This window comes from Triticum urartu, chromosome 2A (assembly GCF_056163025.1).
Source record: "Triticum urartu cultivar PI428250 chromosome 2A, HENAU_Tu73, whole genome shotgun sequence".
NCBI classification, from domain to species: domain Eukaryota; kingdom Viridiplantae; phylum Streptophyta; class Magnoliopsida; order Poales; family Poaceae; genus Triticum; species Triticum urartu.
In genome coordinates, this window is record NC_141874.1 from 646,854,048 (window position 1) to 646,925,544 (window position 71,497).

The 71,497-nt window shown below is 45.4% G+C and overlaps 4 protein-coding genes and 1 pseudogene across 5 annotated transcripts; 3 read left to right on the forward strand and 2 right to left on the reverse strand.

Moving 5' to 3' along the window:
* Positions 1 to 6,588: 6,588 nt before the first annotated feature.
* On the reverse strand, positions 6,589 to 7,274 carry LOC147986392 (uncharacterized). Its single transcript, XM_087540038.1, has 3 exons — positions 7,221 to 7,274; positions 6,957 to 7,133; positions 6,589 to 6,867 (listed from the first exon to the last, which is right to left on the reverse strand). Exons 1-3 carry the CDS (start codon positions 7,272 to 7,274, stop codon positions 6,589 to 6,591), a joined length of 510 nt encoding a protein of 169 aa, XP_087396164.1.
* A 16,814-nt stretch (positions 7,275 to 24,088) lies between these two features.
* On the forward strand, positions 24,089 to 27,105 carry SR (serine racemase). Its single transcript, XM_048702827.1, has 7 exons — positions 24,089 to 24,367; positions 24,757 to 24,949; positions 25,047 to 25,133; positions 25,219 to 25,449; positions 26,104 to 26,177; positions 26,272 to 26,458; positions 26,725 to 27,105. Exons 2-7 carry the CDS (start codon positions 24,762 to 24,764, stop codon positions 26,969 to 26,971), a joined length of 1,014 nt encoding a protein of 337 aa, XP_048558784.1. The 5' UTR covers positions 24,089 to 24,367; positions 24,757 to 24,761; the 3' UTR covers positions 26,972 to 27,105.
* Positions 27,106 to 34,450: 7,345 nt separating this feature from the next.
* Positions 34,451 to 36,576, reverse strand: LOC147986393 (uncharacterized; annotated as a pseudogene).
* Positions 36,577 to 37,157: 581 nt separating this feature from the next.
* LOC125539387 (VASCULAR-RELATED NAC-DOMAIN 6) lies at positions 37,158 to 39,993 on the forward strand. 2 transcript variants are annotated; one of them, XM_048702829.2, is made up of 5 exons: positions 37,161 to 37,607; positions 38,168 to 38,306; positions 38,391 to 38,482; positions 38,997 to 39,090; positions 39,650 to 39,993. In XM_048702829.2, the coding sequence occupies exons 1-5, from the start codon at positions 37,314 to 37,316 to the stop codon at positions 39,841 to 39,843; spliced, it is 813 nt and encodes a 270-aa protein (XP_048558786.1). In that variant the 5' UTR covers positions 37,161 to 37,313; the 3' UTR covers positions 39,844 to 39,993. The 2 variants fall into 2 exon arrangements, with proteins under 2 accessions (XP_048558785.1, XP_048558786.1); XM_048702828.2 differs by having other exon boundaries at positions 37,158 to 37,607; positions 38,168 to 38,482.
* Positions 39,994 to 40,389: 396 nt separating this feature from the next.
* On the forward strand, positions 40,390 to 41,525 carry LOC125539389 (actin-depolymerizing factor 6). Its single transcript, XM_048702831.2, has 3 exons — positions 40,390 to 40,548; positions 40,681 to 40,946; positions 41,042 to 41,525. The coding sequence occupies exons 1-3, from the start codon at positions 40,546 to 40,548 to the stop codon at positions 41,190 to 41,192; spliced, it is 420 nt and encodes a 139-aa protein (XP_048558788.2). The 5' UTR covers positions 40,390 to 40,545; the 3' UTR covers positions 41,193 to 41,525.
* Positions 41,526 to 71,497: the final 29,972 nt, after the last annotated feature.

Consider the following 71,497-nt stretch of genomic DNA (forward strand, 5'->3'; position numbering starts at 1 on the left):
CTAGCTCGTTGATCAACAGATAGTCATGGTTTCCTGACTATGGACATGGATGTCATTGATAACGAGATCACATCATTAGGAGAATGATGTGATGGACAAGACCCAATCCTAAACATAGCACAAGATCGTATAGTCCGTTTGCTAGAGTTTTTCCAATGTCAAGTATCTTTTCCTTAGACCATGAGATCGTGTAACTTCCGGATACCGTAGGAATGCTTTGGGTGTACCAAACGTCACAACGTAACTGGATGACTATAAACGTATACTACGGGTATCTCCGAAAGTATCTGTTGGGTTGACACGGATCAAGACTAGGATTTGTCACTCCGTATGACGGAGAGGTATCTCTGGGCCCACTCGGTAATGCATCATCATAATGAGCTCAAAGTGACCAAGTGTCTGGTCACGGGATCATGCATTACGGTACGAGTAAAGTGACTTGCCGGTAACGAGATTGAACGAGGTATTGGGATACCGGCGATCGAATCTCGGGCAAGTAAAATACCGATTGACAAAGGGAATTGTATACGGGGTTGCTTGAATCCTCGACATCGTGGTTCATCCGATGAGATCATCGAGGAGCATGTGGGATCCAACATGGGTATCCAGATCCCGCTGTTGGTTATTGACCGGAGAGCCATCTCGATCATGTCTACATGTCTCCTGAACCCGTAGGGTCTACACACTTAAGGTTCGGTGACGCTAGGGTTGTAGAGATATGAATATGCAGTAACCCGAAAGTTGTTCGAAGTCCCGGATGAGATCTCGGACATCACGAGGAGTTCCGGAATGGTCCGGAGGTGAAGAATTATATATAGGAAGTGCAGTTTCGGCCATCGGGAGAGTTTCCGGGGTCACCGGTATTGTACCGGGACCACCGGATGGGTCCCGGTGGTCCACCGGGTGGGGCCACCCATCCCGGAGGGCCCCATGGGATGAAGTGGGGAGGGGAACCAGCCCATAGTGGGCTGGTGCGCCCCCTTTGGCCCACCCCATGCGCCTAGGGTTGGGAACCCTAGGGTAGGGGGCGCCCCACCTGGCTTGGGGGGCACTCCACCCCTTGGCCGCCGCCTCCCCTAGGAGATCCCATCTCCTAGGGCCAGCGCCCCCCTAGGGGAGCCTATATAAAGGGGGAGGGAGGGGCAGCCGCATCCTTGACTCTTGGCGTCTCCCTCTCCCCTGCTACACATCTCCCTCTCGCAGAAGAACGGCGAAGCCCTGCTACGGTGACTGCTGCATCCACCACCACGCCGTCGTGCTGCTGGATCTTCATCAACCTCTCCTCCCCCCTTGCTGGATCAAGAAGTAGGAGACATCACGCTGACCGTACGTGTGTTGAACACGGAGGTTCCGTCCGTTCGGCGCTAGGATCTCCGGTGATTTGGATCACGTCAAGTACGACTTCCTCATCCCCGTTCTTTGAACGCTTCCGCGCATGATCTACAAAGGTATGTAGATGTAATCCGATCACTCGTTGCTAGATGAACTCATAGATGGATCTTGGTGAAACTGTAGGAAAATTTTTGTTTTCTACAACGTTCCCCAACAGTGGCATCATGAGCCAGGTTTATGCGTAGTTCTCTTTGCATGAGTAGAACACAATTTGTTGTGGGCGTAGATGTTGTCAACTTTCTTGCCGCTACTACTCTTATTTTGCTTCAGCAGTATTGTGGGATGAAGCGGCCTGGACCAACCTTACACGTATGCTTACGTGAGACCGGTTCCACCGACTAACATGCACTAGTTGCATAAGGTGGCTGGCGGGTGTCTGTCTCTCCCACTTTAGTTGGAGCGGATTCGATGAAAAGGGTCCTTATGAAGGGTAAATAGAAGTTGACAAATCACGTTGTGGCTTTCACATAGGTAAGAAAACGTTCTTTCTAGAACCCTATTGCGGCCACGTAAAACTTGCAACAACAATTAGAGGACGTCTAACTTGTTTTTGTAGCAAGTGTTTTTGTGATGTGATATGGCCAAAGTTGTGATGAATGATGAATGATACTCCCTCCGTAAACTAATATAAGAGCGTTTAGATTACTATTTTAGTTATCTAAACACTCTTATATTAGTTTACAGAGGGAGTACATATGTGATGTATGATATGTTCATGCTATTGTAATAGGAATCACGACTTGCATGTCGATGAGTATGACAACCGGCAGGAGCCATAGGAGTTGTCTTTATTTTTTGTATGACCTGCGTGTCATTGAGAAACGTCATGTAAATTACTTTACTTTAGGGACAATTGCAAGTTTGCCCCTAGTTGGAACCCACCCACGGGGTTTGCCCTCAATTTTCCACCTTGCTCAGTTTTGCCCTTAGATTTGTCCCAGGGCTCGCTCGAATGCCCTTCCGTGACGGCCCCGTGTGGTCAGCGCCGTTTGACCATGGTTTTGCGCTGTTTTGGATAGCACATGCCCCTGCCCTTTCCTTACAGGTGGGACCCGCGTATGTATCGCATCTCATTTCCCCTCTCTACCGAATCTGTCTCTAGAACCCTAGCATAGTGGCGACCCAGGCGAACCCTAACCCTAGCTTTTGGCGGCGCGCATCCAAGCCCGGCCCGTGGTTTGGTCGATGTCGTGAGAGATCCAGTCCACATCTTCATCGGCTACGATGGTGAAGACCCATAGCTCACGCGGCGGCGGAGGCGAAATGGAGGGCGCGGCGTCAAGACAGAGGACTCCGATGTCGACGGAGGAGACGAGCCAGTAGATCCCAGATGGGTAAGTTCATCTGCTTTTTATCACTAGTTCTTACTTTAGTTTTAGGTAGATCTGTCGTGCGTGATGTTTTTCGGACATTTTCTTGCATTCGTAGGATGGATCCAGAGCGCGCATTTTCTCTGTCCATTAGAATGGAAACGACTCTTTTAGCAAGGTCTGGTACTAAGGATCAAGGCACAGGCTTCACTTTTCCTCTTGTGATCGATGCTACAAGCACATTCACCTCTTTTAGGGATGCAGTATACAGAAAATATCCGTGGGGTTTGTACGATGCTGTTGAGTTTAGATTTTGGGACCAGGATAAATTTGCATGGATCCCTCTGCAGTGTGATGATGAGCTAGCCCAGATGTTTGCAGCCAATGCACTGTTGAAAAGTGGCAAAATTGAAGCCACTGTCATATAGAGAGCCAGACCAGATGCAGCTCCTAGTACAGCAAAGCCCCCTGTCCCAGGAAACAAATCAAAAACTACTGCTAGTAGGTCTAGGAGCAGCAGAGCAACTCCAAGTAGTAGCTGTCATCCACCAGGAACTCCAAGTGCAAATGTGCCAACTCAACCTGGTGCTAGTGACAGTAATGCTGCTAATACTGCCAGTCAGATACCCACAGATCCTATAATTGAGGAGGCAGAGCCTGGTGATGTGCTAGGTTCAGATGAAGAAGATGAGAGAATGTTTCCTGATCTAGTGCCCAGGAGGAATGTGGACCAGCAGGATGAGGACCACATTCCAGCAGAGTTTTCAGATACAGATGAAGAAGAGGAACAGGAGAACATTGACATGGGATGTTTTGAGAATGATGATGAGGATAGGCCTGAGATGTTGTATGACAGAGATAATCCAAGTCTAGCTAAAGGGGTTGTCTTTCCTTCTGCTGTGGATTATAGAAATGTTGTAGCTACATTCTCCATAAAAAATGAAGTAGAGTACAAAATAGAGCATAGTGATCCAACAAGGTTCACTGTGTATTGTGCTTTTCCAAGATGTAGGTGGAGGCTGCATGCCTCTCTAAAGAGAAACAATGCATTGTTTCAGGTATTAACAAATTGCATAATCAGTGCTGACTATTTTCCATATGGTGTTGTAACATAGTAATTATGATTAATTTTCCTATTGAGTATCTAACTTTAATTTTTTATGTGCAGATCAAAGTAAATCCCTATGAGCACCATTGTCCCAGTGTCAACAGAACTGAAAGATTGAGAGCAGCCAAGAGGAGATGGATTGCTGATGCTGTGCAGAACTGGGTAATAGAAAATTCAAACATTGGTCCCAAGGAATTGCAAACCAACTTGCAGAAAAAATATGGTTTAGACTTGCCTTACATGAGAGTTTATTATGGTAAACAAATGGCTATTGACAACATTTATGGAAAGTATGAGGACAATTTTCAGCTTTTGTACACATTCAAAGCTGAAGTAGAGAGAGCTTCTCCTGGTAGTGTTGTAGAAATAGATAGGCACACTGTTCCCTTCCAGTTGAAGGGAAAGAGGTATGAAAAGGAGTGTTTCAGAAGAGTTTTTGTTAGTTTCAAAGCTTGTTGGAGTGGCTTTTTAGCTGGATGCAGGCCCTACTTTGCTGTGGATGCTACAGCTCTGAATGGTAGGTTCAGAGGGCAATTAGTAGCAGCATGTGCAGTTGATGCACATAACTGGATTTTTCCAGTGGCCTATGGTGTACTAGAGATAGAGTCCCAGGAGAGCTGGGCCTAGTTTTTCCAAAATCTGAAGCAGGTTATAGGACACCCTGAAGGACTTGTTATTCATACTGATGCCTGCAAAGGCCTAGAGAAGGCAGTGGATATAGTCTTTCCAGGAGTTGAGCACAGACAGTGCATGAGACATCTTGCAGCAAATTTCTCCAAGAAATTCAAGGGGAAATTTTATGATGAGCATTTGTGGCCATGTTCACACACTTGTAGCATCAAGAAGCACAATTACCACTTGAGACAGCTCTGCACAAAACCCAAAGTGAAGGCTTACCTTGAAGAGCACCATAACAAAATCTGGGCTAGAGCAATGTTTAATGACATATGTAAGGTTGATTATGTCACCAGCAACCTTCCAGAATCATTTAATTCCAAAATTAAAAAACTTAAAGGCCTGCACATTGTAGACTTGCTTGATAAGATCAGACAGTACATTATGGAGAAGTTTGGTCTTAGGAGCAGCATAGAACTTCAAAAATTCATGGGGCACAAAATCATTCCTAGAGTTATGAAGATCTTGATGGCAAAGAGCAAAGGGTTGGATATGACTCTAGTAAGGAGAAGTCCAACTGAAGGAGAAGTCACTGCTGTAGACAAGGAGAAGAGAGAGTGGAGATACCCTGTTGATCTTCAAAAGGGACAATGTAGTTGCAGGAAGTGGCAGATCACAGGTCAGCCGTGCATACATGCACTGTTTTTCATTACATCTTTGAGAGGAGATGCAAATGTCATAGATCAATATGTGCATCACTATTTCTCAGTTCATATGTTCAAGAAAACATATGCTAAAAATATACCATCACTGGAGGGAAAACAATAGTGGGATATTGTTGATCCAGGTTTCAGACTTTGTTCTCCTATTCAGCACAAAGCTGCAGCAGGAAGGCCAAGGAAAACAAGAATCAGGGCAGCTAGTGAAGGGAAAGGCCTTGGAGCTAGGAAAAGGAAATGCAAAAGATGTGGAGGGTATGGACATTTCCTAAAGAACTGCAAAAATGCCATTGATCCTACATTTGGAGAAGAGGATGCACATTGGGGAGCTGACAATGCAGAGGAGCCTACAGAGCCAGATAATGCTGACCAAGGAGAAGATGATGTAGTTAGTGTAGATGAAATTGAAGAACCAGATCATCCAGCAATTATAATGCCTTCTTCAGATCATCCAGCAACTGTAATGCCTTCTCCAGATCATCCAGCAACTATAATGCCTTCTCCAGAGCAGCCAGCAACTGTGCAGCCTTCTCCAGAGCAGCCAGCAACTGTGCAGCCTTCTCCAGAGCAGCCAGCAACTGTGCAGCCTTCTCCAGAGCAGCCAGCTACTGAAGATGATGTATCACAAGAACCTGCTACACAAGCTTCCACTGTTGCTAGTGCAGTTCTATGGTTTGTACTATTTGCAATGTTTCTCCTTTTACTTATTTGACTGCAACTAACTAACTTTATTCCTTTTTCCAGCACTCCTAAGAAGAATTGGAAAAGGCCAGCTATGAGAGGGCCATCTCCCTGCAAGAAGAGGAAGATGAGCACTACTTCTACAGTAGCAGGCACACATGGGTCAGTGACTGGTAGCAATATGCATGAGAAAACTGCTGCAACTCAAGAGGAAGTGCAGGCTGATGTGCCCCAAATCCCAGAAAAAGTGACTAGAAGCAGAGCTAAGGAGATGCCAAACCCAGCAGGAAACACCAGGAGCAAAAGGGCCAAATCATGAGTGTTGTCATGTGTGGAACTATTAGTTTGGGATGATCTCTTATGTCATGTTTGAACTATCTATAGTTGATATATCTATGTGCACTGTGCACTCTAGTTGTATGAAGTACTATGTTGTCATGTGTGAAACTATCAGTTTGTGAACCTGAATTTAGTACTATGTTGTATAAGCACTATGCAACTGAATTTGGTAGTTTGTTGTGTGAAGTAGTATGCAACTTGAGTGGGTGGTTTGCTACTGAATTTGGAACTATGTTGTCTCCTAACATCTTCACATAGAACATATCAGTGCATAACTTATGAGGCATTCATACATCACTGCATTCATGGATCATAAACTGCAAATAGATCATAAACTTCATAGATCATAAACTGCAAATACATCAGTGCATTCATACATGATTGCACTCATACATCAGTGCATTCATGAGCTAGCATACAAACTTTAGTGTGCATTTTGTGCACACACAGACATTGCGATAGCTAGCATACAAATTGTAACTATAGGGAAAAACATTGTCCAAACGCGCATCATTTCCTTTCTTTCCTTCAATTCTTTGGTCAGCGCACGATTTCTCTTCGCCAGATCAACTGCTTGCTTCTCCAACTTATGACTTTTGATCCAGCTAGCTTCAAGCGTTGCATGCAAATCTTCTAAAGCTAGTCCAACTCTTGCTGGAGGTGCAAGGTCAACCCAAACCACCCACTCACATTCATCTGGCAACTGCATGAACAATTTTCGATTAGATCTGATGTCGACTACTTCGTCATGGATTCAAACCCAAGAATATAAAATGCAGTTCAAATTCTTACATCCAGGGGGCAACCCAAAAATCGACGACCGGTGCTAGCTCCACCCCATGAGACACGACGAGCAGGGATTAGGCCATGCCCTGGACAACGATGCTTCGAGTGATACTCCAGGCCGGAGAAAGTGGAGTCTGGCAGGTAAAACTCTGAGCTGTGCTGCACAATTCCTACCCCATCCACCTAATTTGACCAAAACCACATAAATCACCCAAAATTTGAGCTAACCCTAGAAAATTGGGAAATTTTACTCTACCTATTACAAATTACCTCTTCAGCGATGGCCGGCGACGAGCTCTCCGACGACATACCCGACATCTCCATGGCCGTGGGCGAGCCTGCACGACGCCCCCTCCAACAGCTCCTTCCTTCCGCCCCCTTTTCCTTCCGCCCCTTCCGCCCCCTTTCTTCTGTCTAGCGCGAGGTAGTAGACGACTAAAAGTCTAGGGATATCGACTCAGGGGTAAAATGTCCAAAACGGCGCAAAATCGTGGTCAAACGGCGCTGACCACACGGGGCCGTCACGGAAGGGCATTCGAGCGAGCCCTGGGACAAATCTAAGGGCAAAACTGAGCAAGGTGGAAAATTAAGGGCAAACCCCATGGGTGGGTTCCAACTAGGGGCATAAATGTATTTATCCCTTTACTTTATTGCTAAATGTGTTAGCCATAGTAGTAGAAGTAATAGTTGGCGAGCAACTTCATGGAGACACGATGATGGAGATCATGGTGTCATGCCGATGACAAGATGATCATGGAGCCCCAAGATGGAGATCAAAGGAGCTATGTGATATTGGCCATATCATGTCACTATTATTATTTGATTGCATGTGATGTTTATCATGTTTTTGCATCTTGTTTACTTAGAACGACGATAGTAAATAAGATGATCCCTCATAATAATTTCAAGAAAGTGTTCCCCCTAACTGTGCGCCGTTGTGACAGTTCGTTGTTTCGAAGCATCACGTGATGATCGGGTGTGATAGATTCCAACGTTCACATACAACGGGTGTAAGACAGATTTACACATGCAAACACTTAGGTTGACTTGACGAGCCTAGCATGTACAGACATGGCCTCAGAACACAGAAGACCGAAAGGTCGAGCATGAGTCGTATAGAAGATACGATCAACATGAAGATGTTCACCGATGTTGACTAGTCCGTCTCACGTGATGATCGGACACGGCCTAGTTAACTTGGATCATGTTATACTTAGATGACTGGAGGGATGTCTATCTGAGTGGGAGTTCATTAAATAGATGAACTTAATTATTATGAACTTAGTCTAAAATATTTACAATATGTCTTGTAGATCAAATGGCCAACGTTGTCCTCAACTTCAACGCGTTCCTAGAGAAAACCAAGCTGAAAGACGATGGCAGCAACTATACGGACTGGGTTCGGAACCTGAGGATCATCCTCATAGCTGCCAAGAAAGATTATGTCCTACAAGCACCACTAGGTGAAGCACCTGTTCTCCCTGCAGAACAAGATGTTATGAACACTTGGCAAACACGTACCGATGATTACTCCCTCGTTCAGTGCGGCATGTTTTACAGCTTAGAACCGGGGCTCCAAAAGCGTTTTGAGAGACACGGAGCATATGAGATGTTCGAAGAGCTGAAAATGGTTTTTCAAGCTCATGCCCGGGTCGAGAGATATGAAGTCTCCGACAAGTTCTTTAGCTGTAAGATGGAGGAAAATAGTTCTGTCAGTGAGCACATACTCACTATGTCAGGGTTACATAACTGCTTGACTCAGCTGGGAGTTAATCTCCCGGATGACGCAGTCATTGACAGAATCCTTCAGTCGCTTCCACCGAGCTACAAGAGCTTTGTGATGAACTTCAATATGCAGGGGATGGAAAAGACCATTCCTGAAGTATTTGCAATGCTGAAATCAGCAGAGGTAGAAGTCAAAAAGGAACATCAAGTGTTGATGGTGAATAAAACCACTAAGTTCAAGAAAGGCAATGGTAAGAAGAACTTCAAGAAGGACGGCAAGGGAGTTGCCGCGCCCAGCAAGCAAGATGCCGGGAAGAAGCCAAAGAATGGACCCAAGCCCGAAACTGAGTGCTTTTATTGCAAGGAAAGTGGTCACTGGAAGCGGAACTGCCCCAAATACTTAGCGGACAAGAAGGCCGGCAAAACGAAAGGTATATGTGATATACATGTAATTGATGTGTACCTTACCAGTACTCGTAGTAGCTCCTGGGTATTTGATACCGGTGCAGTTGCTCACATTTGTAACTCAAAGCAGGAGCTGCAGAATAAGCGGAGACTGGCGAAGGACGAGGTGACGATGCACGTTGGGAATGGTTCCAAGGTTGATGTGATCGACGTCGGCACGCTACCTCTACATTTACCTACGGGATTAGTTTTGAACCTCAATAATTGTTATTTAGTGCCAAGTTTGAGCATGAACATTGTATCAGGATCTCGTTTAATACGAGATGGCTACTCATTTAAATCCGAGAATAATGGTTGTTCTATTTATATGAGAGATGTGTTTTATGGTCATGCTCCAATGGTGAATGGTTTATTCTTAATGAATCTCGAGCGTAATGCTACACATATTCATAGTGTGAATACCAAAAGATGTAAGGTTGATAATGATAGTCCCACATACTTGTGGCACTGTCGCCTTGGTCACATAGGTGTCAAACGCATGAAGAAGCTCCATGCAGATGGACTTTTAGAGTCTCTTGATTACGAATCATTTGACACATGCGAGCCATGCCTCATGGGTAAAATGACCAAGACTCCGTTCTCAGGAACAATGGAGTGAGCAACCAACTTATTGGAAATCATACATACTGATGTGTGCGGTCCAATGAGTGTTGAGGCTCGCAGTGGTTATCGTTATATTCTCACCCTCACTGATGACTTGAGTAGATATGGATATGTCTACTTAATGAAACACAAGTCTGAGACCTTTGAAAGGTTCAAGGAATTTCAGAGTGAGGTTGAGAATCAACGTGACAGGAAAATCAACTTCCTGCGATCAGATCGTGGAGGAGAATACTTGAGTCACGAATTTGGCACACACTTAAGAAAATGTGGAATAGTTTCACAACTCACGCCGCCTGGAACACCTCAGCGTAATGGTGTGTCCGAACGTCATAATCGCACTCTATTAGATATGGTGCGATCTATGATGTCTCTTACCGATTTACCGCTATCTTTTTGGGGATATGCTTTAGAGACTGCCGCATTCACTTTAAATAGGGCTCCGTCGAAATCCGTTGAGACGACACCGTATGAATTATGGTTTGGGAAGAAACCTAAGCTGTCGTTTCTAAAAGTTTGGGGATGCGATGCTTATGTCAAGAAACTTCAACCTGAAAAGCTCGAACCCAAGTTGGAAAAATGCGTCTTCATAGGATACCCTAAAGAAACTATTGGGTATACCTTTTACCTCAGATCCGAAGGCAAGATCTTTGTTGCCAAGAATGGATCCTTTCTAGAGAAGGAGTTTCTCTCGAAAGAAGTAAGTGGGAGGAAAGTAGAACTTGATGAAATATTACCTCTTGAACCGGAAAATGGCGCAACTCAAGAAAATGTTCCTGAGGTGCCTGCACTAACTAGAGAGGAAGTTAATGATGATGATCATGAAACTTTAGATCAAGTTGCTACTGAACTTCGTAGGTCCACAAGGACACGTTCCGCGCCAGAGTGGTACGGCAACCCTGTCTTGGAAATCATGTTGTTAGACAACAGTGAACCTTCGAACTATGAAGAAGCGATGGCGGGCCCGGATTCCGACAAATGGCTGGAAGCCATGAAATCCGAGATAGGATCCATGTATGAAAACGAAGTATGGACTTTGACTGACTTGCCCATTGAGCGGCGAGCCATAGAAAATAAATGGATCTTTAAGAAGAAGACAGACGCGGATGGAAATGTGACCATCTATAAAGCTCGGCTTGTCGCTAAGGGTTATCGACAAGTTCAAGGGGTTGACTACGATGAGACTTTCTCACCGGCAACGAAGCTGAAGTCCGTCCGAATCATGTTAGCAATTGCCGCATTCTATGATTATGAGATATGGCAAATGGACGTCAAAACGGCATTCCTTAATGGTTTCCTTAAGGAAGAATTGTATATGATGCAGCCGGAAGGTTTTGTCGATCCTAAGAATGCTGACAAGGTGTGCAAGCTCCAACGCTCGATTTATGGGCTGGTGCGAGCATCTCGGAGTTGGAACATTCGCTTTGATGAGATGATCAAAGCGTTTGGGTTTATGCAGACTTATGGAGAAGCCTGCGTTTACAAGAAAGTGAGTGGGAGCTCTATAGCATTTCTCATATTATATGTAGATGACATACTTTTGATGGGAAATGATATAGAGCTTTTAGACAGCATTAAGGCCTACTTGAATAAGAGTTTTTCAATGAAGGACCTTGGAGAAGCTGCTTATATATTAGGCATCAAGATCTATAGAGATAGATCAAGACGCCTCATAGGTCTTTCACAAAGCACATACCTTGATAAGATATTGAAGAAGTTCAATATGGATCAGTCTAAGAAGGGGTTCTTGCCTGTGTTGCAAGGTGTGAAATTGAGCTCAGCTCAATGTCCGACCACGGCAGAAGATATAGAAGAGATGAGTGGCATCCCCTATGCCTCAGCCATAGGTTCTATTATGTATGCCATGCTGTGTACCAGACCTGATGTAAACCTTGCCGTAAGTTTGGTAGGTAGGTACCAAAGTAATCCCGGCAAGGAACACTGGACAGCGGTCAAGAATATCATGAAGTACCTGAAAAGGACTAAGGAAATGGTTCTCGTTTATGGAGGTGACGAAGAGCTTGTCGTAAAGGGTTGCATCGACGCTAGCTTCGACACAGATCTGGATGACTCTAAGTCACAAACCGGATACGTGTATATTTTGAATGGTGGGGCAGTAAGCTGGTGCAGTTGCAAGCAGAGCGTCGTGGCGGGATCTACATGTGAAGCGGAGTACATGGCAGCCTCGGAGGCAGCGCATGAAGAAATTTGGGTGAAGGAGTTCATCACCGACCTAGGAGTCATACCCAATGCGTCGGGCCGATCAAACTCTTCTATGACAACACTGGAGCTATTGCACTTGCCAAGGAGCCCAGATTTCACAAGAAGACCAGGCACATCAAGCGTCGCTTCAACTCCATTCGTGAAAATGTTCAAGATGGAGACATAGATATTTGTAAAGTACATATGGACCTGAATGTAGCAGATCCGTTGACTAAACCTCTCCCTAGAGCAAAACATGATCAACACCAGAATTCCATGGGTGTTCAATTCATCACAATGTAACTAGATTATTGACTCTAGTGCAAGTGGGAGACTGTTGGAAATATGCCCTAGAGGCAATAATAAAAGGATTATTATTATATTTCCTTGTTCATGATAATTGTCTTTTATTCATGCTATAATTGTGTTATCCGGAAATCGTAATGCATGTGTGAATACATAGACACCAACATGTCCCTAGTAAGCCTCTAGTTGACTAGCTCGTTGATCAACAGATAGTCATGGTTTCCTGACTATGGACATTGGATGTCATTGATAATGAGATCACATCATTAGGAGAATGATGTGATGGACAAGACCCAATCCTAAACATAGCACAAGATCGTATAGTTCGTTTGCTAGAGTTTTTCCAATGTCGAGTATCTTTTCCTTAGACCATGAGATCTGTAACTTCCGGATACCGTAAGAATGCTTTGGGTGTACCAAATGTCACAACGTAATTGGGTGACTATAAAGGTATACTACGGGTATCTCCGAAAGTATCTGTTGGGTTGACACGGATCAAGATTGGGATTTGTCACTCCGTATGACGGAGAGGTATCTCTGGGCCCACTCGGTAATGCATCATCATAATGAGCTCAAAGTGACCAAGTGTCTGGTCACGGGATCATGCATTACGGTACGAGTAAAGTGACTTGCCGGTAACCAGATTGAACGAGGTATTGGGATACCGACGATCGAATCTCGGGCAAGTAAAATACCGATTGACAAAGGGAATTGTATACGGGGTTGCTTGAATCCTCGACATCGTGGTTCATCCGATGAGATCATCGAGGAGCATGTGGGAGCCAACATGGGTATCCAGATCCCGCTGTTGGTTATTGACCGGAGAGCCATCTCGATCATGTCTACATGTCTCCCGAACCCGTAGGGTCTACACACTTAAGGTTCGGTGACGCTAGGGTTGTAGAGATATGAATATGCAGTAACCCGAAAGTTGTTCGGAGTCCCGGATGAGATCCCGGACGTCACGAGGAGTTCCGGAATGGTCCGGAGGTGAAGAATTATATATAGGAAGTGCAGTTTCGGCCATCGGAAGAGTTTCGGGGGTCACCGGTATTGTACCGGGACCACCGGATGGGTCTCGGGGGTCCACCGGGTGGGGCCACCCATCCCGGAGGGCCCCATGGGCTGAAGTGGGGAGGGGAACCAGCCCATAGTGGGCTGGTGCGCCCCCTTTGGCCCACCCCATGCGCCTAGGGTTGGGAACCCTAGGGTGGGGGGCGCCCCACCTGGCTTGGGGGGCACTCCACCCCTTGGCCGCTGCCCCCCTAGGAGATCCCATCTCCTAGGGCTGGCGCCCCCCTAGGGGAGCCTATATAAAGGGGGGGAGGGAGGGGCAGCCGCATCATTGACTCTTGGCGTCTCCCTCTCCCCTGCTACACCTCTCCCTCTCGCAGAAGAACGGCGAAGCCCTGCTACGATGACTGCTGCATCCACCATCACGCCGTCGTGCTGTTGGATCTTCATCAACCTCTCCTCCCCCCTTGCTAGATCAAGAAGGAGGAGATGTCACACTGACCGTACGTGTGTTGAACATGGAGGTGCCGTCCGTTCGGCGCTAGGATCTCCGGTGATTTGGATCACGTCGAGTACGACTTCCTCATCCCCGTTCTTTGAACGCTTCCGCACGTGATCTACAAAGGTATGTAGATGCAATCCGATCACTCGTTGCTAGATGAACTCATAGATGGATCTTGGTGAAACCGTAGGAAAATTTTTGTTTTCTGCAACGTTCCCCAACACAGTGTTCATCTCGGCGCCCACAAATCTGGTAGATAGTATCCTTGAGATCCTTGCGGTAGACTTCTCCAATGCGTCCCATGGCGATGTGAGCTGACATGCTCTTTCCTAGATTTTAAGTTGGTGCATCAAAAGAAAACTCTATGGGCTCAGTGACTGGCATGAACGTCCTTCCTGGAACTTGAACTTGAATCATCCAGCGCTCTTCTTCAGGTAAAGTGGCGTTGTAGGTTCCGGTGAAGCTTGGTATTCCTATGTTCAGGTATCTTGTGACTTCCTTCAAGTGATGTCCAAAGGGTGTATCTTCATCTGGTTGCGTGAACTTGTTCCTTGCATCCTCCATCCTAAAGAGTAGAAAAGATGAGAGGTCAGAAGAGAAGAGAGTGATCTAGGTCTGTAGCTTAGTGGTCGTGTCCTACAGTCAGCGTGTGCTCTGATACCATCTCTGTAGCGACCGGACCTCAAACAGTTTGATCTCTGTGCTCCGGTGTCATCCCTGGATCAGTAATGCTGACACCACACAGTACTCGGAGGATTTATAGCAGAGTAGCAATCACACACTTATTACATTGAGTGTCTCATAGAGAACTTAATACAATAAATATGGCTTAAGGCCATCTAATAACGATAACAGCGGAAGGCTTGGAAGATAAGTGAGTCCATCAACTCCAACGGCATCACTGAGTATAGAACCACGACCTAAAAACTCCTTATTCATCGTCTGAAAAGTCTGCAACATTAACGTTGCAGCCCGAAACGGGTCAGCACATGGAATATGCTGGCAATGTAACACATAGAGAGTAATGGAATGAAACAGCTATACTATATGCATATTTGGCTGGTGGAAATCTCTATGGTTACAGTTTTGCGTAAAGCCAATTTTTCCCTACTACAAAGGAATAATTTTATTTAACTATCATGGTAGTTGTTAAACATTAAGAATGGTTGACAGCATTCTCAATCCCAATTAAGCAACATCATTAAAACAAAACCCAACAAAATTAATTTAGAGTAACATGTTGAGATTCACATGATAATCCAGGTACTAGATACTCAAGATGTCCATAACCGGGGACATGGCTAATCATGATTAGTTTATTACACTCTGCAGAGGTTTGCGCACTTTTCCCCACAAGACTCGATCGCCTCCGTTGGGTTTCTCGCACTACAGGATGTTTGAGAAGACGGATGACCGAGACATAGTCTTTCAGAAGCGCTAGCACCTTACGATCGGGTAGACCGTACCACCTACATCCCCTACATCTGCTAGTCTACCACTGTAAGAGTTCGCACGACTTAGTCAACTATGCTAGAGCCCATAATAACTTGTGGCTGCACACGGAAGTTTCTAGTATGAATAGTCTCATGATCCCTTTGAGCCTGGGTGGCGGTCCAAAAGAAAACAGGCAAGTCCTGAAATACCCAGGTGCCTCAATCCACCCAGATGTGTGTTTAAGTTGCCACCTTAGATAAACCATTAATTAACAAAACTCACATCTGTCAATGGATATCACTCACCCAATCCACGTCTACTAGCATAACATGGCATAATAAGCAAACGCAGAAGTAACTCCCAAAGGTTTGGTAATAAACAGGTAATAGGTACTACCTCATCTACTTCTCACCCCACAATTTAATTAGATTCTAACCATGCAATGTGTGAGGATTGATCTAATGCAATAAAACTGGGTAGTAGAAAAGGTATGATCAAGTGTTACTTGTCTTGCTGATGATCCGGGAAACCTAGCGATTTGAAGTAACAAGCGGCGCACTCCGGGTATTCTATCGCAGACAAAACAAACAAGCATACAATAAGTACTCATCTAATGCACGGGTAAAACTCAAATAAGAGATCTAACCAGAAGGTTCAACTTAAGAACTCCGGTTGGCAAAAAGAATCAAATCGAATGAAGCAATGAAAGTCAAACGGCGAAAGAAAACAACTTCGTTCTACTAATCTGGATCTAGGGCAAATTTTACAATAGCAAAATCTTGTTTAAGTTGGTTAAACGGATAGAGGGTTTCGAGATGAAACTCCAGGCGCTTGAATCGCCGGATTCCAATAAACAAGCGAAAAGATATACTAAAACGAAAATCGGATCAGGAATCGCGATCAGAAAAATCGCGGATTTAATCCGAGAAAAAGAAAAACGACGAACGCTCGCTAACTTAAATAAACCGGAAAAACCGATCTATTTAAAAAAAACCAAAACTAAAAAAACCGACGGAAAACCGATCGGTTTTCTAAAAAACCGGGCACGGATTTCGAGGCGGCGGCGAACCTCGGCGAGCATGCGGCGGCGACGGCGGGCGGCGGCGGCGGGGCAGGCGGCGGCGAGCGGCGCGGCGGCGGCGGCGGGCGGCGGTGGCGGGGTCGGGCGGCTGGGGCTAGGGTTTCCCCGGGGCTGGGCCGGCTTATAAAGCCACCTCGGGCCAGAGTCCTAGCCGGACACGGCCCGTAGGTCGGTTCGTTTTTTTTAAATAATTACACGCAGAAGAAAAATAAAAAGAAATACTAAACGGACTCCAAAAATTCCGAAATAAATTTTCACAGGCTTCTAAAATCAAGCCGCACAAGGTGAACATTTATTTGGGACCTAAATGCAATTTTGAAAAACGCACGTTTTTTCTAAATTCAAATAAAACACCGAAAAACTCTGAAATAAAATCTTATTTGATTTTATTATTAAATCCTCCTTATTTCTTTATTTTGGGAAAGTCATTTTATTCCCTCTCATATTTTTGTAATAGAAATAATTGATGATAAAATAATTAAAATCAAATGATCCTATTCTCAAAATTTGAGAAAGCTCAAATATGAAAATAACGAAATCCCCAACTCTCTCCGTGGGTCATTGAGTTGCGTAGAATTTCTAGGATCAACCAAAATGCAAAATAAAATATGGTATGCAATGATGATCTAATGTATAACATTCCAAATTGAATATTTGGGATGTTACAGTCGGCCGTGAAGTTCGTGCCGTTATCAGTGATGATGATGTGGGGGACGCCGTAACGGTGTACAACCCCGGATATGAAATCTATCACCGGTCCGGATTCGGCTGTTTTAACCGGTTTAGCCTCTATCCATTTGGTGAATTTGTCCATCATGACCAATAAGTATTTTTTCTTGTGGGCTCCCCTTTTAAGGGGTCCAACCATGTCAAGCCCCCAGACCGTGAAGGGCCATGTAATGGGGATTGTTTGGAGGGCGGTGGGTGGCATGTGGCTTTGATTTGCAAAGAGCTGGCAACCGGTGCAACGTTGGACCAAGTCATGTGCATCTGCCCGGGCCGTTGGCCAATAGAATCCTGTACGGAAGGCCTTGATTACAAGAGCCCGGGTTGCGGCGTGATGACCGCCGAGTCCGGCGTGGATTTCTGCCAAAAGATTTCGCCCTTCCTCTTCGGAGATGCACCTTTGAAGGACTCCGGTAGAGCTTTTTTTGTACAATTCTCCCTCATGGACTCTGTAGGCCTTGGATTGCCGCACTATGCAGTGTGCCTCATTTTGGTCCTTCGGAAGTTCTTGTCTGGTTAGGTAGGCCAGGAATGGTTCTGTCCACGGGGCAATAATGGCCATTATTTCGTGGGCTGAATGTGTTATTTCGGTGGCGGGGCCTCCGATTGTGTCAGAGAGTTCGGTATCGGGTATTTTGGCCGGGTCCGGACTGTTGTTACCGGTGTCCCCTTCCCATGCTACGGATGGCTTGAAGAGCCTTTCCAGAAATATGTTGGGAGGGACCGCGTCATGTTTTACGCCGATGCGGGCGAGGATATCCGCCGCCTGATTATTTTCCCGAGCCACGTGGTGAAATTCGAGGCCCTCGAACTGAGCTGACATTTTTAGGATGGCATTGCGATAAGCTGCCATTTTCGGATCCTTGGCATCAAAGTCTCCATTTATTTGGGATATCGCGAGGTTCAAATCCCTGCGCACCTCTAGGCGTTGAATGCCCATGGATACTGCCATCCGGAGACCATGTAGAAGGGCCTCATATTCGGCTACGTTGTTGGAGTCCATATACATTATCTGTAGTACGTATTGAACGGCATTTCCTGTTGGGGACGTCAAAACGACGCTAGCCCCTAGACCAACCAACATTTTGGAGCCGTCGAAGTGCATGATCCAGTTTGAATATGTGCCGTACTCTTTAGGGAGTTCGGCTTCCGTCCACTCAGCGACGAAGTCAGCCAAAACTTGCGACTTAATAGCTCGCCGTGGCTTGTAAGTTATGTCGAACGGGAGGAGCTCAATGGCCCATTTGGCAATCCGTCCTGTCGCATCGCGGTTGTTTATAATATCGTTAAGTGGTACTTCCGAGGCTACTGTTATCGAACACTCTTGAAAGTAGTGTCGCAGCTTCCGGGATGTCATAAATACCGCATACGCTACCTCTTGATAATGCAGGTACCGTGATTTGCATGGAGTAAGGACAGTGGACACATAGTAAACCGGCTTTTGAAGGGGGAATTTGTGTCCGTCCACTTCTCGCTCGACGACGAGCACTGCGCTTACTACTTGATGAGTTGCCGCAATGTATAATAGCATTGGTTCGCCAATGTTTGGCGCGGCCAGGACTGGGTTTGTTGCCAATATGGCTTTTATTTCGTTGAGTCCGGCCATGGCGGTATCCGTCCACTCGAAGTGTTCGGTGCGCCGGAGGAGGCGATAAAGGGGTAATGCCTTTTCTCCCAAGCGGGAGATAAAGCGGCTTAGAGCCGCCACGCATTCAGTCAATTTTTGTATTTGTTTGAGCTCTGTTGGGGTAGCCAACTGTGACAACGCTCGGATTTTGGTCGGATTAGCTTCAATACCTCTACTGGAGACAATGAATCCCAGGAGCTTTCTGGCTGGTACGCCGAAAACGCATTTTTCCGGATTGAGCTTGATGTCATATGTTCGGAGGTTGTCGAATGTGAGCCTCAAGTCGTCTACTAGAGTTTCGACATGCTTGGTTTTAACGACCATGTCATCCACGTATGCCTCCACTGTTTTGCCGATCTGGTTTGCCAGACATGTCTGAATCATGCGCTGATATGTTGCGCCGGCGTTTTTGAGCCCGAAGGGCATTGTGTTGAAGCAGAATGGGCCGTATGGTGTGATGAATGCCGTTCCGGCTTGGTCTGGCTTCGCCATTTTAATTTGATGGTAGCCGGAGTATGCGTCGAGGAAACACAATGAATCGTGTCCTGCGGTAGCATCGATGATTTGATCGATGCGGGGGAGGGGGAAGGGATCCTTTGGGCAGGCCTTGTTAAGGTCCTTAAAATCGACGCACAAGCGCCAGGATTTGTCCTTCTTTGGTACCATCACCAGGTTTGCTAGCCAGTCCGAATGTTTTATGTCTGTGATGAATCTGGCCTCCAATAGCTTGGCTAGTTCCTCTCCCATGGCTTGTCTCTTAGGTTCGGAGAAACGTCTAAGAGCCTGCTTGACTGGCTTGAATCCTTTTAGGATATTTAGGCTGTGCTCAGCCAGCCTGCGTGGGATTCCTGGCATGTCTGAAGGATGCCAGGAAAAAATGTCCCAGTTCTCGCGTAGGAACTCTCGCAATGCGTCGTCGACATCAGGGTTTAATTGTGCCCCGATGGAAGCTATTTTTGTAGGGTCCGTTGGATGGACTTGGAATTTGACTATTTCGTCCGCCGGTTTAAAGGAGGTGGACTTGGATCTTTTATCAAGTATCACATCGTCCCTGTTCACTGTGGAGCGCGGCGTAGTTAGTTCCTCGGCCGCTAGGGCTTCGGATAGTGCCTCGAGGGCCAGTGCAGCTGTCTTATTTTTGGCGCGGAGTGCTATGTCCGGATCACTAGCAAGAGTGATGATTCCGTTGGGCCCGGGCATTTTGAGCTTCATGTACCCGTAATGGGGTATGGCTTGGAAGATTGTAAACGCCTCCCGCCCTAGTAGAGCGTGGTATCCGCTGCTGAACGGGGCCACTTGGAATGTAATTTCTTCGGACCTGTAATTGTCCGGTGTGCCGAATACCACATCTAGTGTGATTTTCCCAGCACAGCGTGCTTCCCGACTGGGGATGATTCCTCTAAAGGTTGTGCTACTTTGCTCAATGCGGCTCCAGTCTATTTCCATCTTTTGAAGAGTTTCCTCATAGATGAGGTTTAATCCCCTGCCGCCATCCATGAGTACCTTGGTGAGTCGAAAGCCGTCCATGATTGGACTGAGGACCAGTGCAGCTGGTGCTCGGGCTGTTCGGAATTTAGGTTCGTCACTGGCATTGAAGGTAATAGCCGTGTCACTCCAAGGTTTTATTTCTGCTATGTGGCAGATTTCGGCCATGCTACGGAGTGTTCGCTTGCGTCTGTTATTTGACGCGAAGGTCTCAAAGACCGTTAACACCGTATTGTTGTCCACGGGATGGTGCTCTGTGGTATTTGGGAGGAGTAGATCCTCACCACTTTTGTCCACTTGCCGGAGTATCCAACATGCTCTAAGGCTGTGCGTTGGTATTGCATCCGCTGTACTATGAATTTTGCAGGGTCCGTTGAGCCATCCCTCCAGTACGGTTCCTTGCCCCGTAGAGGGCTTTTGCTTTTTGGTAGTTAACCCAGGTGTATTGTGATAACGCACCCTTTTATTTCGGACTAGGTTTGTGTTCAGGGCTGGATTATCCCAAAATTTTATTTCGGTTTTCCAGGCCCTTTCCATCGCACAATACTTTTGTACTATGGACGCCAAGTCGGCAAAGCGTGTAATTTCGTGGTGACTTATGGCGTTGAGGATTCCCTTGTCCGTGCAATTATTGCAGAAGAATGAAATTGCGTCTTCCTCGCGGCAGTCCTTTATCCTGTTCATGACCAGGAGGAATCTGGCCCAGTAATGGTGTACTGTTTCTTCGGGCTCTTGCCTAATTTGGGATAGATCGCGTATGTTTGGGTGGGTGGGTGGAATTGAATCCGAATCCTAACCCAATCTGAGACTCAGGGGCCAAGGAGTTTCCGAACTCGGAAGTTTGGATTCTTGGATGTTTTCCGATAATTCTAGCCCGCTGCCTGATTCTAGGTTCAGGCCTTGAGTGACGTCCTCCCTTCCGCGGGTATCCGGCTTGGAGGGATCGGGAATCTGGACATAGCTAGTCCTTAAGATAGATGAAGGGTTGCCGCATTGTTCCTCCACCACTACAACATGATGGGTGACCTGGGGAGAGTTGATCTCTCTCAGATCGGGTTTAGGCCCAATCTGATCGTAGTCTGTAGCGACTCCCAGGGCGGCGATGCGATCCAAGAGCTCGTTCAGGGAAGAGAGCTCCATTGGATCTAACTGCTCGGCGAGTTCCGAGCTGACGTGAAGATTGCTTTCGATGACCCGAGAAGTCATCGTCGGCGCAGCGGCCGAACAGGCGGTCATAAGAAAACCACCTAGCTGGAGAGTTTGGCCGATAGCCAAAGCTCCCTCAGCAACAGTGCCTTCTTTAAAGACGGGATGAGACATCCTTCCTGATGGCGACGGCACAGCGGAACTCTCAATGAAAGCACTAATGTCGGTGTCAAAACCGGCGGATCTCGGGTAGGGGGTCCCGAACTGTGCGTCTAGGCCGGATGGTAACAGGAGGCAGGGGACACGATGTTTTACCCAGGTTCGGGCCCTCTTGATGGAGGTAAAACCCTACGTCCTGCTTGATTGATATTGATGATATGGGTAGTACAGGAGTAGATCTACCACGAGATCAGAGAGGCTAAACCCTAGAAGCTAGCCTATGGTATGATTGTATGTTATGGTTGTTGTCCTACGGACTAAAACCCTTCAGTTTATATAGACACCGGAGAGGGTTAGGGTTACACAAGGTCGGTTACAAAGGAGGAGATATCCATATCCGTATTGCCTAGTTTGCCTTCCACGCCAAGTAGAGTCTTACCCGGACACGAGACGGAGTCTTCAATCTTGTATCTTCATAGTCTAACAGTCCGGCCAATGAAGATAGTCCGGCTGTCCGGAGACCCCCTAATTCAGGACTCCCTCAGCTAGAAAAGAAGAAAACCTCCACAAACTATCATTGTGAAGAAATAAGAATAGTATCTACCTTGTAGGGGAAACAACACATCACACGAGCCAAACAAAGATTCAATTTGCAAAAACCCACCTCGACTCGCTCGTCGGTGGAAAAGTATACACTACTAGCTGCTAGGACTTATTTAACGAAAGAGGTTGCCGCCATCTCAACTCCCTCCCCTAGACACCAAAATCTAGCGATATACACCATCCAAACCAGATCAAAACTCCCACACATTGTACAGGAGGGCATGAATAATGAGGTAGAACATCGACCCGGCCGGCGGGAATGATGGAACCAAAACCCTAACCTTCACATGATTGCCTCACAACAACACTCTCAGCCTGTTTGATTTGTTTCCATGGTATTTGTTGTTTCTCTACTATATACTTAAAGAATGAATGACATTCATTTTCATGCTAGGCAGAGTACTTGTCCAACCTTACATACTCCCCCTCCCCCTCCCTGTTTTGATTCATTTCCTCATATCTCCAAAAAAGTCATCCGTTTTTTTTTTGAAAATCGTCTTAACCATCCCACCTTTCATTGACTTATCGAATAAAATTATGTTCTATGTGGTAAACCAATATGTTCTTACAAAACAAGCGATTTTTACTTAGGTAGGTAAATCACGGGCATAATTTTATAAACATTTGTTTACATAATCAAATTTATAACTCACAAGTAATTATCTAGTCTAACAAAAATGGGAGCAACTAATTAAGGGGTACTCTTGGAGGGCTCCCGTAAAGGTCACTTTCTTGGTCCTCGCGCTGAACGCACCATCGGGAATTCAAATTTTTTTTCTACATGCGTTTTCAGGTTTTATGTGAGTTTACTGTGTGTGGGGGGGGGGGGGGGGGGGTCACTTTTTCGTTTTTGCTTGGCTTTCCTCTAGTCTTGAACCGTGCTTCCCGAAATCCAACGGTGAAAACATTTTCTTGGGGAACCACTTTTTCATTTTTTTTCTAGTTTCCTTTTTTCGGTTCTCGTTTTTACCCGGGGAGGGGGGTGTTATGATTTTTTTTCATCAAAAACTAACGTGAGATCTGGTTGATCTTGACGCGAGAAATCCAACGGTGAAAACGATTTGTGATTAAGATTTTTTTTCACCGAAAACTATTAACGTGAGATCTAGTTGATCTCGACGCGAGAAATCCAACGATGAAAACGGTTTGTGATTTGTATGCCTCGACAGAGAAGCATGATGAACAACCTTACTCAAACCAGCCCATTAAGGCACCAAATTTCACAAGTTAGAAATGATGCTTAGCTTATGTTGGGCCGTCTCATGAGAGTTTTTGTTTTTTTCGTAGATTCATTTGTTTTTCAAAACTTTTTATCTCTTGAATCATGCGTTCAAATACCAAACCATTTTTACTGTTGGATTTCTCGTGTCGAGATCTTCAAAACTAAACCTCATGTTAATTAGTTTTGATAAACTTTTTTTCATGAAAAAGCTTGAAGAAAAAACCCAGAGCCGGAAGCATGATTTTTTCCTACTTTTATTCCCTTTGAGAGAAGCACATATCAGTCTCTCCACGAGATGCAAATCTGTGCTTCTTGTGAAAGCACAAAAAAACATGCAAAAACATGATTTTTTTTTCCTTTCTAAAGTAGCGCGGAAGCAAATTTATACCTTTACGAGAAGCAAATATGTGCTTCTCGTGAAAGACATTTCCCCCGAAAATAAATCTGTGTCTCCACAAGAAGCAAATCTGTGCTTCTCATTATAATACCCTTTTCGATAAGCATAATTGTGCTTCTCACAGAAGCAAAATCTGTGCTTCTCGTTGAAGAAAAAAATTACACAAAAAATTCATGATTTTTTCCCTTTCCAACAAGCACAATTGTGGTTCTTGCGGAAGCAAATCCTTGTCTCCACGAAAAGCAAATATATGCTTCTCATGAAAGCACATTTTTTTGCGCAAAAATAATTTTTCCGTGTATTTTTTTCTTCAAAATCTAGGATAAACCAGACATAAACCGAAAAACCAAAACATCCAGAATAAAGCCCATATAAAACCTGCAAAAGTGTACAGAAAAATAAAACCAACGCCCAGCACGATAAAATGGTGGTGGCTGGACACGCCTTTAGCCCACAAAAGTGGCCCTTGGCGCTCTCAACCCACAAAAATTGCACGCAAGGGTACCTTTAGCCCACAAAAGTAGTTGCTCTCTGGATTTCGCTCTTGGAAGGATTCCTGCCTTTTCCACTTCGGCAGATTCCGCCTTCAAATCTCCGCCCATCTCACTTGCAAGGTCTACGAGATTCTGCCCGCCTCCTCCATCAGATCCCTCTCCGCACCAGATTCCTGCATCTCCTCGTCAGAACCTTCTTTCAGTTCCGTGGTTCCTCTTGCTTTCTGCGGTAACTTCTACTGCCGAATCTTGCTTGACTGTACCAACCAGCTTGCTTGAATCAATCAGTTCGCTAGTTATATGACTGCTGGTATTTTCCTAGTAGATGGTTAAATTAGCATACTAGTAGTAGATATGGTTCTCTGTTTATTTTTTCATTTCTTCTTTTCCCCCTTCAGCCGCCAGTACGACCAAGAAATGTGAGCCGTGAATCACTAAACTAGAGCCACTTTTATTTTAATTTATGTAGTTATGTACGTTTTTATATTGTATGAAGTTCATTCTGATGGGATGATCTACATACTGCAATATATTGAAGCACTGAACTGGTGTGTATCAGCATCAGTGTATGACTGAACTAGGACAAGGTACATGATTGATGTTGTTGATACTTGTTAGGCCTGATGGGAAGCAGAGATGATGATGGCCAAAGCGCAGAAGGTCAGGGTTACGCCGCGGATATCAATTCCATCAGGGAGGCGCAGGCCCGCATCGCACCATACGTGCACAAGACACCCATCCTGTCATCAACTTCTATTGATGCCATAGCAGGGAAGCAGTTGTTCTTCAAGTGTGAATGCTTCCAGAAGGCGTGAGAGTTACTGCCTCCGTGTGCTATTTACCTATTCGATGCTTTGCAGTACATGCTGCTAATTGTTGTGGACATATGTTTGCATTGTGCTGTGTAGAGGGGCTTTCAAGATCCGAGGGGCATCCAATTCAATATTTGCCCTTGATGACAACCAGGCGGCAAAGGGCGTTGTGACGCATAGCAGGTTGATGCTAGCTTCAGTGTTTTGTGGTGACTGTTCCTAACATTCAGAAGAAAATTAAGATACTGATGATATGATTTCTTCTCAGTGGAAATCATGCTGCTGCTGTGGCACTGGCTGCAAAGTTGCGTGGCATACCTGCTTACATTGTCATACCCAAAAACGCGCCAGCATGTAAGGTTGAGAATGTTAAGCGTTATGGTGGTCAGGTTATCTGGAGCGATGTCACCATGGAATCAAGAGAATCTACAGCTAAAAAAGTCCAGGATGAGACTGGTGCTATTCTTATTCATCCATTCAATGATAAGTATACTATCAGGTAGTCTTTTGCCATCCAAAGCTTTTATTGTTTAATTGCTCCGTATAACATGACAAATATCCTCATTTCCCCAAAACTAGAAATGCTCCCTATAGAGTCCTGACATTTTCCCTAAGGTAGATGATAAAAAAAAAATCGAAGGTACCATATACATCACTTCTGGTAACGTTTTGTAGTTCGGTAGTCCTGAAGTAGTCCTAGTGACTAGACTACTCTTTAGATGTGAAAATTAGCTGGAATTTGAAATTAAAATATGTAAAAATTCGATAACTTGCTTACTCAAGACTGATGAACTATTCTTCCAGGGAATGATCACAAGGAGTAAATGGAATGACTACATACTAACCCTGGAATCATATTAGCAATATCATTATCTAAATTTTAGGATTTCATGAATCTTAATTAGTTTCATCCATAAACAGAACCTTCCGAATTTTTAATTATTTTATATAGGACCATTTTGGACTGAATGAATATCATCAACCCAATATTTCCACACCAAAAAAAAACGATGTGTTTTATCCAGCATATAATCAATATCTCTGAAGTTTCTTCCACGCGTTGTGTTTGCTCTTAGTGCATAGAGTAACTCGAGTTTTCATTTCCCCTTGAATTTCCCATGAGATATAGGAATTTTACTTGAATGTTTTTCAGTGGTCAGGGAACAGTGTGCCTTGAACTTTTGGAGCAAGTCCCTGAAATCGACACAATAATTGTTCCAATTAGTGGTCTGTACTCTCTTAGCTTCTCCCTAACGTATTTTCTTTGCGTGGAAATCTTTTATAATTTGACACTTGGGAAATATTTTTGGCTAAAATACAGGTGGTGGTTTAATTTCTGGTGTGGCACTGGCTGCAAAGGCCATAAACCCTTCAATACGTATTCTGGCAGCAGAGCCAAAGGGAGCTGATGATTCAGCCCAGTCCAAGGCTGCTGGAAGGATCATCAAACTGCCTGCAACCAACACCATTGCTGATGGACTACGAGCGTTTCTCGGTGACTTGACATGGTAAGGCAAATATACATTGAGTATGTTTCCATCATTTTCTGCACGTGCATTACTAACCTGGAATCATACCAAAACGCTGACCTTTAGTTTTTGAATTTTCACGAGAATGTCAATGCTAGCTGAATAGTTTATTTTGCCAAAATTTATCTTGATGCGAACGCCCTGGAATGATCTGTGATGTTAATGCGACTTATTCCGTTGTAATAAAAATGTTTGCTAATGGATAGAACTATGAGGCATGTTTTATATTTAATTTTATGTTCTAGGCCGGTGGTGCGTGACTTGGTGGACGATGTCATCGTCGTGGATGACAATGCCATTGTCGACGCCATGAAGATGTGCTACGAGACGCTGAAGGTGGCTGTGGAGCCTAGCGGAGCCATTGGCCTTGCCGCTGCCCTCTCCGACGAGTTCAAGCAAAGCCCCGTTTGGCATGAGAGCAGCAAGATAGGGATCATTGTTTCCGGCGGCAATGTGGACCTCCGCGTGCTCTGGGAATCCCTGTGTAAATGAAATTGGGGCCGTGCAAAACTGTTTGAATTTGAAATGCACGAGGTGAATGGCTGCAGACATGTAAAAACACCGATTTCTTACTCTTTGTTTGCTGATCTACTCGGTGCAAAACGTTTTACCATTGATTTCTTACAGTGCCCTGGGTATAAAAGCGGCACATCTCCTGGTTAACAAGAACTGGTGCCTTGTGTAGTGGGTAGCACGTGTGTACCCGGCGCCCAAGGTCCGTGGCTGGCATGAACAATGTAGTCGGTTCTACGAAATTTACTAACCCAACCCTCCTCCCTCCCAACCCTGCCACCCCTCCTCCTCCTCCCTCCTCCTCCCTAGCCGCCCCTCCTCCTCTTCCCTTCCTTGCTGCCGTCTGAGGCAGCCGCCGGGCGCCCGGGGCGCCAAGGATGGTGGCGGCGGAGCCTCGGTTGCCCTGCCTCTGCATGGGGAACTCCGGATCTGAAGAGGCGGCTCCATTGGCAAGGCACGGCCGGCTAGCAATCGTGCGGGCGGTGGATCTGGCGTCCCGGCCGTGCGGGCGGTGGGATCCGGTGGTCGTTAGCGGCCGGCGGCGGTTTCTGCGGTGGTTGGTGTGTGCGATCTGGTGCCTCCCTTCCTCCCCTGTTCGGCGTGCGGGCCATCCTCGTCGGGCCGCGCTTCCTTGGGTCATCGGTTCTGTACAAGAGGCGCTGCTGGTAACAGGGATCTAGTTCGGGCGAAATCCCTGGTCGGCCATGGCTGACCGCGTCGACGACGACGCTTGAGGGCGTCGTTCCCCTCCTTGGAGGCGTCGGTATGGACTGATCCCCTCACTTCCCCTTCCCCTAGGTCTCCTGGGCGAAAGCCCGAACTTTGTTGGGCGGCGACGGCGCTCACGGTGTCGTTCCCTTCTTGAAGGCGCCGCTTTGGGAACCTTGGGGCTGGGTGGCGCTTGTGGGTGGTGGGCGACGGCGGTGGTGTGGCCCTATCCTAGCTTGGATCTGCGTCTGTTGCTTGGAGATGGACTCGCGTAGGTGGAGGTCGTCGTTTGGCGTCATGGTGGCGTCAATGGCGGAGGTACCTGCCAAGGTTGGCACCTCAATCTGCTCTGAAGATGGACCAGTGGAAGATGACGGCGACGACACATGTGAGTGTGTTAGACCGGTTTGTGACCTGGACCCGGTATGTGGCTCCGTCGAGGCCTCCGGCATTAGATGTTAGGCTTAGGTGAGAGGTCTGGGTATTTGACCCAGTTTGCACCCTTTCATCATATGAATTGAAGTAGCGGCAGATGTTGCCAAGATGGCGGATTCAGGCATATCGTTGTACTACTTTGTAAGGTCCTCGAGAATAATCAATAAAATGATCACATGCATCTCCCAGATGCAGAGGCCGGGAATCATCCTCTTTTTCTTAAAAAAAAGAAATTTACTAAACTCAGTTTAAGAAAATTGAATCTACTATAGTGTTAATTTTTTTATAACCTGGTGCCCAAGTGGGTACAGTGGGCGCCTACTTGTGGTCAGATCTTTCTTAGAACCCGGTTCTAGTACCAGTTCTAGTTTTTTCTGAAAACACTTACGCCCACACGTGTGGCAATATTATCACTCGCCCACACGCCTGGATCACCGCCCAGTTAAGTTTGCACGAATCTTGTCACACCGAGGCAGTTTTCGCGTGTCACGTAGGACAAGGCCGGTGTGTGGGCGTTGAAGAGGTCGTTCACACGCCCCACAGCATGCGGTTGCCAGCTGCGCTGTGTGCGCGAACTAGTTTCTGCCCACACAGCCACCACCTAGTCCACGGGCGTGTGGGCAAACTACTTTTCGCCCACGGGACAGTCGTATGTTGTTTGGATGGCAACTGCAGTTGCGCATACATGGCAACTAGGCAACACACACATGGCAACTATGAATCGTTTGCTAGACGACAACTACAGTTGCGCGTACGTGGCAATTAGATAAACATACATGGCAACTGTGATTAACCACACATGGCAACTAGGTAAACACACATGGAAGCTATTGTTTGACCACATGTGGCAAGTAGTTAATCACACACGACAACTATGGTTTGATTACATGCGGCAACTACCATAAATTAGACATGACAACTATAGTTAATCAAAACAGAGAGAGTTGACATGCTTTTACAACCATATTTGCCATCCCGGATAACTACATCTGTCATCCCGGATGGCAACTAAATCGTCATCCCGCGGGTACCTAATGTAGCTGCGTCAGGACATGTGGGCATATTTACTTCCTGCCACACGCGCGGGGTGAGGATGAGTAGTACTTGTTGGACGTGTGGCACGAAGTAGCTACGCCCACACGTGTGGGCAATTCTACTGTTCGCCCACACATAGCCCGTATGAACTGCCCCTGCTCATGTCACACACGGTGTGTGGGCGAATGCCTATTATACCATACGTGTGGTGGATATCAGCGTCCTTTTTTTAGCTTAGCACCTCCTTCAATGTTTAGCACTAACTGAAGTCAATGGTAAGGTTTCTTAGCACCAAGGTTTGACCAACATAGTCCATGCTTAGAACATCAGCAATATAGTCGGTTCTCAGGGCAACTCCAACGGGCAGTTACTAAATTGTTTGGGTTGGACAGTTCAAATATCTTTTGCCATCCAACGGCGGTCACCAAATGTTCACGGACTAGTTCGGATGTTTGAAATCCCACAAACTATTCCTAACCATGGGGGAATTAGGGAAGTCCAGACATCCACGGGCCCCACAATAAATTCACTTTTTTTCCTTTCCTCACTTCTCTCTTCCCTCTCCATTGGACAAGGGGGGCATTTTGATAAATATGGTTGGATGACCCGGCTATTCGCAGCCATGTCTAAATGTGTCCACGAATATTTGATGAGCCTATTAGGTGATTGCTTTTGGAGTGGCCCTAAGGAAACCGAACCAACTTCAATGTTAGTTTTTTCTTGACACCAAATTTTTGACCCACATGTTAGAATATTGTATTTCCCTATTTATCTTTCTCTCACAAATTGGACTAGCTTGGGCCCACTTGTGGTCAACTCTCTCTCTCTCTCAACCTGGTATTAGGACCAATTATAGTTTTTTTCCTTAGCACCTCTCTCTCTCCAGTGTTTAGCACCCAACCAATTATAGGTTTTTTCCTTGGCACCTCTCTTTCCAATTCTTAGCCCTTTTCCTAGGGACGCGGAGTTTTGGCTCTAGGGAACACATGCTCCATGGTAAATAGTAAATAAGAAACAAATAAGAAATAAAATTTAAAATTTCTGTTTTTCTGTGGATGTTTATGTTAGTGTAACAAGGGCGCTTGCCAACTTCATGCAAAGTGGACATCCGTGCTTCATCGGTGAAAAAAAAACAAAATTAAGTGTACCATTTGAAAGTAACATTTGTTGTTTGACTTTTTTTTGCATACATCAACATGCTTAAGTTTTTCCCTTAAAAATTTACAGGTAGCATTTGTGTGTAACAATGAACACATCTATTTTTTTTTCAAAAATAAAAATGACCTTGGCAAAATACATTTTTGACGTGCAGAAGCATATACTCCCTAGATCCAAAAGCAATATCCGTTTTCCTAGCAACAAGTTTTGATCAACATTGTGCAACTCACTTCGAATCATCGAGGCCCGCCCTTTTTGGTTCCTATTTCTTTTCCGCTTACTGACAAGCAGCATGTCATAGTGTGAGATAGAGAGATGTTTTTGAGTTGAGGCAGATTTGTTTCTCTACACTGACAAGTGAGACCCAAACACGTCATGTAGGTAGATTAGGCAACTATAGACAGGAATATGCGCTATGTAGGCAGAGTTTGACGGCTATAGACAAAAAGAATCTATTGTATTGCATTGTTAACACAAGTTGTGGCACTGGATCAACATGTTTTTCAAATTTCGGTATGAAATCAAAATAATCAACACGTGCAACCTCATGTATCACTAGTGTATTTGACTCAAATAATTTTTGTATTTCCTTCATAAAGAAATAGGACGCGTCTAGCCGGTGGCCGGCTGCCCACTAGCACTCCGTGGTGGCCGGCTGAAAAAGGTAAGTTTTTGTCTTCCTGACTCATATTAGAAAAAGTAAACAGGTGTGGACATATGTGAAGAGGATAAATAATTGTAAATTATTCATGTGAACTGGCGTGAACGTATTTAATTTGTGTTTTCAGTTTTTTAAAAAATCATAACTTTCAAACCGCGCGTCGAAATTAAGATCCGTTTTCACTTTTGGAACCCTCGTGACGTGCTCTTCGAAACTAGATCCCGCATGGTTATGTTTTGACGGAAAAAAAATTGTGTAATTTTCTCCCTGTTTTGTGCAACTGGCTAGTCGTCGGTGTGCAACTACCTGACAGGGATGTGCAACTTTTCTCCTATACTGTAAACATGCAGATTTCAATGATGGTGCAAAACTAACTCCTTCCAATGAGATGTGCAACTTCGTTTGTTACCCAGGTCAACTGCATAGTAGTTGATCTGCAATTTTTTCCTGTCCGTGGATGTGCTTCACTATTTGCTGCATCGGCCAACAACCTAACAGTGGATGTGCAACTTCGTATACTACCACAGCCAACTGTTTAACTGTGATTTGCAACTTTCTCTTGTACCCCATGGATGTGTAGTTTTCCTGCTAGCACACGGCCCAAACCACCCCCTAGTGAATTTTGCAACTTTAGCACTCTGTTTATATGCAACTTTTTATCATTCAACTGATGTGCAACTTTGTATATTGCCCGTGGCTAACTACCTAGCAGACTATGTGCAACTCTGTTTGTTGGTCCCGCCAATTGAAAATACAGGTCCACAAATAGAGAGCGTAGGGAGTTGCACATTGACTAATAGGCAATTGGCTTGAACAATAGACTAAGTTGCACATATCCCTTGCAGAGGAGGTGGGGGTAGGGTGTGCCAACAGTGAAAAACTATGCATCCACGAGTAGGGAGGAGGGTTACACAACGACTACTAGGTAGTTGGTCAGAATAGTAGACTAGTTGCACTATATAGCACGAAAGTTGGCATCGAAAAAAATTCGTCGAAACATACTCATGTGGGATCTAGTTTCAAAGATCTCGTCACGAGAAATCCAACAGTGAAGACGGATCTAAATTCCGACGCATGGTTTGAAAGATATGACTTTTTAAAAATTTAAAAAACCCGAAATAAATAGACGTGGATCTGTTTTTCGTCACATGTGACAAGTCTGACCGCATTTAATACTAGTAGTCACATGCACTAGCAGACAATACATGCATGTATGCATGCGAGTGACAGAACGGCCGCTCGTTCTCTCCAACGAGTGCGCGTGCACTTTTAAGATTTTAGGAAAGAAATATATGATCATTTAGATCATTATTTTAGTGATCTAAACGCTCTTATATTTCTTTACAGAGGGAGTATTTTACAATTTTATATGGACTAAACTACACCACGGATCAAGTTTGTATACATGCAGTGTAGTTACTTTTTTTTAGGGAAGGCCATCATGGCTAGCTTTATTGATTTAACATAGGCATTACATCGTCCACAAGTGAAGAGATCAGACAACCCGGGGGCTCGTCTGTCCAGTTTAAAGAGGTCTTATTACAATAAGAAAAGTTAGCTAGCACATGCGCCGCTTGATTGGAAAAACGAAAACAATGCTTGAAGATAACCTTCCCTATTAAAGAAGAAACATCCACACATTCCGCGAAAATTGCTGTTGCAGCATCCCACCATCTAGATTGGCCATCACAAAAGTTTATGACGTTTAAGGAATCTGATTCTGCCTCCACACGAGGAAACCCAAGGGAGTTTGCAAACACAAGACCATCACGCATCGCCGTTGCTTCAGCCATCATTGCATCTGCAACATGAGGTATATATTTGCATTGTGCTGCTAAAAAGTTCCATTTATCATCTCTAATTACAGCTGCCGAAGCTCCTGCACTTTCATCTGCAAAATAGGCCGCATCAACATTTACCTTTATGAACATGAGGTCTGGTTTCGTCCACTTCATCTCTCTATTATCATTTTGTTTGCGATTAGCTTCATGATAATTACTAGCAATTGCCAGGACGGACATATGCCACCGCGTGGGATGTGGTGGTCTACCATCATGAGTGAGTTCACGTCTTATCCACCATAAGTACCAGCTGCCCACCATAAGAGCTTGTTTGACAGTAATATTCGGTTTTAGTGACAAGGGTAAATCTGGTGCAAGGAGTAGATGTTCCAATATAACTGGCCCTGAGCGATCGATCAACTTTGCTTCCTCAATCATTCCCGCTATGCCTAGGCGTTCCCAGAGGTGCTTGGCATTGCAACAATCAAACAGTAGGTGGCGGACATCTTCCGCATCTTGATAACATATAGGACATGCCCCATTAGTTCCAATATGACGGTTCGTGAGTATGGACTTTAGCGGAATAATACCATGTAGAGCACGCCAACAAAAAATTTGAATTTTACGTGGGACCTTTTGTTTCCATAGTGTACTCCACACTGCTGGAGTTCTTGAGCCTCCAGGTCGCGCCATCACCGTTGCATGTACCTGGAAAGATCGTATCCATTGTACTTTGTATGCTGATTTCACAGAGAAAAACCCTTTATGATCCGGGTGCCATGCGATAAAGTCCTCGAAAGCCCCATAGTTGAGGGGAATTTGCAAGATCCTGTCTACATCAACCGATATGAATATAGATCTGATCAGATCCTCGTCCCAAAAACCAGTCATAGGGTCAATTAGATCATGAACTCGTGATATCAGTGTTTGCCCCCGATTTGATAAAACTCCCCTGTCCGGACTAGACGGTATCCAGGGGTCGCTCCAGATGTTAATGTTCTCACCGGTACCAACCCTCCAGATATACCCCAACTTAAATGTTTCAAGACCTTTCATAATGCTCTGCCACGTAAACTAAGCACCACTCTTCAGGGTAGATTGTAATAAACTTTCATTAGGGAAGTATTTTGCTTTCAATACTCTTGCACACAAGGAATCCGGGTTAGTGATCAACCGCCAAACTTGCTTTGAGAGCATGGCAAGATTAAAAGAATAGAGATCTCTGAACCCCATACCCCCCCTCACTTTTTGGGTAACAAAGCTTCCACCATGTATACCAGTGCATTCTTTTGTGTTCCTCATCATCCCCCCACCAAAATTGTGCTATCAAATCAATTATCTCCTTGCATAGGCCCTTGGACAGGCTGAAAACAGACATCGCAAAGACTGGGATGGCTTGGGCTACATATTTAAGTAATATCTCTTTCCCTCCAGTAGACAACTGTTTCTCCATCCATCCCTTCAGTTTTTCTTTTATTCTGTCATAAAAATGCCTGAAACAGTCACTCCTATCTGCACCCACCATAGCTGGCAGCCCAAGATACTTATCTGATAATGCCTCAGTATCAATGTGTAACTCCTGGCATATTTCAGTCCTAGAAGTTGCAGGTGTATTAGGACTAAAAAAAATACTAGATTTAGCCAAACTCACCAATTGTCCCGAGCTTTCACAGTAGGCATCTAGAACATGATGTAAGGAAGCTGCATTTAAAACATCTGCTTTCATGAGAATCAGAGAATCATCAGCGAATAAAAGGTGTGATACTGATGGTGCATTTCTACACACTCTAATTCCCTCTATGCCACCAGCTTCTTCTTCAAACTGCAATAAACTAGAAAGACCTTCTGCACAAAGAAGAAAAAGGTAAGGGGAGAGTGGATCCCTCTGCCTAATACCCCTAGTCGGGATGAAAACATCCGTCTCCTGAGAGTTAAACCTTATTTTGTATCTAACAGAGCAAACACAAGCCATTATCATTTCAATCCATTGTTCATGAAAACCCAACTTCACCATCATATCATGCAAAAAGGACCATTCCACGCTGTCATATGCCTTGTGCATGTCCAATTTAACCGCACATAGTCCAGTCTGACCAGCCCTCTTGTTCTTTATTTTGTGCACACATTCATAAGCTATAAGGATATTATCCGTGATCATCCTTCCAGGAACAAATGCACTTTGGGTAGGGGAGATAATCTCAGACAATATATTTTTCAACCGAAGTGCGAGCATTTTAGAGATGATTTTATAAAGAACATTACACAAGCTTATGGGACAGAATTGAGTTACCAGTTCTGGACTGTCAATCTTGGGTATCATGATAATAGTTGTGTCATTCCATTCATTCGGAACCTGTCTTGAATTAATAGCAAATAGCACCTCATGAGTGATCTCATCTCCTAGGATATGCCAATATTTCTTAAAAAATATTGCATGTAGTCCGTCAGGCCCCGGAGCCTTTAAATCCCCAATGCTAAACACTGCTTTTTTAACATCATCCGCTGAGAATGGTGCCATCAAGAAATCATTCATCTGCTCAGTTACTTTGCGTTGAACCTTTTGTAAAAGATTTGGATTTGTATGCTGCACCTCTGAAGTAAACAGGTGAGTAAAATAATTCTGAATGTGAGTGTTTAATTCCGGCATATCTTCAAGCCAGTTCCCTGCTTCATCTTTCAGTTTTTTGACGTAGTTCCTTTTCCTCCTTGCTGAGGCAAAGGCCTGAAAAAATGTTGTGTTACGGTCGCCGCTCGTAAGCCAGGTCGCCCGTGACCTCTGTCTTGTTTGAATCTCCTCCAACTCAAGCAAGTACTCAATCAATTCAGCCAATTCCCTTCTCTTTACGTCACTATCATTGTTCATAGGACCAGCCATGACTCTCTCAAGCTCACGTTGGGCCTTGCGCAACCTTTTTTTTTGGTTTCTTAAGGACACGCTGGTCCCAATCGTGGAATATTGCATGCATTTTATTGAGCTTCTCATAAATACTTGTAGCATTAGGATCAGCACCTACATTTGTCCAAGCATCAGGAACAGTATCATTAAAGCTTTCTTCCCGCAACCATCTTGCCTCAAAACGCTTGACCTGTGCATTATTTCCTCCCATCTGATTGTGAGAAAAATACTCTGTATCCACACATAGGGGCTGATGATCAGAGTGATTATATTCCAAATTTTGTAAGGCTGCATCAGGGAACAAGACCGACCGGCCATCATTGGTTAGTCCCCTGTCTAGTCTTTCACGTATCCTGCCTCTATGCCATGTGAAGGGATCACCAATATACCCCATGTCATGCAATTCACAGTCATCTATTGCCTCTTGAAAAGCCTGCATGTACTAGATTGGTCTTGGATTTCCACCCTCTTTCTCATGTAGATATTGGATCTCATTCAGATCACCGATCAGCAGCCACGGTAAGCTGTTGCTGCGATGCAACTGTCACATACGACTCCACGTCATATGTTTATTTTCCCATCTAAACTCACCGTACATCCCAGTCAAGCGCCAACTGACGTTATTACTTTCTTCAATTCTTACATCAATGAACATAGAGTCTAAAGCTAATCTTTGAACTTTAACATTATTTTTCCATAACAGCAGTAAACCTCCTCTCCTTCCATCACTGGGACAAACAAACTTCTGGTCCATCTTGAGCCTTCGACGTAGACACTCAGCCGGATAACTGTCAAGATGTGTCTCCGACAAAAACATCACCTCGGGGTCATATCTTCGCTGGACATCCAGCAAAGCACGCACTGCCGGGGCGTTCCCAAGCCCTCGGCAATTCCAACTTAATATCCTCATTACGTTTAGTTCCTTCAAAACAAATCAGACAAACTGTTCTAAGAAACCTGCCGCAGTTGCGATGCGGAGGGACAAATAGTAGTTAACGAAGTAAGAACCATAAACCGATCACAGCACCTTGAGTGGAGCCGTGCCGGGACAAAAAACCAGCACCGCAGAGCGAGCGCTGGGACGTGAACAACGCAGCCGTCAAATCCTTTGAAACAGCCGGGAGCAACGCATTATCAGCAGCGTCTAGGCTGTAGCTAGGAACACTGCATGAACGCATCAGCCGGGAGCAACACATCCATGCATGAAAGCATCACGTCTCCTTCTCTCGTCAGATCATCAAAGTAATTGCATGAAGATGCCCATGACCTGTAACACAGGATCAATGGCCGCCGCCGCCGGCGGCGGCGGTCAAAACCTAGATCGCTATTCTAATCGCCGCAGGGCGTTCTTTTTTTCACATCACCTTGTGTAGTGTAGTTACCTAGTTGATTTCCCTACAGAAATAACGGTGTTTCTTTTTTCAGTGGCTGGAAACACCAATACTGGTCCAGTAGTGCATGAGAAGTTCAGAACCCATCTCCGCGTGAACACGAATCTTGAAGCACTCAGAACAAACCCCTTGCCACCCGAGGCAGTCGTCCTTTCTCCCTCCCACGCCCCTCTTCCTCCCCCTTCCCCTCCGCCGCCGCCACCGCCACCGCCGCCGCAAAGAGAAGCGCGAGAGAGTGGGGCGGCCGTAGCAAGCGATGCCGAACAAGCGTCAGCGGGAGGCGCGCAAGCGCTTCCGCGAGGCGAATCCCGGCCTCTGTCCGCCCGCGCCCGCCCCTCCGGCCGACGGCACCAAGAAGAAGAAGAGCAAGAAGAGCATGTTCAAGAAGGTGAAGAAGGCCGGAGCCGGCGGCGGAGTAGGAGGAGCGGGGAGGTCGAAGCACCCGCTGCGGGTTCCCGGGATGCGGCCCGGGGAACAGTGCTTCATCTGCAAGGGCACCGACCACGCGGCCAAGAACTGCCCCGAGAAGTCCTATTGGGACAAGAACAAGGTACCAGCCCACCATTGCACGGCTAAAATTGCTCTTCGTAGAAGCTTGTGGTGATAATGTTGTTCGGCATGCTATGAATTGCTACTTGCTGTAGATTCCATGGACCCAAGAGCATTGGATGATGTAGCTGTCCTGTCCTGTGGACTGGCTTTATAGCAGATTAGTGTTAGTTGGTGGCTGTAGTAGAAATACAGCGACAGAAGTGATGTTGATTTTGCTTTAGCCTGCCTTTGCTTGGTGAGATTGTCACTAGGCGGGCTAGGATTGCGCTTGCTTTGTGTTAGCGAGTATTTATGACTACCATAGAAACTCACAAGTCAAACAACATTCAACACTTAACTTTGGGAACAAACATTCATCAGTGATTATATGACGAGCTGGCAGTTCCTTGCAGTCATATGAATGCATGGTATTGCTGAAAAATGTTTGATATGCTAAATTATGTTTCATCGTGAACTCATGATCCATTACATTAGTTGGTTTAATGTCTGATTTCACCATATGCAAGGTTTCCGTTTCACTATCTCTTAACAATTGTATTATTTTTCTGTTATTTTCAGATCTGCTTGCTCTGCAGGGAGCGAGGGCATAGTATGAAGAACTGCCCTGACAAAGGTGATGGGGATTTGAAGAAATTCTGCTATAACTGTGGTGAATCTGGGCATTCCCTTTCCAAGTGCCCGAAGCCCATTGAAAATGGTACTCTTCATCCATTCATGTTATGCTTAGATTACAGAAGATGCAATTTCTTCATGTGGTTAACACTATTCTACATGTCTGCAGGCGGTACAAACTTTGCGAGCTGTTTTGTCTGCAAACAGCAGGGACATTTGAGCAAGGATTGCCCAGAAAATACACACGGCATTTATCCCAAGGTATTCCACAGGATTCCCTGTCCCCTCTCATGAATCATGACACTACTACTACCAATATAAGGCATTGAAATTGAAGGACATATAGTTTCATTTTGTATTTACGGGTTCATGCATACAAACATGTCATGCTGGCAAAAAATGATTTTGGCTAGCCATAGTTACCTACTTACTAGTTATGATGTTTGAATTGCTTGTGTCTTGAGGAACCCAAAGAATATTCACTGTTTTTTTTTCCTTTGGGATAGTGACGCATCATGCAAACAAATGGATATATGATCTTTGAGAGGTATAACCACCTCTTGATAAACGATAAGTACCTGTTTCAACGTTTTTAGGTTTTTCTGTACGAGTCCTGAGGTACAAAACCAGTTTGTTGGTGGAGCCAGGCTTGTTTATAACTTTGACTTTCTGTTGTTACTTTTGTTGCTGTTAACACCTTCTACCTTGATTACGTTTAGTTTATTCAGTCTCTGCCTATTTGTACATGGATTTTAACTCTATATATTAATGTTAGGGTGGTTGCTGTAAGATATGTGGTGAAGTTACACACTTGGCGAGGCATTGCCCGAACAAAAGGCAACAGTACTTCGAATCCTCGGTGGATGATGGTAAACAAACTGGAACTTCTTCCTTGACAAACCAACCTTTGCAATATCACAACCATGCATGCATTCGCAACATTTTGAGTGTCCACTGGAATGTGAAGTGTGTTGCAGTTGGTCTATATATATTTGAATTACCTGTTGCCATCATTTAAAGTTTCACACCGAAAAAAACATCTGGACAATAATTCTTGTATATAAGCATGCTGGCTAAACTTATGATTTCAGGTTATACAACTATTTTGTTTCTGAAGATTTGTTTGTGTTGTTGTATAACATAGTTAGCTTTGCCAACAACAGAGATATATTTGTAGGCCGCGGTGTTGTATTGTGATGCAGAGGCTTTGGATAGCTGAACATGTTCCCTTTTCAGTCCTTAGTAAGGTTGAGTAATGACTAACTGTACAGGCGCCAGTATCTTACTCTAGACAAAATCTAATGTATTTATATATGTTGAGAACTTGTTGTTAGTTAGCTGGTGCAACTGAATTTCTGCTGGTAGTTGTGTGCAGTTCATTACAGGAATCTGTGTTTACTTGTTTATTTGTCGTCGTTCTTATTTTAGGTATGAATATGGAGGGAGATTACCAGGAAGACCATACTCTGCATGGTGGAGATGATCTTGAAGATGATTTCATTGATGAAGAAGAGGTAAAAACCACCAAAACAAAAGCAAAGCAACCTAGCAGTGGCGAGAAGAATGCCAGCTCAAAGTCAAAAGGAAAACAGGCTCCAAAAGTTGTAAAATTCTTTGGTTAAACAATGCCGCCATTTTTGTAGCGTATGTCGAGAATGGTCATCTTCCTGGACAATTCTTTTTGGAGGAATCCCAGCCTTGTAACTTACAATGCAATGAGAATGTATCTGTCTACACTGCGACGTTGGAGAAATGCCATATAATTTGAAATATCTGATCGTCCATCTGTCCTCATTAAGCTGTGGTTACACAGAATTTGTGATATAATTCATGGGGTTCTACGAGCGGGCGATGTGCCTGTGTCTGGCTGTATTGTTGGTTTGTCATCGATTCGTCCAAATCGCAGTTGGTGCAGCAAGTCCCGAGCAAAAAAAGTAAAAAAAAATGCTGCTGTGCTGTCGTGGGCAGGGATGGAGCCTCTTTTTTTTTTTTTTTTTTTTTTTTTTTTTTGCGAATCAGGCAGGGATGGAGCTTGGTTACAGGTCAGAGCGACGGATGGGTGGTGTGGAGGCAGCGCCTGTGGATCGCCCATGGCTGTCGCGAACGCGCCAAGGAGGGGACGTGCTTGGTCAACCGCCCCTCTTCTTCCTCCTAAAACGGCGGCATGGCACCATGCATGCATGCGATGCGAGCCCCAGGTTCCCCTATATTTCGCCCGGCGCCTCCTCTCCTCCGGGCCTTGAGAACCTCGCCCGCCGCCTGACGCCACCGTCGTCGCGTCCGGCGCTCCGTCCGTGGAAAGAAGAGAAAGCCCATCGTCAGCCATGGTGAGCGCGCGCGCGAGACGCCAGCGGCGGCTTTGGGTCGATGACGGTTCGGTTCGATCCTTCTGGTTGGTTGATTGGTTGATAATGAGGTTGCTCTCGTTGTTGTTGTTGTTTGTGTGATTGCAATGCAAGGCGAACTCGGCGTCGGGCATGGCCGTGAGCGACGAGTGCAAGCTCAAGTTCCAGGAGCTCAAGGCGAAGCGGAGCTTCCGGTTCATCACGTTCAAGATCAACGAGCAGACGCAGCAGGTGGTGGTGGACCGGGTGGGGCAGCCGGGCGAGACCTACGCCGACTTCACCGCCACCATCCCCGCCGACGAGTGCCGCTACGCCGTCTTCGACTTCGACTTCGTCACCGACGAGAACTGCCAGAAGAGCAAGATCTTCTTCATCTCCTGGTACGTGACCCATCCATCCATGCATGCATGGTCTCTCACGCGTGAGCACGTAGCTAGTGAACGATCTGTGCCTGTGGCTGCATGCATGCATGCAGGTCCCCGGACACGTCCAGGGTGAGGAGCAAGATGCTGTACGCGAGCTCCAAGGACAGGTTCAAGAGGGAGCTGGACGGCTACCAGGTGGAGCTGCAGGCCACCGAACCCAGCGAGATGACGTTGGACATCGTCAAGGCCAGAGCCCTCTGAACAAATTTCTCATCGCATCGCTCCAACCAGGCTCCAAGGCCAGCAGCTGGATCTACATCACGCCCTACGTACCTGCGCCCCCGTACCATCGTATGCCGTTTCCCCTCCGTCGTCGGTGTCGGAGCCTCCCCCTCCTTGTAAACTAGACATAGATGGTCTCTCTCGTTGTCTTTCCCGTTTCCAAGATTTTAGACGGCATGCCCGATCTTATTTCCCCCCTTGTTGCTGAGGTGCGTACTACGTAAATTTGTCCGTTCTCGTTGTGTAAGCGACTCGCTCCACACGGGCCGCACGGCACTTATTCACGAAAAGACAAACATTGTGGTGTGTTTTGCTCCTGGTCTCCTTATGTGCTCGTTCCGAAAGGAGCCCTGATGCTCGCACTATCCAAAAGTTTAGACGCGTTTGTCTTCTGCTAGTGATTTGAAAAAGAATCCAAAGTTATGGATGCGAGAGTGAAACGTTATACGAAGAAATTTAACTTACAATGTAAGGGCATCTTCAAAGCAGATCCTTAAATCGCCTGCAAACATCCAGATGACATTGTTTTGTTCGGATGCAGTTTGTCATCCAACGCCGTCCGCATCGGTCCATGGACCAGTCCACTTGTCTGTTTTCTCGCAAACCAGAAGCAAATTGGGGGGATGGGGGTGGGGAGTTTGTGGGAGTATGGACAGCCGCCGCGTAGGACTCCGACTCCCCTGGCCCACCCAAAACCCCATCAGGACCCGCATCTTCATCCCTTCATATTTCTATGCATCCCCTTCCCTCCCAGCCGTCGTTGCCGCTCTACCACCTCGGCCACTCGCCAAGGCCTTCCCGGACCTCCGCGACCTCGGCCACTCCACCCGCTCGCCAAACCGTTTTCCTACGCAGCCGGTCCACACCTCTCGTCCGACCGTCGTGCAAGTACCATCCGCCCCTACGGGGGTCACCACGCCCGACAAATGCTTGGTGAAATGCCCGTGCTAATTTTTTTGTCCCTTCTTTGAAGCAATGGGTTCGTACATGAAGTACATGCACGAGCACTACGTTGAGCCATCCGATTTGGAGGATTGTGCAGATAAAATGACGATGATGCAGGCAATCCTTACAGACGCGGAGCATGTGGAAGAGCATGTTCTAACCAATTGTCACAGACACCGAAAAGCTCTTGGCAATGTCCGAAGCAAGAGAGTGGCCAGGTTTGCTCAGATCTCTTGATTGCATGCATTTGAGATGGTAGAACTACCCAAAAGCTCTACAAGGGCGATATCAGAGCCATGTTAAGAAGCCCATTATCATTCTTAAAGGATTTGCATCACATAACCTCTGAATCTAGCATGCCTTTTTTGGCATGTCCAAATCTTACAGTGATATTAATGTGCCGCATCGGTCTCCATTGTTTGTTAGGTTGACTAAAGGGCAAGCTTCTCCTTGCACCTATATTGTCAATGGGCATTAGTACAACATGGGCTACTATCTGATTGAGGGTATCTATCCTTTGTGGGCTACCTTTGTCAAGACCATATTCGATCCAGTTGGTCAGAAAAGAGCTATCTTTGCCCAAAGACAAGGAGCTAGAAAAGATGTGGTGGGGCATTTGGACTGCTCCAAACCCATTTTGCAGTTGTTTGTGGACCTCCTAAACAATTAGATCCAAAGACCCTATGGGAGGTGATGACATTTTGCATGATTATGCACAACATGATTGTGGAGGATGAGAGTGAAGATGTTGTCGGAGGTCTGGAATTTGGAAGCATGGGTGATCCTATCCAACTTCCAGATCAGAATCCCGCCATGTTTGATGAGTATGTTTAAATGCATCAACAAATTTGGGATCGGGGAACTCATGAGTAACTTAAGAAAGATTGATTGAGCATCTGCGGGCGGTTAAAGGGGGCAACTAGGACATCTGTTGTGGAGGCTGAGATTGCTAAAATCGCCTCGGTTCAAACTTTATGGAAGTGGGAGGCCGTTCCTCATGGTGATGATGCCTTCTTGGTTGCCTTTCCATCTATGGAGGTTTTGCGTCGAGTGTCTGCTTTCGAGTTCAAAGTCAAGTCTCACAATGTCATGATTGCTATTAGTGAATGGTAATCATAAAATGATGTCAAGCCTGCATATAATCCGCTGAAGCCAGTTTGGGTACATGTCACTGGAGTTCCACCGCCACTTCGCCACTTTCTTGGTTTGTGGGCAGTGGGATCCGTCATCGGTGCAACACAAGATGTTGACTTGATTTGCTTACGACGTCGTGGCATCATGCGTATTCAGGTGGCTGTCCTGAATCTAAATATATTCAAGAAAGAGGATAATGCAGGGAGTGCCTCAGTGTCGGCTGGGGTGTATATCAAATTAAATGGTTATGACTTCCGGTTTGTTCTCGAGGACGATGATTTCAAGCCTGATGATGATTTTATCCCTCGTATTTGGGAACACCATGATGATGGACCCGACCATGGGGCTAACCGCGAGGATGACTTGCCTGATCGTGATGCGAATAAAAAGGCAAAAAATTCTGGAGTCTCAGGTGCAGCTTTGTCTGAATCTCAGTCTGATGGGAGTGGGACCGTCCCAATGAACACAGATGTTCGTTTTTCGGATGCACAGAGAGTTTGCTCGCACAAACCCATGAGCACCATGGAAGAGTCACGTACAAGTACCATTCTATCCATTGATGCGATGCATGCAGATAAATTGGACGCAAGCATTGCTGACCATGGCAATGCACACGCAGGCCTGGACCTTCCCAGCCGAGTCACTGCCATGCATCAGATTAATGGGGAGTTTGGTCCACCAGCTGCTGGCCTAGCGGAGACCGTCGACTCATCTATATGTCCAGCTGATATGCATGAGGCTACAGATCTCCGCCAGTGAATGGACGTGCCGGTTCAGCAGCCGGCTGTTGCTGTGGTCTGCCCACCCACATAGGCTGGTCTGCAGTCTTCCAAGCCGTCTCACGATGCTACACAGATGGAGCCATGTGTTCGTCTCTCTGCACCGACTTCGTCTTCAACACCTACCATGTTTGCTACTGCTTCATCATTGTCGACGGATCGCGCGACGACACCGGTGGCTCTTATGTCTAAGGGAAGCTCCCCCCTTCGGCGTAGTAACCGTCACTCCGTCTCTGTTGATGGTTCTTCTCCGACCGATGAACATGCTATGGACAAGGCAATGCGACGTCAGGCTGCACGTAATTTGGACACCGTTCCAGGTAATTTATCCGCAAAATCTTTTCTTTCTTTTCAGATTCACGTATTTCTTCTAGCTTAAAGAATGTTGGATGCTCTATCGGAAAGAATGATAATGAAATTAATTTATCGGTTGGGGTGCTTAAACATATGGAGATTGACCGATTAAAGGTTTCTCCGAAGTGTAATGCCTCCATACCTAACCTTGAAACCGAGGAGGAGGATGAAGCAGATGCCAAATATGATGGTTCGCTTATATCCCACTTGGTTGGTGAGGTTACCGAGGTTGGATTGGATGACGTAAGACCTGGGTCCATGTTTTGTGACTTCACAGCGTCCTCGCGGAAATCTAAATCACACTCCTCTAAAAAGAAACAAAAACCGCCCAAGATGTTGGAAATATGCCCTAGAGGCAATAATAAAATGGTTATTATTATATTTCTTTGTTCATGATAATTGTCTATTGTTCATGCTATAATTGTGTTATCCGGAAATCGTAATACATGTGTGAATACATAGACCACAACACATCCCTAGTGAGCCTCTAGTTGACTAGCTCGTTGATCAAAGGATAGTCATGGTTTTCTGACTATGGACATTGGATGTCATTGATAACGGGATCACATCATTAGGAGAATGATGTGATGGACAAGACCCAATCCTAAACTTAGCTCAAAGATCGTGTAGTTCGTTTGCTGTAGCTTTTCTGAATGTCAAGTATCATTTCCTTAGACCATGAGATTGTGCAACTCCCGGATACCGTAGGAGTGCCTTGGGTGTGCCTAACGTCACAACGTAACTGGGTGACTATAAAGGTACATTATAGGTATCTCCGAAAGTGTCTGTTGGGTTGGCACGAATCGAGACTGAGATTTGTCACTCTGTATGACGGAGAGGTATCTCTGGGCCCACTCGGTAATGCATCATCATAATGAGCTCAATGTGACCAAGTGGTTGATCACGGGATCATGCATTACGGCACGAGTAAAGTGACTTGCCGGTAACGAGATTGAACTAGGTATTGGGATACCGACGATCGAGTCTCGGGCAAGTAACGTACCAATTGACAAAGGGAATTGTATACGGATTGATTGAATCCTCGACATCGTGGTTCATCCGATGAGATCATCGTGGAGCATGTGGGAGCCAACATGGGTATCCAGATCCCGCTGTTGGTTATTGACCGGAGAGGCGTCTCGGTCATGTCTGCATGTCTCCCGAACCCATAGGGTCTACACACTTAAGGTTCGGTGACGCTAGGGTTGTAGAGATATTAGTATGCAGTAACCCGAAAGTTGTTCGGGGTCCCGGATGAGATCCCGGACATCAGAGGAGTTCCGGAATGGTCCGGAGGTAAAGATTTATATATGGGAAGTCTAGTTTTGGCCATCGGGAAGGTTTCGGGGGTTACCTGTATTGTACCGGGACCACCGGAAGGGTCCCGGGGGTCCACCGGGTGGGGCCACCTATCCCGGAGGGCCCCATGGGCTGAATTAGGTGGGGAACCAGCCCCTAGTGGGCTGACGCGCCCCCCTTGGGCCTGTCCTACGCCTAGGGTTGGAAAACCCTAGGGGTGGGGGCGCCCCCCACTTGGCTTGGGGGGGAAGCCACCCTTGGCCGCCGCCCCCTTGGAGATCCGTCTCCCTAGGACCGGCGCCCCCCCAAGGCCCCTGTATAAAGGGGGGGGGGAGGAAGGGCAGCCGCACCCCTTGCTCTTGGCGCCTCCCTCTCCCTCCGTAACACCTCTCCTCCCCGCTTGCGCTTGGTGAAGCCCTGCCGGGATCCTGCTGCATCCACCACCACGCCACCATGCTGCTGGATCTTCATCAACCTCTCCTTCCCCCTTACTGGATCAAGAAGGAGGAGACGTCTTCCTAACCGTACGTGTGTTGAACGCGGAGGTGCCGTCCGTTCGGCACTAGGTCATTGGTGATTTGAATCACGTCGAGTACGACTCCATCAACCCCGTTCTCTTGAATGCTTCCGCACGCGATCTACAAGGGTATGTAGATGCACTCCTATCTCCCTCGTTGCTAGATGACTCCATAGATTGATCTTGGTGATGCGTAGAAAATTTTAAAATTCTGCTACGTTCCCCAACAGTGGCATCATGAGCTAGGTCTATGCGTAGTTACTATGCACGAGTAGAACACAAAGCAGTTGTGGGCGTCGATATTGTCAATTTGCTTGCCATTACTAGTCTTATCTTGATTCGGCGGCATCGTGGGATGAAGCGGCCTGGACCGACCTTACACGTACGCTTACGTGAGACTGGTTCCATCGACTGACATGCACTAGTTGCATAAGGTGGCTGGCGGGTGTCTGTCTCTCCCACTTTACTCGGATCGGATTCGATGAACAGGGTCCTTATGAAGGGTAAATATAAATTGGCAATTCACGTTGTGGTTTTGGCGTAGGTAAGAAACGTTCTTGCTAGAAACCTATAGCAGCCACGTAAAAACTTGCAACAACAATTAGAGGACGTCTAACTTGTTTTTGCAGCAAGTGTTTTGTGATGTGATATGGCCAAAGGATGTGATGAATGATATATGTGATGTATGAGATGATCATGTTCTTGTAATAGGAATCACGACTTGCATGTCGATGAGTATGACAACCGGCAGGAGCCATAGAAGTTGTCTTTATTTATTTATGACCTACGTGTCAACATAAACGTCATGTAATTACTTTACTTTATTGCTAAAGCGTTAGCCATAGTAGAAGTAATAGATGACGAGACAACTTCAAGAAGACACGATGATGGAGATCATGATGATGGAGATCATGGTGTCATGCCGGTGACAACGGTGATCATGGAGCCTCGAAGATGGAGATCAAAAGGAGCAAATGATATTGGCCATATCATGTCACTATTTGATTGCATGTGATGTTTATCATGTTTTACATCTTATTTGCTTAGAACGACGGTAGCTTAAATAAGATGATCCCTCGCAATAATTTCAAGAAAGTGTTCCCCCTAACTGTGCACCGTTGCGAAGGTTCGTTGTTTCGAAGCACCACGTGATGATCGGGTGTGATAGATTCTAACGTTTGAATACAACGGGTGTAAGCCAGATTTACACACGCAATACACTTAGGTTGACTTGACGAGCCTAGCATGTACAGACATGGCCTCGGAACACGGAAGACCGAAAGGTCGAGCATGAGTCGTATAGAAGATACGATCAACATGAAGATGTTCACCGATGTTGGCTATTCCGTCTCACGTGATGATCGGACACGGCCTAGTTAACTCGAATCATGTTTCACTTATATGACTGGAGGGATGTCTATTTGAGTGGGAGTTCAATGAGTAATTTGATTAGATGAACTTAATTATCATGAACTTAGTCTAAAATATTTACAATATGTCTTGTAGATCAAATGGCCCACGTTGTCCTCAACTTCAACGCGTTCCTAGAGAAAACCAAGCTGAAAGACGATGACAACAACTATATGGACTGGGTCCGGAACCTGAGGATCATCCTCATAGCTGCCAAGAAAGATTATGTCCTAGAAGCACCGCTAGGTGACGCACCTGTCCCAGAGAACCAAGACGTTATGAACGCTTGGCAGTCACGTGCCGATGATTACTCCCTCGTTCAGTGCGGCATGCTTTACAGCTTAGAACCGGGGCTCCAAAAGCGTTTTGAGAGACACGGAGCATATGAGATGTTCGAAGAGCTGAAAATGGGTTTTCAAGCTCATGCCCGGGTCGAGAGATATGAAGTCTCCGACAAGTTCTTCAGCTGTAAGATGGAGGAAAATAGTTCTGTCAGTGAGCACATACTCAAAATGTCTGGGTTGCATAACCGCTTGACTCAGCTGGGAGTTAATCTCCCGGATGACGTGGTCATTGACAGAATCCTTCAGTCGCTTCCACCAAGCTACAAGAGCTTTGTGATGAACTTCAATATGCAGGGGATGGAAAAGACCATTCCTGAGGTATATTCAATGCTGAAATCAGCAGAGGTGGAAATCAAAAAGGAACATCAAGTGTTGATGGTGAATAAAACCACTAAGTTCAAGAAAGGCAAGGGTAAGAAGAACTTAAAGAAGGACGGCAAGGGAGTTGCCACACCCGGTAAGCAAGCTGCCGGGAAGAAGCCAAAGAATGGACCCAAGCCCGAAACTGAGTGTTTTTATTGCAAGGAAAGTGGTCACTGGAAGCGGAACTACCCCAAATACTTAGCGGACAAGAAGGCCGGCAACACTAAAGGTATATGTGATATACAAGTAATTGATGTGTACCTTACCAGTACTCGTAGCAGCTCCTAGGTATTTGATACCGGTGCGGTTGCTCACATTTGTAACTCAAAGCAGGAGCTGCGGAATAAGCGGAGACTGGCGAAGGACGAGGTGACGATGCGCGTCAGGAATGGTTCCAAGGTCTATGTGATCGCCGTCGGCACGCTGCCTCTACATTTACCTACGAGATTAGTTTTAAACCTCAATAATTGTTATTTAGTGCCATCTTTGAGCATGAACATTGTATCAGGATCTCGTTTAATTCGAGATGGCTACTCATTTAAATCCGAGAATAATGGTTGTTCTATTTATATGAGAGATATGTTTTATGGTCATGATCCGATGGTGAATGGTTTATTCTTAATGAATCTCGAGCGTAATGCTACACATATTCATAGTGTGAATACCAAAAGATGTAAGGTTGATAATGATAGTCCCACATACTTGTGGCACTGCCGCCTTGGTCACATAGGTGTCAAACGCATGAAGAAGCTCCATGCAGATGGACTTTTAGAGTCTCTTGATTACGAATCATTTGACACGTGCGAACCATGCCTCATGGGTAAAATGACCAAGACTCCGTTCTCAGGAACAATGGAGCGAGCAACCAACTTATTGGAAATCATACATACTAATGTGTGCGGTCCAATGAGTGTTGAGGCTCGCGGTGGCTATCGTTATGTTCTCACCCTCACTGATGACTTGAGTAGATATGGGTATGTCTACTTAATGAAACACAAGTCTGAGACCTTTGAAAAGTTCAAGGAATTTCAGAGTGAGGTTGAGAATGAATGTGACAAGAAAATCAAGTTCTTGTGATCAGATCGTGGGGGAGAATACTTGAGTCACGAATTTGGCACACACTTAAGAAAATGTGGAATAGTTTCACAGCTCACGCCGCCTGGAACACCTCAGCGTAATGGTGTGTCCGAACGTCGTAATCGCACTCTATTGGATATGGTGCGATCTATGATGTCCCTTACCGATTTACCGCTGTCATTTTGGGGCTATGCTTTAGAGACTGCCGCATTCACTTTAAATAGGGCTCTGTCGAAATCCGTTGAGACGACACCGTATGAATTATGGTTTGGGAAGAAACCTAAGCTGTCGTTTCTAAAAGTTTGGGGATGCGATGCTTATGTCAAGAAACTTCAACCTGAAAAGCTCGAACCCAAGTCGGAAAAATGCGTCTTCATAGGATACCCTAAAGAAACTGTTGGGTACACCTTCTACCTCAGATCCGAAGGCAAGATCTTTGTTGCCAAGAATGGGTCCTTTCTAGAGAAAGAGTTTCTCTCGAAAGAAATAAGTGGGAGGAAAGTAGAACTTGATGAAGTATTACCTCTTGAACCGGTAAGTGGCGCAGCTCAAGAAAATGTTCCTGAGGTGCCTGCACCGACTAGAGAGGAAGTTAATGATGATGATCATGAAACTTCAGATCAAGTTCCACAAGGACACGTTCCCCACCAGAGTGGTACGACAACCCTGTCTTGGAAATCATGTTGTTAGACAACGGTGAACCTTCGAACTATGAAGAAGCGATGGCGGGCCCGGATTCCGACAAATGGCTGGAAGCCATGAAATCCGAGATATGATCCATGTATGAAAACGAAGTATGGACTTTGACTGACTTGCCCGTTGATTGGCGAGCCATAGAAAATAAATGGATCTTTAAGAAGAAGACAGACGCGGATGGTAATGTGACCATCCATAAAGCTCGGCTTGTCGCTAAGGGTTATCGACAAGTTCAAGGGGTTGACTACGATGAGAATTTCTCACCCGTAGCGAAGCTGAAGTCCGTCCGAATCATGTTAGCAGTTGCCGCATTCTATGATTATGAGATATGGAAAATGGACATCAAAACGGCTTTCCTTAATGGTTTCCTTAAGGAAGAATTATATATGATGCAGCCGGAAGGTTTTGTCGATCCTAAGAATGCTGAGAAGGTGTGCAAGCTCCAACGCTCGATTTATGGGCTGGTGCAAGCATCTCGGAGTTGGATCATTCGTTTTGATGAGATGATCAAAGCGTTTGGGTTTACGCAGACTTATGGAGAAGCTTGCATTTACAAGAAAGTGAGTGGGAGCTCTGTAGCATTTCTCATATTGTATGTGGATGACATACTGTTGATGGGAAATGATATAGAATTCTTGGAAAGCATAAAGGTCTACTTGAACAAGTGTTTTTCAATGAAGGACCTTGGAGAAGCTGCTTATATATTAGGCATCAAGATCTATAGAGATAGATCGAGACGCCTCATTGGTCTTTCACAGAGTACGTACCTTGACAAGATATTGAAGAAGTTCAAAATAGATCAGTCAAAGAAGGGGTTCTTGCCTGTATTGCAAGGTACGAGATTGAGCACGGCTCAATGCCCGACCACGGCAGAAGATAGGGAAAAGATGAGTGTCGTCCCCTATGCCTCGGCCATAGGTTCTATCATGCATGCTATGCTGTGTACCAGACTTGATGTAAACCTTGCCGTAAGTTTGGTAGGAAGGTACCAAAGTAATCCCGGCATGGAACACTGGACAAGGGTCAAGAATATCCTGAAGTACCTGAAAAGGACTAAGGATATGTTTCTCGTGTATGGAGGTGACGAAGAGCTCGTCGTAAAGGGTTACGTCGATGCTAGCTTCGACACAGATCTGGATGACTCTAAGTCACAAACCGGATACGTGTATATTTTGAATGGTGGGGCAGTAAGCTGGTGCAGTTGCAAGCAAAGCGTTGTGGCGGGATCTACATGTGAAGCGGAGTACATGGCAGCCTCGGAGGCAGCAAAAGAAGCAGTCTGGGTGAAGGAGTTCATTACCGACCTAGGAGTCATACCCAATGCGTCGGGCCCGATGACTCTCTTCTGTGACAACACTGGAGCTATTGCCCTTGCCAAGGAGCCTAGGTTTCACAGGAAGACCAGGCATATCAAGTGTCGCTTCAACTCCATTCATGGAAGTGTTCAAAATGGAGACATAGAGATTTGTAAAGTACATACGGACCTGAATGTGGCAGATCTGTTGACTAAACCTCTCCCTAGAGCAAAACATGATCAACACCAGAACTGCATGGGTGTTCGATTCATCACAATGTAACTAGACTATTGACTCTAGTGCAAGTGGGAGACTGTTGGAAATATGCCCTAGAGGCAATAATAAAATGGTTATTATTATATTTCTTTGTTCATGATAATTGTTTATTGTTCATGCTATAATTGTGTTATCCGAAAATCGTAATACATGTGTGAATACATAGACCACAACACGTCCCTAGTGAGCCTCTAGTCGACTAGCTTGTTGATCAAAGGATAGTCATGGTTTCCTGACTATGGACATTGGATGTCATTGATAATGGGATCACATCATTAGGAGAATGATGTGATGGACAAGACCCAATCCTAAGCTTTGCTCAAAGATCGTGTAGTTCGTTTGCTGTAGCTTTTCTGAATGTCAAGTATCATTTCCTTAGACCATGAGATTGTGCAACTCTCGAATACCATAGGAGTTCCTTGGGTGTGCCAAACGTCACAACGTAACTGGGTGACTATAAAGGTACATTACAGGTATCTCCGAAAGTGTCTGCTGGGTTGGCATGAATCGAGACTGGGATTTGTCACTCTGTATGACGGAGAGGTATCTCTGGGCCCACTGAGTAATGCATCATCATAATGAGCTCAATGTGACCAAGTGGTTGATCACGGGATCATGCATTACGACACGAGTAAAGTGACTTGCCGGTAACGAGATTGAACTAGGTATTGGGATACCGACGATCGAGTCTCGGGCAAGTAACGTACCGATTGACAAAGGGAATTGTATACGGATTGATTGAATCCTCGACATCATGGTTCATCCGATGAGATGATTGTGGAGCATGTGGGAGCCAAGATGGGTATCCAGATCACGTTGTTGGTTATTGACCGGCGAGGCGTCTCGGTCATGTCTGCATGTCTCCTGAACCCATAGGGTCTACACACTTAAGGTTCGGTGACGCTAGGGTTGTAGAGATATTAGTATGTAGTAACCCAAAAGTTGCTCGGGGTCCTGGATGAGATCCCGGATGTCACGAGGAGTTCCGGAATGGTCCGGAGGTAAAGATTTATATATGGGAAGTCCAGTTTTGGCCATCGGGAAGGTTTCGGGGGTTATCGGTATTGTACCGGGACCACCGGAAGGGTCCCGGGGGTCCACCAGGTGGGGCCACCTATCCTGGAGGGACCCATGGGCTGAATTAGGTGGGGAACCAGCCCCTAGTGGGCTGGTGCGCCCCCCCTTGGGCCTGCCCTGCGCCTAGGGTTGGGAAACCCTAGGGGTGGGGGCGCCCCCCACTTGGCTTGGGGGGGAAGCCACCCTTGGCCGCCGCCCCCTTGGAGATCCATCTCCCTAGGGCCGGCGCCCCCAAGGCCCCTATATAAGGGGGGGGGAGGGAGGGCAGCCGCACCCCTTGCTCTTGGCGCCTCCCTCTCCCTCTGTAACACCTCTCCTCCCTGCTTGCGCTTGGCGAAGCCCTGCCGGTATCCTGCTGCATCCACCACCACGCCGTCGTGTTGCTGGATCTTCATCAACCTCTCCTTCCCCCTTGCTGGATCAAGAAGGAGGAGACGTCTTCCTAACCGTACGTGTGTTGAACGCGGGGGTGCCGTCCGTTCGGCACTAGGTCATCGGTGATTTGAATCACGTCGAGTACGACTCCATCAACCCCGTTCTCTTGAACGCTTCCGCACGCGATCTACAAGGGTATGTAGATGCACTCCTCTCTCCCTCGTTGCTAGATGACTCCATAGATTGATCTTGGTGATGCGTAGAAAATTTCAAAATTCTGCTACGTTCCCCAACACAAGAAGGCGAAGACTTCCACACCAATCCGAGTTTCCCATGAAAGGCATGTTTTGGAATAGCAGAGGTCTCTCGGACTTGGCTAAACATAAACACGTCGGTGATTGTGTAAGGGAACATGGATTGGATTTTGTGGCAATTTCCGAGTCTGGTAAGTGTGATTTTCTTCAGCATGTCCTCGATCACCTGTCAGGTGGTTTCAACTATGCATGGCATAGTCTACCAGCTCGTGGAAGGTCTGGAGGAATTCTTCTTGGTATTCTGACAATAGTCATGGACTTGTTGGCCTTTTCAATCGGTGAATTTCATATAAAATATCACCTAAGAAACAGAGCTGACAATTTTACATGGACTCTAGTCGCAGTCTACGGGGCTGCCCAAGATGAGCATAAACCGGCTTTCCTTCGGGAATTGGTAAACCTGGCGAAGGATAACCCGTACCCAATGCTTATTGGAGGGGACTTCAATATCCTTAGATACCAGGAAGAGAAAAATATTGACCATTTCGACACTCATTGGCCCTTCCTATTCAACGCTGTGATAGACAGTTTGGATCTTCGGGAGGCGAGTATGTCGGGGCGTCAGTTCACATGGGCTAATAACTGATCTGTGCCAACATATGAGAAGCTTGATAGGGTACTCATGGGTACCGAATGGGAACTAAAATTTCCTCTGGTAACCGTACGAGCCCTAGAGCGTATCGAGGCGTTATCGGATCATGCACCCATCATTCTAGATTCTAAATCTACGAACCTAGCTGCACGTCGTCCTTTCAAATTTGAATTGGGATGGATGCATTGGGAGGGATTTGTAGACATAATCAAGAATGTTTGGGAGAGGCCTGTTGTTGGTCGTACACCTATTCACAGATGGAACTTTAAAATGAGGGCCATGAGGTAACATCTCACTGGATGGGCGAAACATACAAACGGGATATAAAAAAAAGAAAAACAACGACTCTGTACCATCATTGATGACCTCGACAAAATTGCTGAGACGCGCACCTTATCTCAACAAGAGATTGAATTGAAAAATCAATCTAATGAGAAGGTTGCACGTATTTTGCGATAAGAAGAGATCAAATACTACCAAAGATCCAAAGCTGATTTCATTCTGATGGGTGATAGTAATACAAGATACTTCCAATTGGTCGCCAATGGGCGGCATAGGAAGAAGTGTATTTACAGTCTCCAACAAGATGAGGGGCGGATCGAAGGTCAGAAGGAGCTCAAAAAGTATATCACTAACTACTATAAATCTCTGTTCGGGGCGACCGCCGAAGGGAACTTCACCCTTGATGAGACCCGAACAGATGATATCCCACAAGTCACGGCTGAAGAAAACGATATCCTTACATCAACATTCTCTAAAGAGGAGGTGAGAGTTGCGGTGTTCCAAATGGAACATAACAAAGCTCCAGGTCCAGATGGTTTTCCTGCTGAATTCTATCAGAATTTCTGGGATATAATCAAGTCTGGCCTAATGGAGTTGTTTAATTGCCTTCATGCCGACAACCTTGACCTATTCAGACTTAATTTTGGTGAGATTGTCTTGTTGCCGAAGATTAAGGAGGCTGAACGGATCCAACAGTTCAGACCCATATGCCTCCTTAATGTCGGCTTCAAAATTTTCACCAAAGTGGCTACGAATAGGTTAAAGTCGGTAGCTAACCATGTTGTCCGACCATCTCAAACGGCTTTCATGCAAGGAAGAAATATACTTGATGGCGTAGTAATCCTGCATGAGACCGTCCATGAGATGCACCAAAAAAACATGAGTGGAGTAGTATTCAAGATCGACTTTGAAAAAGCCTATGACAAGGTCAAATGGTCTTTCCTCCAACAGGCCCTAAGGATGAAAGGTTTCTCCGATAAATGGCGCGAGTGGATCCATAATTTTATAACTGGAGGTAGTGTGGCCATCAAAGTCAATGATGATGTAGGCCATTACTTTCAAACAAAAAAAGGATTACGATAGGGTGAATCCATGTCTCCAATGTTATTTAACATTGTCGCTGACATGTTGGCTATTCTGATAGAGCGCGCCAAGCAGGACGGCCAGATTGCAGGAGTAGAGCCACACCTTGTGGATGGTGGTCTCTCTATTCTGCAATATGCCGATGACACGATTCTCTTTATGGAACATGACCTGGACAAGGCTCGAAACCTTAAACTCTTGTTGTCAGCGTTTGAGCAAATGTCGGGTCTTAAAATAAACTTCCATAAAAGTGAACTTTTCTGCTTTGGAGAAGACACTAAGGCGGCGGCCGAATATGCTGACCTGTTTGATTGTGCACATGGCCAATTCGCGATTAAATATTTGGGAATACCGATTCATTATCGGCGTCTCACCATTGCGGAGTGGAAGCATGTAGAGGAGCGGTTAGAGAAACGATTGAGCAGTTGGAAAGGCAAATTGCTCTTAGTTGGAGGACGGCTGGTTTTGATTAACTCTGTCCTCACAAATATGGTTCTCTATATGCTTTCTTTCTTCCAACTTCCAAAAGGGGTCCTGCAAAGACTAGACTATTTTAGATCCAGATTTTTTTGGCAAGGAGATGGTGAAAAGAAAAAATATAGACTGGCCAAATGGAGTGTGGTTTATAGGCCGAAAGACCAAGGTGGCCTTGGAATTCATGACTTGCAAATCAAGAATGAGGCCCTACTTAGTAAATGGTTGTTCAAACTTCTTACTGAGGATGGTGTTTGGCAAACCATGCTGCGCAACAAGTATTTAGGCCAAAAGGCAGTGTCTCAGGCATATTGGACACCTGGCGACTCGCACTTTTGGGCTGGCCTAATGGCGGCAAAGAAACATCTCTTTCGCTTTGGGTCTTCCGCGATAAGGGACGGGTCGGAGGTTCGTTTCTGGAAAGACATCTGGCTAGGCAATGCCAGTCTTCGAGAACAATATCCAGCCCTGTACAACATTGCTCGCGAAAAGAATAATACTATTGCGCAAGTGCTCAGTTCATCCCCACCAAATATTTCGTTTAGGCGGGATTTGATTGGCCCCCGACTTATGTCATGGCACAATCTTTTATCCCGTCTGGATTCGATTAATATTAGACAAGGCCGAGATGTGTTTCACTGGAACCTTACTATATTAGGGTCATTCACAGTAGACTCTATGTATCGTGCACTCATGCATTCTGAGGTACCGGTGAGTAACAATAAGAAAATCTGGAAGTCGAAGATTCCACTAAAAGTTAAAATCTTCATGTGGTATCTTCGTAGGGGAGTTGTTCTAACCAAAGACAACCTCGCACGACGCAACTGGCCAGGGAGTAAGAAGTGTTGTTTTTGTACTCATGAAGAGACAACCAAACACCTCTTTTTCCAATACAAGTTTGCACGTACTACACGGGCAATCATCCAAATGGCGTCAAATTTGTATCCGCCCACAAGTGTCGCCAATATTTTTGGTTACTGGTTGGACGGTATTCCAAATAGATTCAAAACGCTAATATGGGTGGGAGCATACGCCTTACTATGGTCGCTTTGGCTATGTAGAAATGATTTGGTTTTCAATGATAAAAATGCTTCTCCTTTGCAGGTTATTTTCCGTTATACGCACTCGCTTCGTACGTGGTCTACGCTACAACGACTGGAGTACCAACCGCTGTTCAAGACGGTATGTACGCGGTTGGAGCAGGTGGCTACGGTGGTTTTTACCCAACATGGGTGGCAGCATAATCTCCGGATTGGTCCACCATCCCTTGCGACATAGGCATAGTGTCGGTCTATAGGACTCTACTGTCGCCGATTTGTTGTTTTTTTTTCTATTCATTTTGTCAGACTTTCCGTGTTGGGCTGTGTGCATCCTAGTTATGCAGAGCCCGCATGTTACTCATAATGTTTTGTATCCGCTTGATGCTACATTTCGAGATAATAAAAGCGCCCTTTATCGGAAAAAAGAAACAAAGCAGACATTTAAATGCCTGAGCAAAGCAGGAGATACAAGAAAACCAATCAAAATCCAAAGACAAGGGGCTTTAATGCTACAATCACTACTTTGTTGTCTTGTATCAGGCATGCTGCTGCTTTGATGCTCCAATCACTATTTTGTTCTCTTGTCTCAGGCATGCTGCTGCTATTGTCACCATTACTGTCAGATTTTTCTAGGCTGCTCCCAACTAATGTACCCAGAATGCCCCATCTGACAGTAATGGGGAGCAGCCTAGAAAATTATTGTGGGGTTAATCAGTTGTAACTTCAAGTTTAGAATCAACACTGCTAAGTTTTTCGCTCCTGTATTGCAGGAGATGCTGAATAAATGGCATTCAAGTATCCATGATCTCGGGACAAAGCAAATCTAGTCAGTTGCTGGATTTATGTATCGCTCATTATCATTGAAGAATTAACGAGTCAGCACAAGCTATCTAAAGCACATCAGACCAAAAAACATGCCATGATTAGGAGGATCTATTTCGGGGAAATAGTACACCGAGTGATATGAAATGTATCATCTGCATGGAATGGAAATATGTGTAATGCAAAGTTTTAAACTAAAAACCTACCCCGCTACATTTAAGTGATATTTCTGGATTAAACGTTTCACTGACCAAGGATATCATTTTTATTTATCTCAAACTGAAAGGGACAAAGTAATGCAATATAACAAGAGATATGCATCTTCAGAATCAGCCCTCACAGATATTAACCACTGAGAACAAAACTTACAACTCAGATTTAATTCATTGAAGTAAATGAAAATTCAGGATAACCTTAGCTAGCAGAATCATAGTATATATATGGCTACCAAATTACTGTACTTAACTCACAAAGGTCTCTATAAAGACGTTCTTTGTACTCAGAAAGTAGTTCAGATTAATGAAGCAACAACAAGATAAAACAAATTAAATACACACAAAATATAAAAGAAGACAAGAAGAAGAATGGGAATACCTCTCGTAGTCGTTAATACGACTCGTTGTCAAGAAAATGATTGTGTGAGATTAATTTTTAATCGGTAGAATTACAACTAATCCCTCCCAGCCATGAGCGGCTCATGTCCCGTCCCCTGTGCACTGCAACGCATCAAAATTGGCTCGTGAGATCGATTACTGTGACTTACCCAATTAATTTCCCCACGCTGGGGAAAATCGATCAGCTTGCATGCGTGGTTGCGAACGTCCACAGCTCGCCGTGTAATACCATACATGCTTGCTCGGAAAGAAATCGAGGTTGTTCTGCATCTTGCCGTAAAGGACTTGGCAAAAGTTGCATCTCCGCATCCAGATATTGCTCCGGTTGGAAACACACACCAATATATAGATGCCACCACAGAAATACACGCACGCACAATTGGATTGCTATAAGAGGCTAACCTTTGTTTCTTTCTTGGCTTAGGGTGTAGATTAAAAGGACCACGTACATTAGATTGCCAAAGGCTCGAGTCTAGGCTGAAACAGACAAGCAATACATGCAGGTACATGTCTAGCAGGAGCACGGTCGGTTCAGGCACACACCGGTCGCCGCCCTTTGCTAAGGGGTCACTAGTAGAAAAGGGGCTTTTAGTCCCGATTCTGGAACCGGGAAAGGCCCTCCACGTGGCCGCTGTCTGGAGGTCCACCTTTAGTCCCCGGTACTAAAGGAAATTTTATGATTTTTTTGAATTTTTTTATTTTCAAATTTCTGAATTATTTTAACCTCTAATCTCTAATCACTCCTCATCACTGCTCAATTTAACCTCCAATCTCTAATCACCCCTCATCATTCCAAATCATCTAACTCCCATCCTCTCACTACTCCAGCCTGAGCACGCTTAACTTCCGGGTTCTATTCTCCCTCGTTTCCAAGTCTGCACTTATTGTTTTCCTGATAATAGTAAGATGTCAATCGTATTAACCTTCAGGAATTTAGCTTGAGCATGAAGTCACACACTTCACTATTTGAGTTTGAAACTGTTGTTCTAAAAAACAATAATTATTTAGTAACACTAATATTTCTTGAATAAGTAGTTTGACCATAGTTTGATCACAGTTTGACCATAGTTTGACCAATGTTTGACCAGATTTGATCAAAATACAAAAAAACTGAAATAATTATTTAGTAACACTAATATTTCTTGAGTAAGTTGTTTGACCACAGTTTGACCAGATTTCACCAAAATTCAAAAAAATTGAAATAATTATTTAGTAACACTAATATTCTTGAATAATTATTTAGTAACACTAATACTTCTTGAATAAGTAGTTTGACCAGATTTAACAAAAATTCAAAAAAAAAACTAAAATTTGAGCATAATTTTTGTTCCTTTTAGAATTTGAGGATTCTAAAAATTTGCAAACAGGCCGTAGGCGGTCTTCATCGGATGCGGATTTTTGTGCTGAACATTTTGATATATTATACGTTTTTTCTGACATTGTATGCAAAAATTATAGCCATTTTACGTTTTCCCTGCACTTTTTGCAAAACATGTCCAAATTTAAGTTTTTAAATTTTCCTAACTAGTAGATGTGGTAACATAACTACATCTCGGAGGATTTTAACTTTTGAATTTTTTATCATTTTCTTTTGCTTTTTACAAAACTGAAAAGGCGATACACGGGGGGGGGGGGGGGGTAGGATTTGAAAATTGGACCATTAGTACCGGTTCGTGGACTAAAGGTCTCAACCCCATTAGTACCGGTTCGTGGCACCAACCGGGACTAAAGGTCCCATTTGAACCGGGAGTAATGCCTGTATGGTGCCCTCGCCGCTCGAACTGGGACTAATGCTCACATTAGTCCCAGTTCGTAGAGCAACCAGGATTAATGCTCTTTTCCGGCCGAACGAAAGCCCTATTTTCTACTAGTGTGTCGCTGCCATGCCCATGTCCCAGCGCCGTTGCAGACCAGAGAGGGCGTGGTGAGAGATGAGAGAATAACATACCTGCATTGCCGCCACCCCTGCCGTCAATCTATGACCGCCGCAACGTGATAGAGACGACGGAGAGTGCCGCAATGTGGAGGAGCTTGAAGTTTAAGAGGACTTCAGTGGAAGACGAATCTTGGAGACTGAGCATGGCAGCTCGGTCATCGAACGCCATTAGGACAACGTTGTCCATGGATGGCAAGCCGCCAGTTCCAAAGATGGGAATGGGATACCGGCGAGGATGGACGACGGCGTTGGTAGGGTACTCCATGAGAGGGGTGCTAGGGAGGGAGAGGAAGATTTACATCAGGATCATGAGAGAATATTGAGAGGGACGAGGGCTCGTGGTTACGGTTTTTCCTTTTCTGTTTTTTGTTTACACATCCGGGACAGGGCATGGGAGAGGAAGGCCAAAAAATCAGGAACAAAAACCGGAGCTCGTGGAAGGAAATCGGCGGGGGTTGATTCTTTCGATCGATGGGGGGTTGAGTTCCAACAATCGAGCAAACGAAACGATGTACGTACTGAGACATTAGGAGTGGAGATAGAGAATACATTGATCTTATTGACAAAGAAAATCGGTTTAAATATGTGTTTCCTATTTAATGTGACTGAGCGATTTAAATTAAGCTTCATTAATTTAGATTTGATCTTTAGAGATTGATTGTGATTGATTCATTCAAAGACATTACTAAAAATAACTTGCACCAGCATGGAAAGTTCTGATCCATTCAGATTTTTTTTGTTGTGTGAGAGGATGATGCGAAACTAAACCGGTGGGGTGAGGGGAGGGATGAAAAAAAGCCAGCGAAATAAAATGGTTGAAAGTGATGGGACAAAAATAAACCATACTATTCAACCAACTCGGACATTAGAAGTATAGATTTAAAAGGCAACTCACCTTATAAGTTGACGTCTCTCTTCATCCGCTAATACATACCATGCAATTTTTAAATTTGTTTTGAGTACATACCATGGAAGATAAAATGAGACTTTGAGATGGTTGTATGCATGGGAGGGGCAATTCTAGGACTGCACTACAAATATGATGTTAGTTTTTTGACACATGGAAAATTGAACAATTTTTTATGTCAATTTGCATTTGACGGAGATGACAAGTTTAGTTGGCAAGCGTTGCAAATCTGGCTCGGTTCATTTTTTTCTAGAAAATTGTTGTGCTTGTAAACTAAATTTGACACTCTCACGGTAACAAAATTTGTCATAAAAAATGTTCGATTTGCCATGCTTAAAAATCTTACGTCAGATTTTTAGCATTATCGTTTTTATTTTGGCTTTTGATTTTTAATCTTTCATATATTTTGAACCAAAAGTCTAAATTATGTTTTTCGTGTTTCTTATGAAAAGGGCTTTAAATGAGATTCATTTTGAATATGTTTTAACGAGATTTTTTATTAAGTTTTCAACTTTTTAAACTTGGTATGAGCTATATACAAAATTACAAGTTTCAGAACTCACAACCAACAAAATCACAGGCTTTCAGTTTCAACTTTGAAACTTGGTACGAGCGGCCGAGAGAATTGTAAGTTTCAAAACTAAGACTTAAAACTTGATGTACCATCATGTGGGATCCAACCACTTTGCAGATCGCGAGGTAATCGGGTGGCTAGCGCGACTTGGTAGGTGCGTGTTTCGATGTACGCATCATGATGATGTAGAGGCTAGAGCCATCCTTTATTTTTTATAGAGACTTTGAGATTATTAAGCCATTCCCAATGCTCCATTTTGTACGAGTGCTAAGGTTGCTATTTAGACAAAAAAATACGATATGGCAAGGTATTTAAGAGGAGAGAGAATAGTTTGGTGACCTTGGTAATAAACAATGCCAAATGCATGAATCTAGGCAAAACATTTAAGTGAAGAAACTCACAAATACAAGCAAGAGTTTAATTGCTAAATCATTAAATGAAGGGGAAGTTAAGCACCTGAGAGCTTTAGTTGCTAAATTTTTAAATGTGCTTATTACCTTGTCTAAGCAACCCTGCATTGGAAGATACCTTATGACGGTTGCATCTATAATTTCAATGGCCCAGATCCATGATATATCAAAAAACATGCTGGTTAATTTGCTGCTCCTGCTGCTGCTACCAGTGGGTTCTTGTCTCGGGTGTCACTTGGATGAGTAAACAAATGGCAGAGCATCTTCAAAGAGAACCACAAATCGTCTGTATCCACTCGGACCGGCCTGTCCGGACATAATTTGCCATCCAACACGGTACCCATTGGCTCGTCGACGCGTCCAAACATTCATTTTCTCGCAAATTGAAACAAAACAAAGGAGGCTTTGTAGGAGTCCGGACATCCACATGATGAATAAACAACCACCATGTATGTTGGAAATATTAGCACTTTCTCTATTAATCTAATCCACGAGTAGAAAGTAAACATGGTAAATACGGTATGCATCTCATACTGATACCTAAGCATGTGAGCACGTATAGTACATAGAACCGAACCATCTATGAACAGCATATATACGGCTAACACATGAACGAGCAAATAGGGGATGAACGAGTCATACCCTCCAGTTGGCCAGGCCAACGCGGCGGCGGCAGCAGCAGCCACGGCATCAGCCAAGGCCTTCTTATTGGCGACTTCGTCGTCAGCCATGCAGTCGATGTAGAGGAAGTAGTGGAAGCAGAGGCGGACGAAGACGGGGACGAATCGGGAGCAGTCGCGTCGAGACGCTCCCTAAAAACCTTATTGCCGTTCTCCCGGGCAGGATCTCGAACGACTGGGTTCCGAAGGCACCTGCTCTCCCGACCAACCGTGCACGCGGTCGTCTGGATGGGATTGCCGGAGGCATCACAGTGAGAGGAACAGTAGATGACGGCTAGGGTTGTACGAGAGGGAATGAGTGAACTGAGTTAAGGTTCACTCCACTGGCCAGTGCCTTCTTATATAGGCCATCAGGTAGATAGGCTTAGGCCAGGCCCACGATCGAGTCCGTGAACAACCCACGGTCCAATGTCTCGGACAGTGGCGCATTCATAAGTGACTCGTTAATTAATTAACCATTTTTGAGCAGCAAAAATAAGCTTCGCCTCGGCTCGTTCTCGCAAACCGCGACGCGCACGCGCGCGTCGTGACAAGGCGAGGCATGGCGAGGCGAGGCGGGCGGCGGAGGAGGAGGAGCGCGCGTGTACAACTCCTATTCCCAATCTCCCAAAAGCAAGTGGTAGAGCAGCCCTTATAAAAGAGGTCTCACTCTTCTTACTGTAGCAGTATGGGACTAAGCTTCCCACACTTCCCACCACTTGCCGTACACATGCATGGGCCTTAGAGATTAACTAGGGATTATTGTCTTATATGGGCCTAAGCCCATCCATAATCCATCAATCCCCCACCAGATCTCGAGGCACATAAGATTGTCAACTATTCCAAACAATGTTTGATATACCAGAATTTTCAGTGGAGACTGTTAAGTTGAACTTCCACCTAGAGGAATAGGATTAGACTTCTTCACAACTGAACAATGGACTATGCCTTGAATTGTCAGTTTGGCGTGTAGAAGTTTTGCCTATTGTCAGCTGATATGTGGCTGCCGAAGGCTAAACCCCATGGGTGGAGCTTATTAGTCATACTTCGTACCTTCTCATGAGCTTCCTAGAGATCACCCAATCTCATAGACTGTGACCAGCAGTCGGGCTCACATAGGTGTGTTCCTTCAAAAATGCTCTGTAGGTTAGCATCTTGCTTACATAAGCTTTGGAACACATTAAGACAAAAGTCAGCCTGCCTTACGGAATTGAGAGTATTATTGCATCTACAACGGAGTGGGATAATTAAGGATACTCTCCTCAGTTGACCGCTGGATTGTTTTCCTAGGTCCTAATTCACGGGATCTCCGATCACACAGGTTGGATTACCCCCATGGAAACTTACGTGGGTCTCATGCCCATCTCCCTCGATGCATTTTCTATCACAATCTGTGATAGCCCTTTCATAAAAGGGTCTGCCAGATTTTTAGCAGTTTGGATATAATCCAATGCTATCACTTCAGAGTTTCTTGATTTTCTGACAGATTTCAATCTTCTTCTTATGTGCTTTGTGGATTTCATATTGTCCTTTGAACTCTTAGCCTTGGCAATCACCGTTTGATTGTCACAGTTCATAAGGATAGCCGGGACTGGTTTATCCACCACCGGCAAATCCATCAGAAGCTCTCGAAGCCATTCTGCTACGATGCATGATGTGTCTAATGCTGTGAGTTCTGCTTCCATAGTCGATCTGGTTAAGATCGTCTGCTTGCAAGAATTCCAGGAAACATCACCACCACCAAGTGTGAAGACATATCCACTTGTGGCTTTCATCTCATCAGCATCAGATATCCAATTAGAATCACTATACCCCTCAAGTACCGTCGGGTACCCAGAATAGTGGATCCCGTAGTTCACAGTACCTTGCAAATAGTGCATCACTCACTCAACAGCATGCCAATGCACATCTCCCGGATTGGAAACAAATTGGCTTAGTTTGCACACAGCAAATGAGATGTCAGGATGAGTAGCACAAGCTAGGTACATCAGTGAACCAACCACTTGAGAATATCTCAATTGATCTACAGTCGTGCCTTCGAACTTTCGAATCCGCACGCTAGGATCATATGGTGTTGCAGAAGGTTTGCAGTCCGAATATCCAAAATGGCTCAAAATATTCTCAACATAGTGGGATTGCAAAAGTGCAATTCCGCCCTTAGTATTTCTCAGTAGCTTGATGTTCAAGATAACATCAGCCACGCCCAGGCCTTTCATCTCAAAGTTATGAGATAGAAAAGCCTTGACCTCCTCAATGATCTTGAAGTGGGTCCCAAATATCAGTATGTCATCGACATACAAACACAGTATAACTCCTTCGTCCCCACCATAGCGATAGTATACACATTTGTCAGCTTCGTTAACAACAAAGCCATCAGATGTCAAAGTTGTATTAAACTTCTCATGCCATTGCTTAGGCGCTTGTTTCAGGCCATACAAAGATTTCACTAGCTTACACACCTTTCCACTACAAAAAAAGACACATCCATGACATTTTGGGCCGAACGAAAAAAATTCTGTCATACTTATGACACTTCTATGACGTTAATTATGACAAAACCCGGTATCATCATAGATGTGATGGGGTCCTACTTCTATGAAAAAAAATCATGACAGAAAATGGGCTTTTCATCCTGGGCGGGCCGGATACGCAGCTGCATGACATTCTTTGGGCCGTCCATGACGGAAAAAACCGTGGTAGAAGCAAGGGCGAGGAAAATATCGGGGAGTTCCCGGTTACGGTGGGTGGTCGGGGGCCGAGCGATGCATGTTTCTCTCGTACGTATGCGTGTGTGTGCGAGGTGTTGCGCTCTAACTGAACCCGATCGAGGCGTTGGGCTCTAACTGAACCCGAGTGATTACACTGTAGGCTACGCGTTACTGAACCCGAGCCATCGATCGATCCATTGCTGTTAACTGAACCCAAGTGATTCCTTCGCTACTGCTACTAACTGAAACCGATCGAACATTGCTGCCTCCTTCCCTTGATGAACAGTGAGCGTTGTTGGGGGGGTTTGTATGAACAGTTCCCGGCGGGGGCTTGGATGAACAGGACCCCGTGGTAGTAGAGGCCGTTGCCACTGGATGAACAGTACCCCGATCAATCGAGCCGGTGGATGAACATGACCCCGTGGAGGGCTGGATGAACATGACCCCGTGGAGGGCTGGATGAATAGGACCCCGTGGAGGGCTGGATGAATAGTAGCCGGTGGAGGGCTAGATGAACAGTAGCCCGTGGAGGGGTGGTTGAACAGGACCCCCATGGAGAGGGCTGGTTGAACAGTAGCCGGTGGAGGAGTGCGCGGTGGAGGCTAGATGAATAGGAGCCCGTGGATGAACAGTCGCAGGTGGAGGCCGGAGGAGGTCGACGGTGGATGAACAGTAGCCCGTAGAGGCTGGAGAAGGTCGACGGTGGAGATGAACAGTATCCCGTGGAGTCCCGTTTTGTGGTACGCCACACCCCTCCCGATGAACAGGACCCCCGTTTCGACCGTAGCGCTCCAACACAAGTCCGTTTCCTCCGTTTTGCGGTATGCCACACCCCTCCCGATCAACAGGACCCTGTTTCGACCGTAGGAGGTCTGTTTCCTCCGTTTTGCAGTATGCCAGACCCCTCCCAATGAACAGGATCCCGTTTCGACCTTGGTCGGTCGAACACAAGGTCGTTTCCTCCGTTCTACGGTACACCAAGCCTCGTTTCCATCGGCTGTTCCGCCCAAGTCGGTTGGCTCCCGATGAACAACACGCTTTCTATTGCCTCGCAGTGAACACGACACATTATGTTGCCTCCCCATGAACACGACGCCGACACAGCTTCTCCGTTCCGACCCAGCCATGTACACGAGCCATGGCCGTACGCATGGGCGAGTAGGCGTTCGAGACCCCACGCGTATGTACGTATGTGGCCGTATTTTCTTTCTTGCACCCTGGCCGTTGTACGTACGTGTACATGTTACGTGCGCGCCTCTACTATGACACGTGCACGCCTCTACCACGATACGTGTGCGCCGCTACATCGACCAGTATGTACGTACACGTTCGCGACCAGAATGACAACGCTACGTACGCTTCGACCAGGTGGGTGCCGACTATCAGACACTTCCTTGCGTGCGAAGATGTAGCTGGTGGGTCCCAGCAGTCAGGGGGCGAATCATTTTTTTGCCCGTAATATGGACGCACTTCCTTGCGTGCGAAGATGTAGCTGGTGGGTCCCAGTAGTAAGGGGGGAAACATTTTTTTTGCGAAATACGGTGGCCCGTCCGGTGGGTCCCTACTGTCAGGTGGAGGAATCATTATTTTCCGCGTAATAAGGAGGCACTTCCTTGCTATGGTCGTGGACCCAGCTGTCAGCCTCTCCACGTACAGTACTCTTCCGATGGAAGTCGGTCGTTGACCACATTGACCACGCCGCGCCGAGAGCACCAAGGCGGTGGACGATGGCGAGGCCTAGGAAGGGGACGATGTGGAGCCGGGGAAGACGTGGCAGTGCATGCCCACGCAGAGAGGAGTACGAGGGTTCACTGGTTTGGCTACGGTGTGAGGCTGCCGTCGCTGCAGGGCCTGGCCAGCGGTGGGAGTAGCAGGGGCGGTGAGGCCTCCGCGGCAGCACAGCCGGCCACGGGAGGCACGACCAGCGCTGCTTTGGGCGGCTGGAGCAAGAAGACCAGAGGTTGAAGAAGCACTGCAGTTGTTGGATGGACATCGTACGGTCACTGGAGTTAGAATCGTTAATATTGACTATGTTGACAAAGCCCTCCGTCCCTGTAAACTTAGTAGGCCCACAAGTCAGCCTCCCACTATGATGGGTCCCGGCTAGCAGGGGGTATTCATTTTTTTGTGCGTAATAAGGAGGCACTTCCTTGCGTGCGAAGATATAGCTGGTGGGTCCAACCTGTCAGCGGGAGGAATGTTTTTTTTCGAAATACAGAGGCCCTTCCGGTGGGTCCCAGATGTCAGGTGGAGGAATCATTATTTAGCGCTTAATAAGGAGGCATTTCCTTGTGTGCGGCCGTGGACCCAGTTGTCAGCCTCTCCACGTACAGTCCACGTCTGATGGATGTCGTTCGTTGACCACATTTACCACGCCGCGCCGAGAGCACCAGGGCGGTGGACGACGGCGAGGCCTAGGAAGAGGACGACGCAGAGCCGGGGAAGACGCGGCAGTGGATGCCCACGCGGAGAGGAGTACGAGGGTTCACTGGTTCGGCTACGGTGTGAGGCTACCATCACCACAGAATAAAAGGGGGTGTGGGTGAGTAGAGGGATGGCCTGGCCAGCGGTGGGAGTTGTAGAGGGCGGTGAGGCCTCTGCGGCAGCACAGTCGGCCATGGGAGGCAGGAGCAGGCGGCACGACCGGTGCTGCTTTGGGCGGATGGAGCAAGAAGACCAGAGGTTGAAGAAGCATGATGGTCATTGGATGGACATTGTACGGTCACTGCAGCTAGAATCGTTTATAATGACTAAGTTGACAAAGCCTTTGGTATGCGTCAACTTAGTAGGCCCACAGATCAGCCTCCAAAACAATGTGCCCCAGATGTCAGGGGGAGGAATCATTTTTTGGGCGGCTGAAGCTAGAATATCCAAGATTGAAGAAGAAGAACGACATCCGTTGGATGGACATCCAACGGCCACTGCTGCTAGAACCGTCTGTTGACTATAAGTTGACAAAGCCTTGCATACGCGTCAACTTAGTAGGCCCACAAGTGTGTGGCAGAGAACTTATAGCCCATTTCTGATTTGTAAGAATGTACAACCCATTTTTGAATTCTAATGGAATTTACTACAACCCATTTACAGTTTGTTAAAAGTACATCCCATTTTCTAGCAAGGACAATGATTAATAATTTTAACCAACCGTTCAAAACAGAATTCAAAAAAATTCCCACATTCTCATGGGATCCGAAATATTTTTATCCTGAAATTTCTAATCAGATTAAATGCAATTTAATATAAATTTGTATTATGTAAAAATCCAACGAAACATTATGCGCAACAATTAATGAAATTAAAATTTTCAAAATCCAAAAATAATATTTTATAAACTAATTACGTGTTTGGTACATTTTTTATAGTTACTGCCTAGTTTTTATAATTACATCCCATTTAATATTTATTAAAGCCCATTTTTCTATTAAGCCTAATGCATCCCTCCTAGGAAAGATTTGTAGCCCAGCGGGGCGGAGAATAACAAGTTGACCTTGCGTGGGTATTCCTCAAAAAAAGTATAGCTGGGCTAGCCATTCCTCAAACGGTAAGGCCGCCCTTGGGAGCTCTGGTTTATTTCACACCTGTATTAAGATACAAGTGTAATTTACTCGTCATTGGAAACAACGCGTAAAATATAGGCGTAATGAAACCGAGGGGCCAAGGTATGTAAGTAAAACCGGCGGGCTACGCTTGTAATTTGAGAGACCAGTGTATATTTTACTAGTCGAAATCGACCAACCAAGCGCTTCGCCCGAGACCATCTGTTTTTATTTACAAGCGTCAGTTTTACAAGCAGTTTTGGTTGGAAAACGACGATCCAATCATGGCCTAAGATGATGAGTTGGTCGGAAGATCATATGGTTTCACCTCTAACCTACCCAAGTTGTCGTATAGGCTATGAATGAAACATAAGACAATCAACTTCTTAAGCACAGAAACAACAGAAGAGGGTGATCTTCTTAACATGCAAATCACGGGCATTAGATCAACATGCAAAACAATATGAAGCATTATTCTCAGGAGGCACGGTGAACAGCTCGTGATGCCGCATGCCACTGCATTCCAAGCTCAACTAGGCAATCAAACTCACAAGGCCTGACATTACATAGAAAACATTCAGAACAAACTCTTAAAATACCTTACATAAGTCAACATTCATGTGACTATGCATCTCAGCAGAGTAAATATTTACTTCTGAACTGAAGACAAGAATAGGAAAACATGATTGACGTTGCTCACAGCAAAGGGCGTCGCACTCAAAAATATCAAATGCATGTCTTCTAGCTAACATCAATGAGCAAAAATTGACATGGCTTTCCAATTCCAATATATTAAACTAATGTCTTCTTGCTAACATCAATGATTAAACTTTGACAAGATTTTCCCAATCAAAATATGTAATGCCTATGATTTTGGAACGGGCAGGGTTTGTCATCTGATAGTCTGGTGGCTCAAGGTGACGACGAATGATTAGAGAACCATTCTATGTATTGTGCATGATGAAGTATTATGGAGGACACGAACCATCTGAACATTTTGTGTAGTTCCACTAAAATCAAGTTGAGAATCCCTATGGATTTCGTATTTATATGCTGCCAGAAAACAAAGACACATCAGCATACACATGAATATTGGCCCCAGTGTCAACCTACCAATCGGTGGACTAACAAACTGAAAGTACGGTAAACAGATTACCATACCCAGATGCCCCATCATTGTTGCTTAGAGTGACATTGACAGACTTGGAGTCCTGTCCTGGCTTCTTGGTACTTGTTTGGGCACTTGTTTGCCCAGTGTTCCTTCGAACCACAAGTAAAGCAGCAATCTCTCTTTTTGTCTTTCTTCTTACCCTTCTTAATGGCCGACGCTGGTAGCTCCATTCAAACATATAGTCCGGTGGCTCAAGGTGACGTCGAATGATTAGAGAACCATTCAATGTATTGTGCATGATGAAGTATTATGGATGACACAAACCATCTGAACATTTTCTGCAGTTCCACTAAAATCAAGTTGAGCATCCATGTGGATTTCATATTTATATGCTGCAAGAAAACAAAGACACATCAGAACACACATGAATATTGGTCCCAGTGTCAACCCACCAATCGGTGGACTAATAAACGGAAAGTATTACCATACCCAGATGCCCCATCATTGTTGCTTAGAATGACATTGATAGATTTGGAGTCCTGTCTTGGCTTCTTGTACTTGTTTGGGCATGTTTTGCCCAGTGCACTCCATGTGTTGTAGAGTTTCCAATGCTCTCTGCAGACTAGTCATGTCACCAGCGTCTACTAATACTCTATAAAGCTTCTCGATCATTCCTTGTGTAATGTAGCGCAAACAGTGAGTGCTTCTTTCTGCAAAGTGGTAAGACCAACTGGACCCACTAATGCAGCAGTTTGCCTTAGACACATTGGCTCCTTTTGTGCAGTTCAACTAAAATCAAAGTCGGAATGAAACTGAGCTTTAATTTTGATATCCTTGTAAGAAACAATAGGTATAAGGGAAACAATTACTGAGAAATAATGGTTGATGACTTATACTCCCAGAAGAAAAACATCTACTAATCTACCTTATCTTAATGGGAAACAAAGCAGGAGAGTAGCAATTATCAATCAGTGTGATTCATTCATATTAACTGAGACATTATCTTAACAATGCCTTGCTTCAACATGTATAAAGAACGACAAAGCAGAAAAGTACCATTCCTAGAATAATGCGACTGATTCACTTTAACAGAGACATTATCTTAACAATACCTTGGTTAAACATGTAGAAAGAACTACAAAGTAGGATAGTACCATTTGTAAAACACTGTAACTGATATATAATAACAGAGACATTATCGGAACAATACATTTCTTAAACATGTACTCCGACCGATCCCTAACAGAAATGCTACTCCCGCCGATCCCTAACAAATGTTGC

Coding starts and splice junctions, on each gene's coding strand:
- LOC125539389 (XM_048702831.2), top strand. Junction 40,947..41,041: donor AAGATCTTCTTCATCTCCTG/GTACGTGACCCA, acceptor GCATGCATGCAG/GTCCCCGGACACGTCCAGGG.
- SR (XM_048702827.1), top strand. CDS start 24,762: ATGGGAAGCAGAGATGATGATGGCCAAAGCGCAGAAGGTCAGGGTTAC. Junction 24,950..25,046: donor TGTGAATGCTTCCAGAAGGC/GTGAGAGTTACT, acceptor TGTGCTGTGTAG/AGGGGCTTTCAAGATCCGAG. Junction 25,134..25,218: donor GGCGTTGTGACGCATAGCAG/GTTGATGCTAGC, acceptor ATTTCTTCTCAG/TGGAAATCATGCTGCTGCTG.
- LOC125539387 (XM_048702828.2), top strand. CDS start 37,314: ATGCCGAACAAGCGTCAGCGGGAGGCGCGCAAGCGCTTCCGCGAGGCG. Junction 38,483..38,996: donor CACACGGCATTTATCCCAAG/GTATTCCACAGG, acceptor TATTAATGTTAG/GGTGGTTGCTGTAAGATATG. Junction 39,091..39,649: donor CGAATCCTCGGTGGATGATG/GTAAACAAACTG, acceptor TTCTTATTTTAG/GTATGAATATGGAGGGAGAT.
- LOC147986392 (XM_087540038.1), bottom strand. CDS start 7,274: ATGGAGATGTCGGGTATGTCGTCGGAGAGCTCGTCGCCGGCCATCGCT. Junction 7,134..7,220: donor CGCCGGCCATCGCTGAAGAG/GTAATTTGTAAT, acceptor TGGTCAAATTAG/GTGGATGGGGTAGGAATTGT. Junction 6,868..6,956: donor TTTTGGGTTGCCCCCTGGAT/GTAAGAATTTGA, acceptor TTGTTCATGCAG/TTGCCAGATGAATGTGAGTG.